The sequence below is a fragment of the Oncorhynchus nerka genome, linkage group LG28 (assembly GCF_034236695.1).
Source record: "Oncorhynchus nerka isolate Pitt River linkage group LG28, Oner_Uvic_2.0, whole genome shotgun sequence".
NCBI lineage: Eukaryota > Metazoa > Chordata > Actinopteri > Salmoniformes > Salmonidae > Oncorhynchus > Oncorhynchus nerka.
Window position 1 is genome coordinate 62682556 of NC_088423.1, and position 72089 is coordinate 62754644.

At 43.1% G+C, this 72089-nt stretch overlaps 1 protein-coding gene, 1 long non-coding RNA gene, 1 other non-coding gene and 1 pseudogene across 3 annotated transcripts; all 4 read left to right on the forward strand.

The window, feature by feature from the left end:
* Positions 1 to 7696: 7696 nt before the first annotated feature.
* On the forward strand, positions 7697 to 7769 carry trnaf-gaa (transfer RNA phenylalanine (anticodon GAA)). The gene has a single exon. It is a non-coding gene; the product is annotated as a tRNA-Phe (tRNA).
* A 1698-nt stretch (positions 7770 to 9467) lies between these two features.
* Positions 9468 to 12077, forward strand: LOC115112797 (uncharacterized). The gene is made up of 3 exons (XR_003861022.2): positions 9468 to 9973; positions 10843 to 10972; positions 11201 to 12077. It is a non-coding gene; the product is annotated as an uncharacterized LOC115112797 (long non-coding RNA).
* A 9444-nt stretch (positions 12078 to 21521) lies between these two features.
* LOC115113509 (GTP-binding protein RAD-like) lies at positions 21522 to 24488 on the forward strand. Its single transcript, XM_029641265.2, has 5 exons — positions 21522 to 21629; positions 21963 to 22328; positions 22836 to 22909; positions 23106 to 23310; positions 23510 to 24488. The coding sequence occupies exons 2-5, from the start codon at positions 21974 to 21976 to the stop codon at positions 23785 to 23787; spliced, it is 912 nt and encodes a 303-aa protein (XP_029497125.1). The 5' UTR covers positions 21522 to 21629; positions 21963 to 21973; the 3' UTR covers positions 23788 to 24488.
* A 12814-nt stretch (positions 24489 to 37302) lies between these two features.
* LOC135565514 (cadherin-17-like) lies at positions 37303 to 58273 on the forward strand (annotated as a pseudogene).
* The last annotated feature ends 13816 nt before the right edge of the window (positions 58274 to 72089 follow it).

The window sequence follows — 72089 nt, forward strand, 5'->3', positions numbered from 1 at the left end:
ACCAACAACGATGAGACAGCCTATAGGGAGGAGGTCAGAGACCTCTCCCTCAAAGTGATCAAGACAAAGAAGATGATTGTGGACTACAGGAAAAAGAGGACCGAGCACGCCCCCATTCTCATCAACGGGCTGCAGTGGAGCAGGTTGAGAGCTTCAAGTTCCTTGGTGTCCACATCACCAACAAACTAACATGGTCCAAGCACACCAAGACAGTCATGAAGAGGGCACGACAAAACCTATTCCCCCTCAGGAGACTAAAAAGATTTGGCATGGGTCCTCAGATCCTCAAAAGGTTCTAGGATGCACCATCGAGAGCCTGGTTGCATCACTGCCTGGTATGGCAACTGCTCGGCCTCTTACCGCAAGGCACTACAGAGGGTAGTGCGAATGGCACAGTACATCACTGGGTCCAAGCTTCCTGCCATCCAGGACCTCTATACCAGGCCGTGTCAGAGGAAGGCCCTAAAAATGGTCAAAGACTCCAGCCACCCTAGTCATAGACTGTCCTCTCTGCTACCGCACGGCAAGTGGTACCGGAGCACCAAGTCTAGGTCCAAGAGGCTTCTAAACAGCTTCTACCCCCCAAGCAGTAAGACTCCTGAACATTTAGTCAAATGGCTACCCAGACTATTTGCATTGCAACCCCCCTCTCCCCCACTTTACACCACTGCTACTCTCTGTTGTCATGTATGCATAGTCACTTTAATAACTCTACCTACATGTACATACTTCCTCAACTAACCGGTGCCCCCGCACATTGACTCTGTACTGGTTCCCCCCATGTATATAGTCTCGCTGTTGTTATTTTACTGCTGCTCTTTAATTACTTGTTACTTTTATCTCTTATTCTTATCCGTATTTGTTGGTTAGGGGCTTGCTAGTAAACATTTCACTGTAAGGTCTACATCTGTTGTATTCGGCGCATGTGACTAATACAATTTTATTTGAATTGTGGCTCCTTCCACCTTCAAAGAATAGGCAAGAGGGCCAACCATGGAGAATAGTAAGACACTTCATTATTTCTATAATTACGCTATATTGTTTGTCCTCGTGTGTTTGTGCATGTTTTTCAGCATAAAGTACTCTGCAGCTACTTAGCGTGGACACCAGGTGAGGCCACACACACAGATTCCTGTTGAACACTGTCTCTTTAACTACCTTATTTTTTCAATAACGGTCTCTCTCCTTCACATCATCCCTCTCTCCCCCCTTCTCCCTAAATACTCTAGGTTATATCAGCTGTGTCGGTGAACCCCTCCTGCATTTGAACTGGCTACATAGAGGACACAGCATGATCAGAGGTGAGTGGTCACTTGGTCGGGTCAACAGGAAGTATTATTAAAGAGATGCTTTGCATTGAAATACAGATAGAGATGCAGTAGTCCCAGAGTTAATGATCCAAGGTCAGTTTTGCATTTCACCTCCTGATGATTGATGACTGACAGTGTTAGAATAAAGAAAAAACACTAGGCTTAAACATGCTCTTAAACATGCTCTCTCATCTGTTTCTCATCTGCAGGTATGTTTTGATGTGAGAGAGGATGCCAACCCCGAGTACCGTCATCGCCACCTCACCCGCTCTTAAGATAACCTTTGGGCCGACTGGGAGCCCAAGGCTGTTTAGGAGACACCACTAGAGACACTATTATATAATTGTGATGAACTGAGAGAATATTATGGTACCACTGTGATTCATATGCTGCCTTCCCCTTCTGACTTTTACACCTCTCTCGCCACCTCGTATTTCTTCCTCTGATTTTATCATGCACAACAGATGTGCATTGAAGTTCAGTTTGAACTTGTATTTATAATATAATATTACAATTAGAATATTTATAATGCATGTATTATGTATTTATAACACTTGGATAATGAACTTCTTTCAATAAAGCATTTGTCATGCCCTGGCCTTAGTATTTTGTGTTTTCTTTATTATTTTGGTCAGGCCAGGGTGTGACATGGGTATTTATGTGGTGTGTTTTGTCTAGTTTTTTTTTGTAGGTTATGGGATTGTGGTTAGTGAAGTAGTCTAGGTAAGTCTATGGTTGCCTGGAGTGGTTCTCAATCAGAGGCAGGTGTTTATCGTTGTCTCTGATTGGGAACCATATTTAGGCAGCCATATTCTTTGAGTGTTTCGTGGGTGATTGTTCCTGTCTCTGTGTTTGTTTGCACCAGATAGGGCTGTTTCGGTTTTTCACGGTTCTTGTGTTTTGTATATTGTTTGTGTTTTCATCTTTATTAAAGATGTTTATAAATAACCACGCTGCATTTTGGTCCTCCTCTCTTTCGACAGAAGCCGTAACAGTATTTCACATTCTCTACTGGTTGATATTAAGTCTCTCATTTGATGAAATACTACACCTATCCTGTGTTTATCAGATCAATGCAGATGAAGGAAATTAGATATTGACATGAACCGGTTTTAGAGTATTTACATGATGCATAAGAAGTGTAGTGTACTGTTTTTTAAAATTATATTTCTGTATATATGAATTATAAATCAGCCTTTAACTAGTTAAATCATGTTTGTAGCTTATTGCAGAGTTACAATGTGTAACCATTGATGTCCCAGGACCAAGATTGGTAAACACTGTTGAAGAGTATAATTGTAATACATACATGCAGACACAGCATCATTCAAATACTGGAATGTGATACTCCTGGTATTGGATATGACTGAACAATTATCTCAAAGACATTCATACCTGAACTGCACCTTTATTTGCCAAAGTAGAGTACATGATTAGGGAATATATTAAATGTACAGGCTACAATGTGAGGATCCCATGCATGGTAATAACTACATGTATATACGACTTGCATCCTTGGCACAAAGTTATATTATATTCTACTCAATCCATAGGCTGCGTTAATGTCATTCAGACTGTTTTGAAGTTGATACAACTGGCTATGATAGCTGAGGTTCATAGCTAGGTTCTGAACTGATATGTATACCAATTCTGTTCCATACACATATCGGCTACATAGCTAGCTACACATCCATAGGCATACAGGTATTTTTATCCTCCACTGTACAATAAGCAAGAAAATAATGATCTAGCTGCGTTACTTCATCCATCTGTATTGCATGGCAAATATTTTTATTTATTTAACCTTTATTTAACTAGGCAAGTCAGTTAAGAACAAATTCTTATTAACAATTATCGCCGACAGTACACCGGCCAAACCCGGACAACGCTGGGCCAATTGTGCGCCGCCCTATGGCAGGCTGGACAATAGAACGAGTCCAAATTCACCCAAGGCTGAAAACGGAAATTGAACTTTGGCTAAACTGGAACACTAGCGAATTAATTGAATCGAGCGTTTGTAGACCCTATTTTGACTGGAATTATGCTTAGAATTCCATTTAGCGTAAATGGCACAAAAAATATATCCCTTTTCACATTACCAGTACAATTTGTTTTTAGGATGAAACTGAAGAAGAAGAAAAAACGAGTGTAGAAAGTCAACATACGCACCTCGATGGTGTCAACTGTGCTCATTGTCTGCATAACGAGGAAGTAGAAAACGAATTGCAACTAAGGACTATTTTTGGTCTAACGATCGATGACAATGAGATACACTGCCCAGCCTTACATAATTAGATAGAAAAGATTATCCTGATTAATATGGTGTCCTACTTGGAAATTTTAAATATACACATTGAGAGATATTTGGCGAAATAGACATACATACCCCTATTTGCCCAAAACTGGCAGTCTTAAAATTCTAAGAAAGAGTATTTTATTTAAGCAGTTTAACATTTATTTACTACCATTTGCCTTTTTGCGTTTAACATTTTGTAGTTTGCAATCTAGCGGTTACGAGCGTTGGGCAGTAAATTGTTATTTTACGGTTGTAAGTGATAAAATGAACTAGAAAATGTTATATTTTGCCATTTGGAGTAATTACCACTTTAGTAAGGATATACAATTTATTCAGTACTGCAGTTGCTAAATAATTCCAATAGATGGCAGCATAAGATCACAAATGAAATTTCAGAAGATTCGTTTTCTCCCTGGAAACACCACTCCCCTCACAGGCTGACTACACATGCACGAGAATTCCAAAATAAATGTAGAAATCTATGTTATTCAATTATTGCACCCGCACTGCTCACTCGCGCCAACAAGCATCTGCGTTGCCAAGGGCTAAAATAGAAGTCAGTTCTATTTCAGACACACATCGTGCTGCAAATCCTGCCTCTCCCATATCCTCATTGGTTATACCCACGTCTGTGACTGAAAGACGAAATAGCTTGATTGTGGTAAGGTACCTAATTTATGGAAGTTGCCAATCGCAATATAAAGTCAAGAGAAGAAAAAGCCTGGAAGGAGGAGAGATGACTAGAAACGATTCAGTTGACCGTTTTATGTGTGAATTAATTGGTGGAGTACAGGACCTTGTGCATTTCAGGTAAAATAACAGCTCAATGTTTATATCCCAGGACAAATTAGCTAGCAACATCAAGCTAGCTAAATAGGACAAATTAGCTAGCATGTGCAAGCTAGCTAGTTAAATTGCCATACATGTTTCATGCTTTTCCACCTGGCCCCAAATTAATGTAATTGGTTCAGAGTTTGTTTTGATATATTAACCTGCGTGTCGTGATCACGTTTGGTGTGGGGGGGACAAAATACATTTATGCACGATGGCACAAGCGCGCAGCCGGTTTGGGTTCCGTGTAAACTGACAGTTTTTTTAAACCAAGGCTAAAATAATGTTTGAATTTTTTCCTGAGGACATTGCTGTTCTATTACATTTACAGTACAGTGTGCAGCTTTATCAGTTATTCAAATAGACATGTCTGTAAATTAGACATTCCCCATTAGCTAGTAGACTGTGTCCTACCTGAGAGACCTGTCAACCTTAAGTCTGATGGGACTCTAATGGGCTGCCCCTGGTCAGCTGTGGAGGGTAGTGTGTGAATAGGCCCTGTTGTCTTGGTGTGGTGCTGATGAAGCAGTGAGTTAATGAACACATTGTTAAGGACCCTATTCTATGTGTGTGTGTGGCTCGGCTAGCGTAAATGTCACTGCAGCACATTGCTTCCTGACCCTCATGTCCACACAGACCAGCTGTCCTTCCAGGTGTGCTGCTGGACATGATTGGCATCCTGCTAATGTCTGGAAACTGGGCCTCAGACTTTGGAGCTATATTCACACACACAACAACAATCCATCAGTGTGTGTCTGGCAAAGTGTGTGTGATGTGCATACCCATGTTGTATCCATTATGGCTCCTACTAAACGTGTGTTTTCTCCCTGCCTGCAGCAATATTCCAAACCATTCCACTTTTCATGCCCTTTCTGTGGAGCCCGCAATCTGGACCAACAGAAGCTGGCCCAACACTGTATGGAGAACCACCGCAACGATCCCAACAAAGTGGTTAGTCTGCTATGTTATACCCTGAACTATGGACACTGTCCTAGTCTGAACATGGACACTGTCCTAGTATGAATTTCCTCAAGCTTTTATGTGCTGATATGAAGTGTTACGCAACGTTGCCGTAACTGCATGAAAGTGCATCCTAAACCAACAGAGATTCTACTGCATTCTGTTTTGGTGTACTGGTGAGGTAATGACAGGGTTGTTGATTGGTTGGTGTGCCTCCAGGTGTGTCCTGTATGTTCAGCCATGCCGGGGGGGACCCCAGCTACAAGACCTCCAACTTCCTCCCGCACCTGCTCCACCGGCACAAGTTCTCCTACGTCACGTTTGTGATGAGGATAAGGGTTGGGATCTGGGCACTGTGTCTTCTATTCTTTTGTCAATAATCATATCCTCTCAGCCAGCAGCAGCCCCTTCACGTCCTGTATACTGGGGAGGAGGGGAGCTTGGCCTCCAATAAATGTTGCAATTTAAAACCACTGCAATGCAAACCAATGAGTACAGCATGGACATTGTTGTTATTCGGCAGAAAGTATGAAGGTTCTTTGAAAAAAAAAAAAAAAAGGTATTTCCTTTGACTCTTTATTTTTCACTGTTCAAATGAAACATTTTCAAACTCCAGGGAAAAGCCATCACCTGACAGACGTTCTTGTAAAAGTACCACAGATTAGTTCTGTTAAAGTTTATTCTCAAGTGCATAATTTGATGGCTTTGAATAAGAGGGACTACAGTTGAATAACCTGACCCCATTCTCAGTGTGATAATCTTACAGACAGTCTAGACATGACAAGTTAAACACAGAGAGTAAGGATATTCTCACATCACTGTTTTTTTTAGTTAACTAGGCAAGTCAGTTAATATCAAATTCTTATTTACAATGACAGCCTTACCCTTGCCAAACCCTAACGATGCTGGACCAATTGTTGTGGGAAGCTTGTGGAAGGCTACCTGAAATGTTTGACCCAAGTTCAACAATTTAAAGGCAATGATACCAAATACTAATTGAGTGTATGTGAACTTCTGACCCACTGGGAATGTGATGAAATAAATAAAAGCTGAAATAAATCACTCTCTCTACTATTATTCTGACATTTCGCATTCTTAAAATAAAGTGGTGATCCTAACTGACCTAAAACAGGGAATTTTTACTAGGATTAAATGTCAGGAATTGTGAAAAACTAAGTTTAAATGTATTTGAAAAAGGTGTATGTAAACCTCAGACTTCAACTGCATGTAACTCCATCAGTACTATTTATGATATAATTTACAAAGATTATACTTTGTTTTTATCGATTAGTCAATTAGTATATTTGAGTTTAACCACATACTAAGAAAGGTCTTAGTTTATAAAAAATTTAAAAAATGGGTTACATATGGTTAGCAGATGTTAATGTGAGTGTAGCGAAATGCTAATTTAGTTTAATGATATACATTTTGTCATTAGATTTGTTTATATTTATTGTGCTATAGCAGTGAAAGATGTTTGTTCAAACCATACATTTAATCTTTTATTCACCAGACAGCAGAGTGGCGCAGCGGAAGCGTGCTGGGCCCATAACCCAGAGGTCGATGGATCGAAACCATCCTCTGCTATATCTTTTACGTGTGGACAATTCAGCAAGGGGGAGAAAAAAAACACGAATTAAAAAGATAATACAAAACATCTTTATGCAATAGAGATGATACCTACGTACAGTTATGATTAAACGAAATAAAAGGAGAGCTTTGTTTTCAAATAATGTTTTAAAATAGTGTTCGTAAGCAATACTATAACTTATATAATACATAAACTATAACTATTAGAATGGTTGAGTTAGACCACATAAATATTCCAACATCCTGAAGGTTAAGTGCAAATTTGAGCTGCTCACTACCACCTTCTCATGGACAATAGATGAAATAACAGGTAATTTTATCTGAGCAGTTGGAGAACTTTCATTACATATTGAGAGCCTGTGTATGTTAGCAAGAAGACTCCAGACCAGATCAACTAAGGCTCCTATTCGTACCTGTCGTCGGTAAAAGGGTAGCCTAATTTTAACTAAATGTTTAACTAAAACTATGTGTGAGTTTGTCAGGGGACCATCAGGTGGCAGCATTGTCTTTCTAGCAGTTTGAAAAAGAACGTGTCCGTGATTATGTCATTAACGTGGAGGCATTTGTCACTCACTCCCTGTTAGAAAATATTAATGGTCCCGAAGTCAACTGAATACACCGGACAGCCAATCACACACCTTAGAAAATAATGATAAAGTGTTTTGATTGTGTGTTTATGTAGTCTTTTGTGATATAGCTATACAGTGCAGCCGAAATAGCTCAGTTGGGAGAGCGTTAGACTGAAGATCTAAAGGTCCCTGGTTCGATCCCGGGTTTCGGCAGGTATTCTTTTTTTTCTTCTTTTGCCAGAGTTCTAAATTTGTCCCGGAAAAAAAAGAGGTTAAGATTTCAATCCCTGTTTCAGAGGTAAAATCTGGTGGGAAGTGAATGTAGTGAGATTATCGTTTGGACAAAAGACTCTCCTCAATCTGTATGTACACTGCTCAAAAAAATAAAGGGAACACTAAAATAACACATCCTAGATCTGAATGATTGAAATGAACAAAATCACACAAAAATTATCAATGGAAATCAAATTGATCAACCCATGGAGGTCTGGATTTGGAGTCACACTCAAAATTAAAGTGGAAAACCACACTACAGGCTGATCCAACTTTGATGTAATGTCCTTAAAACAAGTCAAAATGAGGCTCAGTAGTGTGTGTGTGGCCTTCACGTGCCTGTACGTCTGGGCATGCTCCTGATGAGGTGGCGGATGGTCTCCTGAGGGATCTCCTCCCAGACCTGGACTAAAGCATCCGCCAACTCCTGGACAGTCTGTGGTGCAACGTGGTGTTGGTGGATGGAGCGAGACATGATGTCCCAGATGTGCTCAATTGGATTCAGGTCTGGGGAACGGGCGGGCCAGTCCATAACATCAATGCCTTCCTCTTACAGGAACTGCTGACACACTCCAGCCACATGAGGGCTAGCATTAGGAGGAACCCAGGGCCAACCGCACCAGCATATGGTCTCACAAGGGGTCTGGGGATCTCATCTCGGTACCTAATGTCAGTCAGGCTACCTCTGGCGAGCACATGGAGGGCTGTGCGGCCCCCCCAAAGAAATGACACCCCACACCATGACTGACCCACCGCCAAACAGGTCATACTGGAGGATGTTGCAGGCAGCAGAACGTTCTCCACGGCGTCTCCAGACTCTGTCACGTCTGTCACGTGTGCTCAGTGTGAACCTGCTTTCATCTGTGAAGAGCACAGGGCGCCAGTGGCGAATTTGCCAATCTGGGTGTTCTCTGGCAAATGCCAAACGGCCTGCACGGTGTTGGGCTGTAAGCACAACCCCCACCTGTTGACGTCAGGCCCTCATACCACCCTCATGGAGTCTGTTTCTGACCGTTTGAGCAGACACATGCACATTTGTGGCCTGCTGGAGGTCATTTTGCATGGCTCTGGCAGTGCTCCTTGCACAAAGGCGGAGGTAGCGGTCCTTCTGCTGGGTTGTTGCCCTCCTACGGCCTCCTCCATGTCTCCTGATGTACTGGCCTGTCTCCTGGTAGCGCCTCCATGCTCTGGACACTACGCTGACAGACACAGCATACCTTCTTGCCACAGCTCGCATTGATGTGCCATCCTGAATGAGCTGCACTACCTGAGCCACTTTTGTGGGTTGTAGACTCCGTCTCATGCTACCACTAGAGTGAAAGCACCACCAGCATTCAAAAGTGACCAAAACATCAGCCAGGAAGCATAGGAACTGAGAAGTGGTCTGTGGTCACCACCTGCAGAACCACTCCTTTATTGGGGGTGTCTTGCTAATTGCCTATAATTTCCACCTGTTGTCTATTCCATTTGCACAACAGCATGTGAAATGTATTGTCAATCAGTGTTGCTTCCTAAGTGGACAGTTTGATTTCATAGAAGTGTGATTGACTTGAAGTTACATTGTGTTGTTTAAGTGTTCCCTTTATTTTTTGAGCAGTGTATATCAAATATACTCCATGTAGTATATGTTACGTTTCATATTGTATGTACTATTTGGGAATGTCCATCATCCATTTCGTATGATATGTTATGAATTTCAAAACCGTACTATACATTTCGAATTAGCCAAATGTACAATATGTTAAGATTTTGAAAAACATTTGTGTTACGAATTTCAATTTGTCTTACACAACTGACTTAATTTGCTTTTATGACTTTACACATTTATTTTGAGATCCAACCCTGTAAACGTAATTTGCCTGATGACCCACGAGTGGAGGAGCTTCTCAATTTCATACAAGCGCATTTTCGTCCACGTTGAGCTGTCCGATCAGGTCCATTGTCTACTTGTGGAATTGTGACTCTCCTTGCCGCCGCTAGTTAACGCCTACAGCTGCTAAATATACACCTACACAGGCTAACTTAACTCGTTCTTTAATATGCTAATTTTACTAGCCAATTTCCCTAGCTCCTACTTTCAACCAGATTTCACAGTTTGAAGGAACTTCATTTTCCACTGCAAGCAGAGTTTGAACCTTTACAAGGTAACAATTTTGTCTTTGAAATGTGTTGTTACTGAATTGTCATGTTTATCAGCTACTTTACAGTGGAAGGATCTGTTTCTCATCACTGGCTATAAAATGCAGCTAACATTAATCTAGCACCAGGATCAGCAGTGCTTAGCATAGGCTAAGTCAGATACTTGCTAGCTAATTTAGCTAACCTCGGTAGCCTCGAACCCCGGCCATGTTATATCATATAGTTAACCTCAAACTTTTCCAGGTCATACTGCTAGCCGCAGTGAACGGCACCGTCTTGTGTTTAGTTAAAACATGAAAAAACATGTAAACTATAACAGCCACGAAAACACATTGGACTGTGTTAATACTATCAAGGTAAATTACATACTAGCAAGATTGTTGCTTGAATGCAGGGCCAGGCATATGTAGATTAGACAATGGAGATGTTCAAAATCCTGGTAGTTCTCGATTTTTGGTGTCTTTATTTTGCTTTATCATTGACTTAAGACAAGCTACCTAAATGTGACTTATCGGCTAGTACTGAAGCAGGATATGTGTTTGAGTTACGTTTTTAGCCCAAAGCCGCATATTTGAGCAAAACAACATTTGAATGCTAGCGTTAGTCACGCTAGCTCGTGATTGGCATGAAAACACAAAGCTCACATAAAGCAAATTTGGCTAGTGACAGCCTTGTAAAACCTTAGAAGTTAGCAAACGTTACATATCAGCTTTCGAACAGAGTAGACTTTAATGTGCACGTTCAGTTTTTGAATATTTATATTCCATCAAATATTAGGGTAAAAATAACTTCAGGCATATACCCAGTACTTCTTCAAAGGAATAGGGTTCCCATTCCTTCCGCTTTATTTTCACAAAATTGTGTCTTGCAAAAGGGAACCACGAAGAGGAGCTTGGAGTGGGCAAGGGGGGAGGCTGATGAAGCAGCAGAGGAGACCAGATTCATCAAGTATCAATTAATTCTGGTGATTCTTACCTGGTTGGCCATGCATGGCACAACACAAGGTATGCAACATTAAACCCAATCAAATAGCCAATGTTATTAAAACGTGTATTCCAAATTACAGTCAAGCAACGTTTGTCAGTTGTGTTAATGTTATGAACTACAAACAATCTATGGTTCTTGGAGTCAATGAATCAATTGAAAGTGACTACAATTATACATTTTAAAACTGTGCCAGTAAAGATGACAAAGTAATCTGCTCTTGTGCTTCTGTTTACATTTTCTTCCAGACACTTCAATCTGACACTCTTTTTAATGTTTGACGTCAGGCAAAATGTCTTCAGCCACCGTAGGACGCAGAGCCGCTGGTTGGCATCGGACTGCAGTGTCTGTGGGTTTACCAGGAAATGACGTTAGAAGTTAGGGCCCCATGATATCGAAGCTTCTTACCATTTCAACTGCAGCCCAGTCGATATCGATTTGAAAAAAACTGGAACAATAGATTGTGTAGCACAATGTACAACTCCAGTTTGCCTATTGTCCCAACAAATGTCAATTATACATTTTTACATACGTCAGAGCATTTTATAGCTCTGCTTTCAACGCCATCCTGACCCACAAACTGGTTAGCAGACTCAGGGCTCTGGGTGTAAATCCTGTAACAACAAATTTAGATTTTTTTTACATTATCATAAGAATTTGTATCCCCAGAATGGACAAGACACTACCATGGTACACATGAGTACATGAAGGAGCTGTGGGACCTGACATAATGGTGATACGTCAACAGTTTCAGCGTAAACAAAGTAGATGGTGATACTTGACCATTCTCCTATCTACTGTACATTGACATGGAGATGATCAGCAGCTTCAAGTTCCTGGGCACCCTGATATCCTTTTCTGCCCTCAGTTACTTCACTCAAAGTCCCTCTTGTGCTTCTCCACTACCCTTAAACTTGCTGCACCACGACCTATGTACCAACTACAGTGTCGTTTATTGCCATTGCACCTGTAAATGAAATGTCCATATTTATTGTAAGATTTATTTATGGTAACATTGCACATATTGTAACATAGTCCCTTGACATACATGACTTAACTACTTTGCATAATGCTCAGTTTACCCACTCTAATAAATCATACATGTATTAAAATATTAAAGCTGCATTATGTATTACTGTGTCCAATTGATTCTGGTTGGTTGTAATATTTTTGAAAACTTTCACTACACAACTTTTTTTTTGCTGATGAACAATCCTGTCAGAAACTTTCATAATATCAATTATTTTGGGACACATCACCAATTAACATTGTCTGCAGTATTCTGAACTTACTAGGTAGTCATGCAATAAATGTTTAGGATAATTCCCCTTAAATTCATGATTTAAATCAAAGCAAATTGTATTTGTCACATGCACCAAATACAAGGTGTAGACCTTACAGTGGAATGCATACATACAAGCCCTTAACCAACAATGCATTTAAAAAGAAAAGTAAATAATTCAAGAACATCAGTAAAATAACAATAGCGAGGCTATATACAGGGGATACCGTTACATATGATGTGTGGGGGCACCGGTTAGTCAAGTTAATATATACATGTAGGTAGATATTAAAGTGACTATGCATAGATAGAGTACCAACAAATAGTCTAGGTAGCCATTTGATTAGATGTTCAGTAATCTTATGGCTTGGGGGTAGAATCTGTTTAGAAGCCTCCTTGGAACTAGACTTGGTGCTCCGGTACCACTTGCCGTGCGGTAGCAGCAAACTGTAGCTGTGGCTCCACTGGCAGTCCCAGCCTAGGAATGCTGAAGCATTGAGAAGTGAAAAAGTAACACTTGTTGGAGAACGTAGTTTGGGATTTAATATATTACATTCTTAGAAGGCCCATGGAAGAATAAGGCTATAAAATGCTGTCCCACAGTTGTGAGAGTGATTAGGTGATGTTTTACTGATGTGGGTCGTGTTACTTCATTGATCATGGTTTTGCATCTAACCTTCCACCTCCAGTAGTCAGTCACTCCAGAAACAAATTACTCTTCTCTCTATTGCTCTTTGATTGGTAACAGGTGGGGAGCACTCTGCTTTGAAGCGAGGCCATGTCTTTGGCCAAAATAGATTTCTCAGTGTAGATGAAAACCTCTCTGAAGAGGCTTGAGTGTCTATTCATGTAAGGCAGGAGACCTAGACATTCCAGACCCTTTTTGAATCTATAAAGTAAAAAAAGTAAATGAATTTGCCCTGAAGAATTTAACCAAACTTGAGATTCCTTAGATATATGGAAACTCACTACTCAAGAGCATCCCATATCCTGCTTTCTAAGTAGAACTTAGAAGGGCATCCCTCTCCAATGTAGGAATGTATCGCACTGGACCCTAAGAACTTCATTTAGCACCTGCTTACTTTACACACACAGCATTAAAACTGTAGCCTTTTGACAACGTGCTTTAAGACCCAAACGGCGATCCATGATTGAGAAAGGGCCAATTAGCAGGCGAACAGAGGAGTGCCCTCACCTGCGCGAAGCCTCCGGAGAAAAGCATGCACATATTTCAAAACATTATGCTACTTAGCCTTTTATCTATAAAATGTCTAGCACAACTACTACTTTTACTTGACACATTTAAGTTGTGATTAAACCCTTGTAGCCCAAATGTCATTTGAATGATGCCGCTTGAGTGAAGGAGTCTCATCTCCTTCCAGCCATTTGTTTCCACATTTCCTCCCCTCCCCTCCTCGGTTACGTTGGACCTGTTTCAAAAGGAGGCGAGGAGAGGATGGAGGAGTTGAGTAACCAATTGAGAATCTCCCCTACACCTAGATGCCATCACCTGACAATTGCGTGGCAAAACAAGCCCGATTTCTGTTCTCTGTAAACATGGACAACAGAGCTCAGTTATTGCAGTCCCACTGGCAATGGTGAGTCAAGGATATTTCTGGTTGCTACATATCGGTGTCTGCAACCAAGCAAACTTCCACGGCTTATGTGATCTTTTTCTGAAATCAGAAGTTTTGTTGTCTGCTGTTTTCGATTGGAATAACTAGCAGGTAAGATCAGTGCATTAGGCTACATCACGTTAGTACAGTTGGCTAACAACTTAGTATCACTGTACAGTATTTACAGTAACAAGCTAGCTGCGTGTTTTGACAGGTTGTCAGAATAGTTTGTAACATCATCATCAAAATAGTCTGTCAACCCCAATATTTCCATACTAGGTTGAAATCATTGTGTGATTTTATTTTAGGCCTATGTATTGTCACACCCAGCTAGCTAACATTAGATACCTCAACAAACGCTACAGCTAACTAGTTGATATGCACTTAAACATGCACTTGCTTATGTATGTGTGTGTGTTCTAATATGCTGACAAGTTGAGATGTTAAAGGTTAAACACTATACATTTAATGTTCCATCAATACATCCGATCTGCTCACTGTGATTAAATGTTACATCTTATAGTCATAATTACAAACTTTCCAGACATGAAGCGGCCCATCTTCAAAAAGTTGCCAGATAGGAGCCTGAAAGACACCATCCTTTGTCTGTTGTATGTGCCCTCAACACCTGTGCCCGGCTGGGCCTCTGTCTGCAGACTGGTCTCATAGACCAGACATAACATGGTAAACATAAATCAGGGACACTCAAATGAATATGTTACATGTAGTACGGTTACATAAGACATAAGGTAACGAACGTCTACCAACCCAAAGGTTGCCTGTTTGAATCTTATTACGGACAACTTTAGCAACTTCTCACCATTTTTTGCTACTTACCCTAAACCTAACCCTTTTAGCTAACCCTAACCTTAAACCTTCAACCTAACTTCTAACCTTAAATCCTAACCCCTAGCTAATGTTAGCCAGCTAGCTAACGTTAGCATTAGCCACCCCTAGCTAACGTTAGCCACAACATATTGGAATTCGTAACATACTTTTTCAAATTCGTAACATATTGTACATTTTGTAAATGTGTAAGTTATTGTACGAATTGCAATTCATATTATATTGTACGCATTGCAATTCATAACATATAATTTGAAATGGATGATAGACACCCACAAATTAATACTAAATAGATGTATCGGATTTACTTACAGAATAATATGAAATGCTGAGACCATGTTGCTGTCTGTGACCTCCACAACTGTGCCCAGCATCAGCAAACCCCTCACCCATACGACGCGATATGACACTGTGTGTCGAAGGTGAGCATTCGGTTACAACCCCGAACTGCAGTCAGGTCAAGACCCTGGGGAATTTGATGAGCACACAGATGAGCTTCCCTGATATGGTTTCTGACAGTTTGTGCAGAAATTCTTTGGTTGTGGATACCCACAGTTTAATCAGCTATATGGGTGGCTGGTCTCAGACAATCCCGCAGGTGAAGAACCCGGGCGTGAAGGTCCTGGGCTGGATGGCGTGGATACACGTGGTCTGCAGTTGTGAGGCCGGTTGGACGTACTGCCAAATTCTCTAAAATGACGGAGGCGGCTTATGGTAGAGAAATAAACATTTAATTATCAACAGCTCTGGTGAACATTCCTGTAGTCAGCATACCAATTGCACACTCCCTCAACTTGAGACATCTGTGGTATTGTGTTGTGTGACAAAACTGCACGTTTTAGAGTGGCTTTTTATTGTCCCAGCACAAGGTACACATATGTAATAACCATGCTGTTTAATCAGCTTCTTGATATGCCACACTTGTCAGGTGGATGGATTATATTGGCAAAGGAGGAATGCTCACTAACAGGGATGTAAACCATTTTGTGCACAAAATTTGAGAAATAAGCTTTTTGTGCGAATTAAACATTTCTGGGATGTTTTATTTCAACTCATGAAACATGGGACCAACACTTGACATGTTGCGGTCATATTTTTGTTCAATTTGGCTAACATTACGTTTTCAGTGTGAAAATGAACTTAAATGTATAGACTAAGCCCTTTCTCTTAATTGAGATAAACGAGATTGAACTCCTGTGGTGTTTTGGCTTAACACATTTACCCTTTTACAAGTTTGAATCCTGACGAGGGAGAGCGATTTGACAAAAATAAACAGGTTTTCATATTAAGAAGTTATGGATGATGACAGCATGGATTAACATGGATTATGACAGCATGGATTAACAGACGCCACCTGCTAAAACAGGAGTTGGTCGCCCTTGTATTATTGAGGTGCAGACAGGGAAGGAGGAGAAGGTTAAATCCCATAAATGTGCTGAGAAGGGAGCATGGGCAATACTACCACCTTGTCCAGGAGCTGCTCTTGGACTCTGCCCGACATCACCGATACTTCCGGATGAGTGCAGAAGAGATGGAGACTCTTTTGTTGGCCCAGACCTCACCAAGCAGACGACCAACTACAGGACCCCAATAGAGCCCAAGCAAAGACCAGCTGTCACTCTAAGGTTAGTTATTGGAAAAGGTTGTATTGTGTAAGCAGGTGCATGGATGTAAAGGAACTCCAGCAAACTTGTGATCATGATACTCCACAGATGTAGGCCTGTGTTCCATTACATCTAGGAAGCAGATTACCAGTTATAGTGTCTTCATTATACTCAAGGTAAGTAAGACACACTGTTCTTTGTTTAGTCTTTTTTTATTATTATTCAAGGTGACATAATCAGTCACAACATGGCATGGTGCACCTGTTGTAGGTGACATTAACAGTCACAACATGGCATGGTGAACATGTAAGGTGACATTAACAGTCACACCAAGGCATGTAAACAAATACGGCATATCCCTCCCAATAACAATATCCACTGAATAGCAACAAAAAAAACAATTAAAAAAAGTTCAATGCAAGGTGCAATGCATATATAACTGCAACAACAAAGTGCAAATAGTGCATACATAAATGTTTCCCTTTTTAAAACACTAAAACAGAACATGGGCCTAAGTATGCGCAGGGCTGGGTTCTGCCTTTTCGGAGGTGATTATTGACGTGGCTGGGAGTCTCTGTCCTAGCTCTCTTGAGAGAATGTACTGAATGTACTGTCATCCCAGCTATATGTTGGAGACCTAGGTTCTGGTAAGTATTGATCCCTGGGCACATCGTACATGATTGGCTGCAGTCCACCTCTTCCGTGCGGAGTACTTGAGGGCCGTGGTGGTGGCAGTGGTGTTGCCTGCTGGTCATCCCAGTTATGTGTCGGAGACCTAGATCCTGGTGAGTAGGAGTATTGATGCCTGGGCTGGCCGTACATCATAGGCTGTAGTCCAGCTCTTCCATGTGGAGCATCAAAGAGCCATTGTGGTGGTGGAGGTGGTAGCAGAGGTGTTGCATACTGGTCACCCCAGTTTACAATCAATGAGAGTAATTGCACTTTCAGACGTCCCTTGTTTCTTCCTATTTTCTTCAGCTCTGGCACAAGGCTGAAGCACAAATGCCTCATCCTCTGAGGTAACAGCAGAAGGGATTGGCTTCCTGACAAATGCAAGCAGCTCTTCATCCACATCTTGATGACTTCCTGTTTTCTTTTTCTTGGCTGCCAGTTTTGAGCTGTGCCTGTAGTGGTTGGTCTTGACTGTTGTTCAGGCATCTGAAGCACAGGGTCATGGCTCAGGGACACCACGTCGCCTTCAGCGTCATCGGGTTCCGTAGGTTGTGGCTGAGGCGAATCAGCATTTTCAAGGCTGAGGTTGCCTCTTGAGCTGAAAAAAGGTCAACATAAATTAAAAGTTAAATGTGTTTTAAATAAACTTCAGAAACCTCAGCTCAGGCTCAATTAATCATATTTCTGAAATCTAGGCCACAATGTCTAATACTGCTGGTTTTCATCATTCCTCTGTAATAAGAGACTGATTCATAATCTATAGGCCTATATAATCACTCATTCAGAAATGGGATACCAGCTGACATGAACCAATCACGTAGTGACTTAGCAGGTAGAAAATAAAGTCAGCAATACTGAAAATGGTTGAGATTTAAAATTCTGTGCAATCAATTCAAATGTATATAATAACTTACCTTCTTGGCTGGACGTAAGGTATCAAGAATGATAATATTTTCATGTATTTCCATTCTTTCTGATTGGTTCCCCCAGAACCACTGGGCTGGGCCTTCCGTAGGTGCCTTACAAAAGTGTCATGGAGGGACTTCCATCTGGTTTTGCACAATTCAACTTCTGTGAAGAGTAAAATACAATTTTGATTGTTATCCAATAACAAAACATTTATTGTCATTACAGGTATTTGGCATCTGGAGACTATTTGCAGCCTGGCCTTCACCTATCGTCTTGGATTCGAGACAGTGTCGCAGTGCATTATGAAGACCTGTGAGGCCATAGAGAGGAAGGACGACCCACTGAGGAAACCTGGAGACAAACTTCTCAAGAGTTTCATGAAAAATGGGACTTTCCCAATTGTTTGGGATCGGTTGATGGAAAACTTGTTATAATCACCAAACTCAGGGAGCCGTTTTTAAAATTATAATGGAACCTTCTCTGTGGTGTTACTCGCCCTTCTGAATGCCAATTACCGCTTCACAGCTATTCAAGTGGGGGATTTTGGGAGAAACAGTGACGGAGGACTCTATGCCAACTCTCCACTTGGAAGGGCAAATGGCATCAAAAACCCTACAGCTGCCCCAAGATGCCTTTCTGCCTGGGGGTGAAGATTTAGGAAAAATACCCTACACAATGGTGGGGGACGCTGCCTTCCCACTAAAGCCCTACCTGATGAGGCCATATTCCGGGCATAACATCAAGCTACGAGAAAGAAATCTTCAACTATCATCTCTGTCGAGCTAGAATGACAGTGGAGAAGGCATTTGGGATCCTTGCGGCCAGATGGAGCAAGGTTGATACCCTAGTGGTTGCAATGTGCATCCTCCACAACTTCCTCACAAAGCCTTGTGATGTGGAGATGTGGCTACAGCAGGGTGTGGCAGGGATGAGGCGAGGCAAGGCATGAGAGGCATAGCCATCCAGGCCAACAGAGCAGGTCAGGAGGCAGTTTCTGTCAGGGAAAGGTTTTACTAAGTATTTCACCTCTGTGGAAGGCATAATTGACTTCCAGGACAGAATGGTTGTAGCTAGGCCTACTTAGATGCACTGTGTGAGAGTGCGTGTGTGTGTGTGCGTGTGTGTGTGTGTAGTTTATCAACATGGGACAGTAAGTTCAACTTTGACATCTTCATTTGTTTTGTGTATACAGCATGTCTCAGTGGAGCTGACTATACCTTGCACGACTACTAACTTACTCCGCTTCATTCCCTATGGGACATTTAAGTACATAAGACTATTCCTTGTGACATAGGTTATTATTGTGGTATTACCATTTATTTTTAAAGTAAATACCTGAAAATGCCAGAGCCAGCCTGCAGACCCTTATACTACGAATGTAGTTTGAGGAGTTAGCGAGGTAACTTTGGTCAACTCTGAGTTCAACTTGGGATAACTGCTACCAATAAAGTCGCTCTCCTTTTAGCCAGGTACATTTACATGTCACCGAAATCTTCAGATCTCACGTGCTCCGGGGCAGGCTAACTCAGGGCTAACTACATTTGTCATGAATTAAGTGTCTGAGCCTCGAGTTGAGGACCAATTAAATCAGATTCCCTCCCTCTCGCAAAGATTGCGTCATAATCCACTTCATTAATTTGAGGAAGACAACTGATGAATTACTTTATTAATAAAATGTGCCAAATATGGTAGTGATGGGAAACACATTGTCCGCCAGTGATAGAAGATGGAACGAGATGGATTTCGGCCAACATTCCGCACATTTTCTCATCGATGAAACATTTGATCTCAATACAGATGTCTGTCCCCAAAACTAGTATCTGTTCCGATCAGAGTGGACTAATATTTGTAGACTTTACCCTTCGCCAAAGTTTTTTTTAAATTGCGTTGTTTAGAAAGAGTGCAAAGGCGAATTGCGTTATTGCACACGCGCACTTCACAGAGTAGGCGTTCCCTAATGAAAATATGCAAATGTACTTCTATGAATAACAACAAGCCTACACCCTGGGTTCTCACGTTGAGGAGTTCATATTTATATAGCCCACAATCAGTGATCACCACTCAGCAGGCTTCAGTAGGCTACGTAAACACTGACTGATCTATTATTCTATGTTCAAAATGTTATGCCAATGAAACTACAGGAGCAACCCAATATAGCTAGAGTCACTTAGGGCAAAACAGCTGGTAGTTTAATGTGGACTGTTTATAAGAATGGAGAAAAACATCTCCTCCCCCACACTGTTCTGCATGTGTATGTGAGTGATGGAGACAGAAGATTAAAACGTGTACTGAACACGTACACAGAGTGAGATTTTTAATTAAAGAGCCCTATGAAAGGTCACTTTCCTTGTTAAAGAGACAGGTCATGTTGAGAGACGCTTATCCAACCCTGGGGGAGGAAGGCCCGTTCTCCTCTTCCTGTAAATATATATGGCACTGTCTGACCCATTTTAAAAAGTACAGGCTACCACTGAGTCAGAGCAACCTAGTGAGTCAAACACGTTTTATAGAGCACCGAAAAAAAGCCTCGGCAACAAAGAAAAAAAATCAATCAATGAAAAGATCTGATCAATACATGTTTTTGGAAACATTGTGCTATTCAACTGACAACCTTTGGGAACTGTGTTACTGTTAATGTCACTTGAGAAGGTGTTTAACTTTAGTCTGTCTGTCCACCAATACACCACCCAATGACTTTATGCATTGACCATTGTCATGAGGAATGAGGCTTGCCAACTTGCCAGAGATAATAATGAGGTAAGCTCGTAAATATTCCTTTGTCACTGATCTTCTCTCCTTCTCAGGGAGCAGACAGACCTGGCAGTTCCAGCAGCCTACAATAACATTGTGCATTTCACATAATCACCACCTGATGGCGACAACAGACCAGGTTAAATAACCTCAATCAGACTGATGCATGGGAAATCATCATCAATTTGGATCGCAATGGCTTTCTTTCATGGGCTTTCTTTCCTGTCGCCTGCTGAGTCTTGTGGGATACCCGTGTCCCCAGTGATATGTCTAGGCGTCGTTTTAAGAAATAATGTGTCCTGTTTCTGTGGTGAACAGCCGCTTTTTTTCACATTCGCCTCATTCACAACTTCGTGTCACCAAGGCTACGCGACCTATGGGCCGAAATGCTGAGAAGCATCTATTGGAAATGCTTGATGTCTCAGATGCTCTTGGCTAATCCACTGACAACTTGTAGCACATAACTGATCAATAACAAACAAATCGTGTTATTTAAAATGTTTGATTGAACATTGCCAGCCTTGCGAATGGCTGGGAAAAAAACTTAACTGTCCAGATGAATTTTAGCGCCCTCCATCACCAACTCTCCATGGCTCTGGGCCAACTGGTGTTAAAACTATGCAAGTTAGCCAGCCCCTTCAACGCAGGTAGGCTATAATTTATTGAGAGTAAATGGCCGAATTACATCGGCAAAAATAATTACATCAGTGGCATGATGGCATTGCATTGCAGGAGAGGAGAGGAGAATCCCTCAGCCCGCCTGCGCATCACTTTCCATCACGTCTCTGTAGAGCGGTCCACACTCCCTCTCCTCCCTGAGACGTGACTCTCGAGAGGCAAACCCTGCCTCATGGTGACGTCACTCGCTCGGCTACTAGATAAATATGGGGATCCGTACGTTTCACTGGATCAAACCGAAACTTTTCTTCACTGAAGGATAGATCGCAAGTGGATTGCCTGGTTCAGGATTTTGGAATACGTCAGACCCACATCAAATGTAAGTTTGCTTATGGAATTGAATGAGTTTGCAGTCGTGATAATACATTAATTAGGCTATGGCTGTTTCAAATCATTTGAGTTCAACTTCAATTTTAACATTGCTCAATGCTCCATCAAACCGTAATTAATATTATAGGACACAGGCACATTATTGTCTTAAATGACTTTGTTCACATAAATATGACAGAAAAGTTCATATAAACTGTGGCCTAATAAAGGATTTTTTTTTTAAATCAACACCTAGGCATAGTGATGAGAAATGCATTTTTTGTCGGAGTTGGTTGCTTTTCATGTTAGCAGAATCTTACTAAAGAGCGTATCTATTTCACAGACCAAAAAGTCATGACTTTGAACAAAAGTGACAAATTGCGGAACATGGACAAAAGAAGAGGGAGCATGCCGTTTCCCATGCACCTGCAGAACCTGCACAGAAGAAGCATGCCAGTGGACGACCGCGAGATGCGCAAAGCGCAAACTGGAGAGCTGTCCAACCTCATGCGCCGCACGTCCTACACCCCCGGTGAGCCTCACCGAGACAGCTGTGTATCGGACTCGTCCGATTCGGTTATATCCTCCGGCAGCGACTCCGAGGGACAGGTGTACAAGGTGGTTCTCCTCGGCGAGCAGGGTGTCGGCAAGTCTAGCCTGGCACGTATTTTCGGTGGAGTCGAGGATGGTCACGACTGCGACGAGACAGGTGTGTGTCTGATGATCATTACTGATGATGGAGTTGAAGTTTATATGGCATTGAGAATACACCACAAAGCAATACTTTTTTTTTTAAAGCAAAGACAAGAACTGTTTCACCGTGGCTGTCCTCAGCAACCCATTAGAGCTAATGCACATAGGCCAACCTAAGTAAATATAGGATTGGTTTCCATATCATCTTGGCACACAGGCTGAAGTACATTGATTATTGCTATTTCCATCCAGTCAGTAAGGCGCCACACATCAAAGTACTGCTGTTGACATATACAGCCACAGAGATAGTGGATGGGAGAGATATGAAAATCAATGACTGAGGGAAGGAGACAGTAATGCACAGTAGTACCCATCACGGATATAGGTTAATTGAAAGTTAATAGGCTGTACTAAAGGCATCATGAAATGGGCAATGGTGAGTGACATCTCACACTTGACCCAGTTAGCGGGTACAATTCATTTTGGCCAGGAGTATTTATCTGTCTGCTTGCTTTTGTTTCAGGAAACACATATGACAGATCGATCGAGGTGGACGAGGAGGAGGCGTCCATCTTGTTGTACGACATTTGGGAACAGGTGAGGCATAGAATGCAATTTCAGTTTGACCCTCAGAAAATGGGTATTGGTCATAGCATATCATTTGATGTAATGTGTAGTGCTCTGATGCTGGTGTCAATGTAATATACCACTCCAACAACTCATTGGAGCACCTGCAGCTTTTGATTGGATAAGCAATGTAACTAATCAAATTCTATTCCTCTTTCGCCTGCAGGATAACAGTCAGTGGCTGAAGGAACAGTGCATGAGGATAGGTGACGCCTACATCATCGTCTACTCAGTGACAGACAAGTCCAGCTTTGAGAAGGCGTCAGAGCTACGCATCCAGCTGCGCAGAGCTCGCCAGTCTGAGAACATTCCCATCATCCTTGTGGGCAACAAGAGCGACCTGGTGCGGTCCAGAGAAGTCTCTGTGGATGGTAAGTGACGGTGATCTCTTCTGTCCAAGGCATCTCTGTATTTGCATAGTGGTACTTACGTTAGAATGACTGCCGTAGTTAAAGCTCGTAATCAAGGTGTTATGCGAAGGCAAAATGACGAGGGTGAAGTCACTGTCCCCAGGGAACATTATAGATTCTCACCTGCGCCTCCCCTCTTTTCTTTTTTTGTTTGTTGCAGAGGGCAGCGCCTGCGCTGTGGTGTTTGACTGCAAGTTCATCGAGACCTCAGCCAATCTCCACCACAACGTCAGGGACCTGTTCGAGGGCATGGTCCGGCAGATCCGGCTGCGCAAAGACAGCAAGGAGGAGAACGCTCGCCGTATGGCCAACTGCAAACGACGCGAGAGCATTGGCAAGAAGGCCAAGCGTTTCCTGGGCCGTATGGTGGCCCGGAAGAACAAGAAGATGGCCTTCAGACAGAAGTCCAAGTCCTGCCATGACCTCTCGGTCCTCTGAGAGTACAGTATATGGACTGCTGTTTTCTCTTTGGCCTTCAAGACCAGACGCTGTGTGTTTTTTTAACACTAACCCCAAGGACTGATAGAGCTGTACAGAAATTATATATTTTATTATATTCATTAAACACCAACAGACATGTCCATGTTAATGATCTGCATGAGGTTTCAGTTTTCTTTTGTCTTGCTTATGTATAGTTGTTGATACTTCTTGTGTATGTATATTCAATCCACCAAGGCTTGTTATTTTCAACCATGAGTTGTAAGATTGCCTTGATAATGGGGGACAGTGTGTTTGGTTCTACTCCATTTAGTGTTGGTAGAGTTGTATATAGCCCTCATTAAAGATTAGATTATGGTACACAGTCCTGAAAAGCAATGGAACTGTAAGCACAGTGATTTCACTGCATTCTGTCACATGGAGTCATTTTTACTTGAAACTGGGTACGCAGGTTCGTACTTTGGCCATGATACTAAGGACAGGAATAATGTGTAATGGGGGTTAGGCCAAGGTTTTGGAAAAAATATATGATTCTTTTGTCCTATCCTTCAGTCCAGATGTGAATGAAGAAAGCAATAATAAGTTATATTTGTCATGTGAATTTAATGTTTTGTTTTAAATACAGTTGATTTTCACTTCCTTTTAATATTCAATAATTTTGTTATATTTACTTTTTTAATAAAAAAAACGAAATACAACTATTTCATATTTTTTCTTGCCCAGGTCATAAAACAATTAGACTACACCAAAAACGAAAGTTCAATACACTACCGTTAAAAAGTTTGGGGTCACTTAGAAATGTCCTTGTTTTCAATGAAAACATACATGAAATGCGTTGCAAAGTGGATAGGAAATATAGTCAAGATGTTGAAAAGGTTATAAATAATGATTTTTAATTGAAATATAATTGTGTTTTTCAAATTTTGCTTTCGTTAAAGAATCCTCCATTTGCAGCAATTAAAGCCTTGTAGACCTTTGGCATTCTTGTTGTCAATTTGTTGAGGTAATCTGAAGAGATTTCACACCATGCTTCCTGAAGCACCTCCCACAAATTGGATTGGCTTGATATGGGCACTTCTTACGTATGATACTGTCAAACTGGTCCCACAACAGCTCAATAGGGTTGAAATCTGGTGACTGTGCTGGCCACTCCATAATAGACAGAATACCAGCTGACTGCTGCTTTCCTAAATAGTTACTGCATAGTTTGGAGCTGTGCTTTGGGTCATTGTCCTGTTGTAGGAGGAAATTGGCTCCAATTATGTGTCGTCCACAGGGTATGGCATGGCGTTGCAAAATGGAGTGATAGCCTTTCTTCTTCAAGATCCCTTTTACCCTGTACAAGTCTCCCACTTTACCACCACCAAAGCACCCCCAGACCATCACATTGCCTCCACCATGCTTGGCAGATGGTATCAAGCACTCCTCCAGCATCTTTTCAAGTTTTCTGCTTCTCACAAATGTTCTTTGTGATCCGAACACCTCAAACTTAGATTTGTCTGTCCATAACACTTTTTTCCAATCTTCCTCTGTCCTCTGTCTGGGGCGGCAGGGTAGCCTAGTGGTTAGAGCATTGGACTAGTAACCGGAAGGTTGCAAGTTCATACCCCTGACCTGACAAGGTACAAATCTGTTGTTCTGGCAGTAACCCACTGTTCCTAGGCTGTCATTGAAAATAAGAATTTGTTCTTAACTGACTTGCCTAGTAAAATAAAAAAAATTGTCTGTGTTCTTTTGTCCATCTTAATCTTTTCTTTTTATTGGCCAGTCTGAAATATGGCTTTTTCATTGCAACTCTGCCTAGAAGGCCAGCATCCCGGAGTCGCCTCTTCACTGTTGACGTTGAGACGGGTGTTTTGTACTATTTAAGGAAGCTGCCAGTTGAGGACTTATGAGGTGTCTGTTTCTCAAACTATACATACTAATGTACTTGTCCTCTTGCTCAGTTGTGCACCCGGGCCTCCCACACCTCTTTCTATTCTGGTTAGAGCCAGTTTGCGCTGTCCTGTGAAGGGAATAGTACGCAGGGTTGTACAAGATCTTCAGTTTCTTGGCAATTTCTCGCATGGAATAGCTTTCATTTCTCAGAACAAGAATAGACTGACGAGTTTCAGAAGGTCTTTGTTTCTAGCCATTTTGAGCCTGTAATTGAACCCACAAATACTGATGCTCCAGATACTCAACTAGTCTAAAGAAGGCCAGTTTGATTGCTTCTTTAATCAGCACAACAGTTTTCAGCTGTGCTAACAATTTTAAAAGGGTTTTCTAATGATCAATTAGCCTTTTAAAATGATAAACTTGGATTAGCTCACACAACGTGCCATTGGAACACAGGAGTGATGGTTGCTGATAATGGGTCTCTGTACGCTTATGTAGATATTCCATAAAAACATCAGCCGCTACAATAGTAATTTACAACATTAACAATGTCTACACTGCATTTCTGATCTTTTTTTTTCTGATGTTATTTTAATGGACAAAAAAATGTGAGTCTCTTTCAAAAACAAGGACGTTTATAAGTGACCACAGACTTTTGAACGGAAGGGTACATATAAAACAGACTTCCTTGTTATTTGATTGATGTCCTCATAAATATGAATCCATTAGATTGTTCAGTGGACTGGAGTCTTGTGGACCAACAGCATTACTTGGAAGGAAACAAGGTAGTAAAACAAACTGGAGAGTCCTGCAAACACACTTCGTATTTCCACACTATTCAAACCGTTCTCCCACCTTCATAGGGAACACGCATATGGTTGAGAGAAGGTAAGACAAAATAAATGCAACGTTTTCGAATGAACATTTTTCTTCTAAAAATGATCGTGGAGTGTTAGGTAAATAAGTGATGTTCGCCATTGATTGATTCAGTTTGTGAGGTATAGGCTCTTATTCTGGCCTACAGGTTGAGGTTCAGAGAGTGAGTTTGTTTTCATTCGCCGGTCTTTGTGAATCATAAATAAGACATGTAAATATTGTTGCAAGTGAATTGCCTATGGATGTTGTGAATTGCTGTCTGCGTGCTGTCTGCGCGATGGGCCATCAGTGAGGCACAGAGGTTCCCGGCACAAGTGTGCCCAGCATTATTTTATTTGGGGGGAATTATTGGAGTGCCAAATCTCATCATTAACTATTTCTTGTGCCTATTGCCTTGTCTTTTGTGACCATCTAACACATACTATAAAGTCATAATATGCATTTATTTATTTATCTATCTATTCTTGTTATAGAGAGAACAATTCATTGCTAGGCTGTTTTGTGTTGCAGGTATAACCGTGTGCTGGGAAACAGAGAGTGCACCCTGGTCTCACAGACTAGACGTAACATAGTGCACCCAAAATAGTATGGTTTTGGTATGGGTACATAAGGTTACTTAATTAAGGCAAAAACTAAAGGAGGATGGTTGGTCAGGTGTATAACTTTGCAAATACTGTCTACTTTTTTTGCGACTTTGCAACTACTTAGCTAACCCTTCCCCTAACCTTAACCCTTTAACCTAACTCCTAACCTTAACCCTTAACCCGGCAGGGTAGCCTAGTGGTTAGAGCGTTGGACTAGTAACCGGAAGGTTGCAAGTTCTAACCCCCGAGCTGACAAGGTACAAATCTGTCGTTCTGCCCCTGAACAGGCAGTTAACCCACTCTTCCTAGGCTGTCATTGAAAATAAGAATTTGTTCTTAACTGACTTGCCTAGTTAAATAAAGGTAAATTTAAAAAAAAAAAAAAAAGCTAATGTTAGCCACCTAACTTTACAGATATACAGTTACAAAAACACATGACTAGAAGATAAGTTACGTCCATCTTTATCATTACACTGATTAGAAGTGTGTTTCCTTTGAATGTGGCCACAAGTTATTACAGCCATCTCAGATTAGTAGTATTATTTATACTGTTTTTGGGAAAACAAACTTCGACTTAAATGATTGAAATTCATAATGTTCTTTGTCTCCTTGGAATTTTGTGGTTGGTGGTACTCCTGCACCGTGCTCAGGAACCAATCTTAAAATTGGCATCCCTGAAAACTATGGTATTTTCCCATGGTACCTGGCCACGGTAAGACTTTTGAGTTAGTTGGACCATTTATAAAAAATATTATTTTTTTTACATCAAAGCAGCTTGCTTATCGGGAAATAATAATGAAGGAATAATTCTCTCCATATTTCTGCCAGTCTATGTGATGCATCATACCCTGGTCCTGCTGAGATTTATGTATTAATGGCTATATGCAAATTAAAGCGGGAGAAGGGCCATAAAAAAAAGCTACGTTTCGCTGTTGCACTGCACTTAACGCTCAATATGTAATTATGATGGAGCTACTCCCGCACAGCCCCCTCATCACTAAAAAAAAATTGGAGCGCCTCTGGCTGTCTGTTCAATGCTAGACCGCCAGCACTGCATTCATGGCAGGATAATTATTTTCAAAATGCCACCTAGAAATCATCAGGTTTGTCCTGTCAATCAGGTTTGTCCTGTCAGCGCACGTGTTTGACACCGTAATTGGAGGCCTTTTGAAGCTGTCAAATTCAATCCGCGGTCCAGTCAACGTTCTTCCTTTTTGCATGATGTATGATCAAAACACACCTCAGATTCACTCTAATGGCGGACACGGTGAAGGTGTGGAGGTCGGATAATTGGCACTACTTTGTGTTCGCGTGGAAAGGACAACATTATTACTCAAAAAATGTGTGTTCTTGAGCAGGAACGGCACTGACAGTCAGGTCTATGAGTCAGAGTTGTTTTCTCACCCGCTTTACTTTTTGAATGGCTCTGAACTTCTCAGGTATTCTGCTCTGGCACATGATTGCTGGGGTTTTATCATAACATGAATGTTTCTTATTTAATTTCTTCCCCGGCAAGTCAGTTTAAGAAGAAATTCTTATTTTCAATGACAGCCTAGGAACAGTGGGTTAACTGGTCTAGGAGGATGGTTGGTCGGGTGTATAACTTTGCAAATACTGTCTACTTTTTTTGCAACTACTTAGCTAACCCTTCCCCTAACCTTAACCCTTTAACCTAACTCCTAACTCCTAACCTTAACCCTTAACCTGGCAGGGTAGCCTAGTGGTTGGACTAGTAACCGGAAGGTTGCGAGTTCAAACCCCCGAGCTGACAAGGCACAAATCTGTCGTTCTCCCCCTGAACAGGCAGTTAACCCACTGTTCCTAGGCCGTCATTGAAAATAAGAATGTGTTCTTAACGGACTTGCCTGGTTAAATAAAGGTAAAATATTTTTTTAAATTTCTTAAAAAGGAACAGTGGGTTAACTTCCTTGTTCAGGGGCAGAACAACAGATTTTTATCTTGTCGGCTCAGGGATTCAATCTTGCAACCTTTCAGTTACTAGTCCAACGCTCTAACCACTAGGCTACCGGCCTAAGAATGACAAAGATACATTTTTGTCATGAAAACATTTGCATTTCATGTCAACGCATTAGAGGCATAACAAGAGAAGAATGTTTGGTGTGAACGATTAGCTACATTGTCAACCACTGCACAGCTTTTAAATATAGACTTTTCAGCCTGTTGGTCTAAAATTAGGTTATGGAGCAGTCAAAAAAAATAAGGTTCCCAGACCAAATCAAAATGTTGGGTTCTCAGGAGTTGAACGCATGCCGAGATCATTGGCACGGCTGTGGCAGCTGAGAGCCAGTTGCTATGTGGTATGTGAAGCCGTAAAACATGCAGTGCTGAGTGGCTGCTCGAGCCATGCCACAGCCACACCATGCCAGGCCAGGCTGCACGACAGTCCTCTACGACATACAGTCACACCACCACCATGACTAGGATACCGTGACCATTCATACCTGACCGCGGCTGGGTCAGACACGGGCATTGTGGATCTGGAACAGAGGGTGTCTGTTTTTCGTGACAGCCCCTCTGCCAGCAGCTTGTGACATCCTTGAGAACAAACTGTCAGCGGCGAACAAGTTTTCCATAAGGGGGAAAATGTCGACGGTCATTATGACACATAACCGCTCACTCAAAAGATTCAAAAGGATTGCCAGATGGAGCTATACATGCGCATACTCAACCATTTACACATCATAGAACGGATGAATGTTCAATTGACTTTGAATGAGCAGAGCAAAAATCCATTACACAAGGCCCAGAGATCTCCTGTGCTTGCAGCGACATATAGTTATCCTCTCAACTTTGATATAAAAGGTCAACATTTGACGACACACAGTAAGCAGCAGTTTTATTTGAACTCCAATCTTACTCTTGCCGAGAATACTAAACTAACCGTCTAATTGTATTGAAGGGGGAATTGTAGATTGAATGAATATTTTTGTCCTTGTCCAACACAGCTCCCTAACCTCCCAGCTCCCTCCACTGACGTGATGGCGACAGGGGACGATGAGGGGATCTTTGTTGAGGCAGGATTTCTTTACGCCTTGAAGCCTCTGGACAGAGAGAAGCAGCCATCTTACTCCCTGCAGGTTGACAATCACACATTTATGGCATTATCTCTGCATGTAGTGATATGTTTACAATACATGTGATTAGTCATCCATGCGGTTATTATGGCCATTGGCAAAGATGGAATGCAATGTGACCTATGAGATTGGATGGGATGGAACGATATTGTAATCATCGTCATCAAAAATACCATAAAATTGAATGCAATATATTGCAATGATTTGTTTTAATTGGGGTGTATTATCTCTGGCTTGTCCTCAAACAATGTACTGTCAAGCAAGACCAAATGAGACACAGTATCCTTACTTAATTACAATCAGATTAGATATTTAGGCTACCGTATGTGTCTTAATTAACTTGTATTCGCCATTCATACTTACAGTTGAATTTACTTTTAGCTGGAAGTGAGTTTTTCCCCCCAGCTTCTCAGCTGTAATTGCCATTCAAGAAAATAATTAGCACAGGAAGTCAAGTAATGTCACCCACATTAGCCCAGAATTGAGTGACAGGCAGAGCCAGTCATTACAGGAACGGAAGACAGATCTACAGTGGAAGTCAGGAAGTTTACATACACATAGGTTGGAGTCATTAAAACTCGTTTTTCAACCACTACACAACTTTCTTGTTAACAAACTATAGTTTTGGCAAGTCGGTTAGGACATCTACTTTGTGCATGACACAAGTGATTTTTCCAACAATCGTTTACAGACAGATTATTTCACTTGTAATTCACTGTATCATAATTCCAGTGGGTCAGACGTTTACATACACAGCTTGGAAAATTCCAGAAAATGATGTCATGGCTTTAGAAGCTTCTGGTAGGCTAATTGACATCATTTGAGTGTACCTGTGGATGTATTTCAAGGCCTACCTTCAAACTCAGTTCCTCTTTGCTTGACATCATGGGAAAATCAAAAGAAATCAGCCAAGACCTCAGAAAAAATAATTGTAGACCTCCACAAGTCTGGTTCATCCTTGTGAGCAATTTGCAAATGCCTGAAGGTATCATGTTCATCTGTACAAACAATAGTACGCAAGTATAAACACCATGGGACCACGTAGCTGTCATACCGCTCAGGAAGGAGACGCGTTCGGTCTCCTAGAGATGAACGTACTTTGGTACAAAAAGTGCAAATCAATCCCAGAACAACAGCAAAGGACCTTGTGAAGATGCTGGAGGAAACAGGTACAAAAGTATCTATATCCACAGGAAACGAGCACTATATCGACATGACCTGAAAGGCCGTTCAGCAAGGAAGAGCCACTGCTCCAAAACTGCCTTAAAAAAGCTAGACTGCACATGGGGACAAAGATCATACTTTTTGGAAAAATGTCCTCTGGTCTGATGAAACAAAAATAGAACTGTTTGGCCATAATGGCCAAATAAAATAAAATTGTATTTGTCACATATACATGGTTAGCAGATGTTAATGCAAGTGTAGCGAAATGCTTGTGCTTCTAGTTCCGACAATGCAGTAATAACTAACGAGTAATCTAACCTAACAATTCCACAACTACTACCGTATACACACACGTGTAAAGGGATAAAGAATATGTACATAACGATATATGAATGAGTGATGGTACAGAACGGCATAGGCAAGATGCATTAGATGGTATAGAGTACAGTATATACATATGAGATGAGTAATGTAGGGTATATAAACATAAAGTGGCATAGTTTAAAGTGGCTAGTGATACATGTATTACATAAAGATGGCAAGATGCAGTAGATGATATAGAGTACAGTGTATACATATACATATGAGATGAGTAATGTAGGGTATGTAAACATTAAATTAAGTGGCATTGTTTAAAGTGGCTAGTGATACATTTTTTACATCAATTTCCATTATTAAAAGTGGCTAGAGTTGAGTCAGTATGTTGGCAGCAGCTTCTCAATGTTAGTGGTGGCTGTTTAACAGTCTGATGGCCTTGAGATAGAAGCTGTTTTTCAGTCTCTCGGTCCCTGCTTTGATGCACCTGTACTGACCTCGCCTTCTGGATGATAGCGGGGTGATTTCTTCAGCCTCCTGCGCTGCTGCACCTTCTTCACAACGCTGTCTGTGTGGGTGGACCGATTCAGTTTGTCCGTCATGTGTACGCCGAGGGACTTAAAACTTACTACCCTCTCCACTACTGTCCCGTCGATGTGGATAGGGGGGTGCTCCCTCTGCTGTTTCCTGAAGTCCACAATCATCCCCTTTGTTTTGTTGACGTTGAGTGTGAGTTAATTTTCCTGACACCACACTCCGAGGGCCCTCACCTCCTCCCTGTAGGCCGTCTCGTCGTTGTTGGTAATCAAGCCTACCACTGTAGTGTCGTCCGCAAACTTGATGATTGAGTTGGAGGCGTGCATGGCCACGCAGTCGTGGGTGAATAGAGAGGGCTCAGAACGCACCCTTGTGGGGCCCCAGTGTTGAGGATCAGCGGGGTGAAGATGTTGTTACCTACCCTCACCACCTGGGGGTGGCCCGTCAGGAAGACCAGTACCCAGTTGCACAGGTCGGGGTCGAGACCCAGGGTTTGGAGGGTACTATGGTGTTAAATACTGAGCTGTAGTCGATTAACAGCATTCTCACATAGATATTCCTCTTGTCCAGATGGGTTAGGGCAGTGTGCAGTGTGGTTGCGATTGCGGCGTCTGTGGCCCTATTGGGGTGATAAGCAAATTGGAGTGGGTCTAGGGTGTCAGGTAGGGTGGAGGTGATATGGTCCTTGACTAGTCTCTAAGCACTTCATGATGACGGAAGTGAGTGCTACGGGGCGGTAGTCGTTTAGCTCAGTTACCTTAGCTTTCTTGGGAACAGGAACAATGGTGGCCCTCTTGAAGCATGTGAGAACAGCAGACTTGTATAAGATTTGATTGAATATGTCTGTAAACACACCAGCCAGCTGGTCTGCGCATGCTCTGAGGACGCGGCTGAGGATGCCGTCTGGGCCTGCAGCCTTGCGAGGGTTAACACGTTTAAATGTTTTACTCACCTCGGCTGTAGTGAAGGAGAGCCTGCAGGTTTTGGTAGCGGGCCGTGTCAGTGACACTGTATTGTCCTCAAAGTGAGCAAAAAAGTTTTTAGTCTGTCTGGGAGCTTGACATCCTGGTCCACTACGGGGCTGGTTTTCTTTTTGTAATCCGTGATTGACTGTAGACCCTGCCACATACCTCTTGTGTATGAGCCATTTAATTGCGACTCTACTTTGTCTCTATACTGACACTTTGCTTGTTTGATTGCCTTGCGGAGGGAATAGCTACACTGTTTGTATTCGGTCATGTTTCCGGTCACCTTGCCCTGGTTAAAAGCAGTGGTTCACACTTTCAGTTTCACGCGAATGCTGCCATCAATTCACAGTTTCTGGTTTGGGAATGTTTTAATCGTTGCTGTGGGAATAACATCACCGATGCACTTTCTAATGAACTCCCTCACCGAATCAGCGTATTCGTCAATGTTGTTGTTGGATGCAATGCGGAACATATCCCAATCCACGTGATTGAAGCAGTCTTGAAGCGTGGAATGAGATTGGTCAGACCAGGGTTGAACAGACCTGAGCATGGGAGCTTCTTGTTTTAGTTTCTGTCTGTAGGCTGGGAGCAACAAAATGGAGTCGTGGTCAGCTTTTCCGAAAAGATGCGGGGGAGGGCCTTATATGCGTCGTGGAAGTTAGAATAACAATAATCCAGGGTTTTACAAGCCCTGGTAGCACAATCGATATGCTGATAGAATTTAGGGAGTCTTGTTTTCAGATTAGCCTTGTTAAAATCCCCAGCTACAATTACATTTACATTACATTTAAGTCATTTAGCAGACGCTCTTATCCAGAGCGACTTACAAATTGGTGCGTTCACCTTATGACATCCAATGAATGCAGCCTCAGGATATGTGGTTTCCAGTTTACATAGAGTCAAATAAAGTTTGTTCAGGGCCATCGATGTGTCTGCTTGGGGGGGAATATATACGGCTGTGATTATAATCGAAGAGAATTCCCTTGGTAAATAATGTGGTCGACATTTGATTGTGAGGAATTCTAAGTCAGGTGAACAGAACGACTTGAGTTCCTATATGTTGTTATGATCACACCACGTCTCTTTAATCATAAGGCATACCCCTCCACCCCTCTTCTTACCAGAAAGATGCTTGTTTCTGTCGGCGTGATGCGTGAAGAAACCAGCTGGCTGCACCGACTCCGTTAGCGTGTCTCGAGTGAGCCATGTTTCCGTGAAGCAAAGAATGTTACAGTCTCTGATGTCTCTCTCTGTAATGCTACCCTTGCTCGGATTTCATCAACCTTGTTGTCAAGAGACTGGACATTGGCGAGTAGTATGCTAGGGAGTGGTGCGCGATGTGCCTGTCTCCGGAGCCTCACCAGAAGACCGCTTCGTTTGCCCCTTTTTCGGCGTCGTTGTTTTGGGTCGCCGGCTGGGATCCGATCCATTGTCATGGGTGGAAGGCAAAACACAGGATCCGCTTCGGGAGAGTCATATTCCTGGTCGTAATGATGGTGAGTTGACGTTGCTCTTATATTCAGTAGTTCCTCCCGACTGTATGTAATGAAACCTAAGATTACCTGGGGTACCAATGTAAGAAATAACACGTAAAAAATAAAAATAAATACTGCATAGTTTCCTAGGAACGCGAAGCAAGGCGGCCATCTCTGTCGGCGCCGCTAATTAAAACCATTGTTATGTTTGGAGAAAAAGGGGAGGCTTGCAAGCCAAAGAACACCATCCCAACCGTGAAGCATGGGGGTGGCAGAATCATGTCGTGGGGATGGTTTGCTGCAGGCACCACTTCACAAAAGGCACCTACTTCAACTGTAAATTAGGAAGTCAATATTTGCCATTTGAGTAGCAGTCTGAGTGAAAGAATGCTATTTCCTCCATGCTTAATTTCAATCTCTGTACAACATTCCTAATAAAATCTTACAATTTTAGATTGGAGGAAATTGGTGAGAAATACTGTATATGTAAATGTGAGAGACTACAATGTCTTCAAATAGCATTGGAGACATTTTTGACATGTTATGAGGTGCACTTTTAGATACTTAGTGCTTGAAACCTTGTGTTCTTTTCGCAGGTATCCTTCTCAGCAGGAGTCAACTAACCTGGAGTCGAATCAATAAAACGACATTGGAGATTTTGGTAAGAACTGCCCTGCCCCATAAAAAACACTGCATTGCCTGATGTGAACCATGCTTCTAACAAAAGAGATCTAAAAGTCAGTCCACGGTAAAGACAAATAGTCTATAAATGGAGAAAGTTCAGCATTGTTGCTACTTTCCCTAGGAGTGGCCGCCCAGAAAAGATGACTACAAGACCACATTGCAGAATGCCCAATGAGGTTAAGAAGAATCTTAGTGTCAGCTAAAGACTTACAGAAATATCTGGAAGATGCTAACAACTCTGTTGACGAGTCTACAATAGGTAAAACACTAAACAAGAATCGTGTTCATGGGAGGACACCATGGAAGAAGCCACTGCTGTCCAAAAAACCCCATTGCTGCACGTCTGAAATTTGCAAGAGAGCACCTGGATGTTCCACAGCGCTACTGGCAAAATATTCTGTGGACAGATGAAACTAAAGTAGTGTTGTTTGGAAGGAACACACAACACTATGTGTGGAGAAAAAAAGGTACAGCACACCAACATCAAAACCTCATCCCAAATGTAAACTATGGTGGAGGGAGCATCATGGTTTGAGGCTGCTTTACTGCCAGCTTGCTATCACCGACGGAAAAATTAGTTTATCAAATTATTTTGAAGCTCAACAGAAGTTAAGTGATGCAACAGGACAACAACCCAAAAGATTGAAGTAAATCAACAACAGAATGGCGTGAACAGAAGAAAATACGCCTTCTGGAGTGGCCCAGTCAGTCCTGACCTCAACCCGATTGAGATGCTGTGGCATGACCTCAAGAGAACGGTTCACACCAGACATCGCAAGAATATTGTGGAACTGAAACAGTTTTGTAAAGAGGAATGGTCCAAAATTCCTCCTGACCGTTGTGCAGGTCTGATCCGCAACTACAGAAAACGTTTGGTTGAGGATATTGCTGCCAAAAGCAGGGTCAACCTGTTATTAAATCCAAGGGTTCACACACTTTTTCCAACCTGCACTGTGAATGTTTACACAGTGTGTTCAATAAAGACAAGAACAATTATAATTGCTTGTGTGTTATTAGTTGAAGCAGACTGTGTCTGTCTGTTGTTGTGACTTAGATGAAGATCAGATAAAATGTTATGACCAACTTGTGCAGAAATCCAGATATTTCGCCATTCAGGAGAAAACATTGTTCGTTCACGGAAGGGATTTTAAGTGATGACCCATTCGTGAGTTTATTTTTCAATAAATACTGATGAGTGATGTTGCATTGTCTGAATCTTTATGAATTATACAGAAATAGCATCACTTGAACTTTCCACATGTCTCTAGTGAAGGACATATACGCTATGTGTATTAGAAGTGGAGGTGATGTACTTTTTCTTTTCTTGGAGTCTTACTACAGTCTGACCTTGGGCTATTGTGGGGTAGTTCTTTGCGTTTTTGCGTCAGAGATGACTCAAGCGTCTGGATTTATGTGACTGAGGGGACTCGTGTTTGAGTGGATGAACAGAGGGAGCTGTGTGCGTGGGTGAGCATCACACCACCAGATAATAGTGGGTTGCCATTGATTACATTGTCACATGATTTTCAGGAAAGGATAGGAGCAGAATTTACATTGAGAATATCTTATATATCTCATAAATATCTCATAAAGTCTGCCTCTATTCAAATGAACTACAGTAGATATGAATATGTTAAACAACTCATGTTCTTACCAAATGTAAAATTATCTTAGAATAAAGTCAGAAGGTTATCATGATTAAATCAAGATTGTCCAGGAGGAATACTAGCATTTGAACTGAGTAAGGATGTTTCACTACCAGAACGAGCTATTGTCACCCTTGCTTATGATTGACTAGTCAAATCACCGTGTGAATGTACACAGCTGTACAGAAGCTTGTCTATCTTTCTCTTGGCTAAGGATCTCATGCATGCAAGTGGGGGCCATGTGACCGTGACGACTGTAACACAGCCCGTGCTGAGACCTGCGCATCAGTCTGATGGACCAGACCCCCAGGATCCCCTCCAGTCACATGTTCTTCATAGAGTCTGTGACCGCCGAAGTGTCTCTCACTGAGGACGGTGAGTTACAGGCCCCTCACTCAACTGCCCCTACCCCACCCCCATCTCACATGTATAACCTTCCTGGCCCCTACCCCATTCCCATCTCACAGGTATAACCTTCCTGGCCCCTACCCCACCCCCATCTCACATGTATAACCTTCCTGGCCCCTACCCCATTCCCATCTCACAGGTATAACCTTCCTGGCCCCTACCCCACCCCCATCTCACATGTAGAACCTCCCTGGCCCCTACCCCATCCCCATCTCACAGGTATAACCTTCCTGGCCCCTATCCCCATCTCACAGGTATAACCTTCCTGGCCCCTACCCCATTCCTATCTCACAGGTATAACCTTCATGGCCCCTACCCCATCCCCATCTCACAGGTATAACCTTCCTGGCCCCTACCCCATCCCCATCTCACAGGTAGAACCTTCCTGGCCCCTACCCCACCCCCCCATCTCACAGGTATAACCTTCCTGGCCCCTACCCCATCCCCATCTCACAGGTATAACCTTCCTGGCCCCTACCCCATCCCCATCTCACAGGTACTTCCCTGGCCCCTGCCCCATCTCACATGTATAACCTTCCTGGCCCCTACCCCATCCCCATCTCACAGGTACTTCCCTGGCCCCTGCCCCATCTCACATGTATAACCTTCCTGGCCCCTACCCCATCCCCATCTCACAGGTAGAACCTCCCTGGCCCCTACCCCATCTCACATGTATAACCTTCCTGGCCCCTACCCCATCTCACAGGTACTTCCCTGGCCCCTGCCCCATCTCACATGTATAACCTTCCTGGCCCCTACTCCATCCCCATCTCACATGTATAACCTTCCTGGCCCCTACCCCATTCCCATCTCACATGTATAACCTTCCTGGCCCCTACCCCATTCCCATCTCACAGGTAGAACCTCCCTGGCCCCTACCCCATTCCCATCTCACAGGTAGAACCTCCCTGGTCCCTGGCCCCTGCCCCATCCCCATCTCACAGGTGACACACAGTGATGCATTCAGGGATCACAGAGATATCTTTATATTCCTGCAGGTGTCCTATATATTCCTGCAGGTGTCCCTACCCAGGTGTCCTTTGCCTCTAGTCTAGAATAATGGAAAGCAGTCATCTGACAAATGTCAAACACTGTAAACTTTCATCCAATGTTTTATTTGACTGCTCATTGTAAAATGTCATTATGGATAGGATACTGCAGTTGTGTTGTTGTCTTTTTAGTCCCCCCCTGTGCTTTCCTAAGCGACCAAGGTGTCCCTGTAGCCCGAGGTTCCATTCCCGCGGTTGGTGTGTGTGTCTGTGTGTGTGTCTGTGTGTGTCCATAATGTCGAAGTTTGTTCAATCAAAACCTAAATTTGTTTCTGACTTAGCGGTTGTGATTGAATAGGGATCCGTCTCTGTGCTCTGTGCCAGGCCAGTGTCGCCGTATCTGCACCTGGTTTACTTTACAGTCGGACCTGTAGCTTGTTATTCAACATTTATAATATCAGCCACGGCCCAGTGCTTGGATCAGCACCAAATCGCTAAAGGTGTGTAAATAACTGGAAACATCTGACATGATCAAAAAGAGGAAAACAGGAAGTTCTGTTACTGCTCAGTGGTATGGATCTTATCTGCATCTCCATCAGCATTTATTAGTCTGGAAAACAATAGTCTGTTTTGAATATATGTAGGTCCTTACGACGATGGAACAATAGTCTGAAATGCAAACTCAAGACCTCAAGACAGTAACGCAAACTCGAGAACATAAAGTCATGATTTGCTGTGAATGTGTGCATTTCTACATTTCATTGTGGTCTGTGGGTGTCGCCACAGTAACTCCCCTCCTCCTCCTCCTCCTCCTCCTCCTCTCACTCACGCCAGCTCCATCCGCCCACTGAAAACGTGTGGACTCAAAACATGTGGTATCAAAACGTGGGCAGATTTGATCTTTTTTTCACATTTTCAATGCCAATTTACCAACCTAAAATGTGGACAGGCAAAATCTCAAACATGTCATACAAATCTCTGCTGGAACATGTGTGAGTGAGTGAGTGAGTGAGTGAGTGAGTGAGTGTGTGTGAGTGAGTGTGTGTGTGTGCATGTGTGAGTGTGTGTGTGTGTGCGTGTGCGTGGCTCAGATTTAAAATACAAGGCTACTCTGTCCTTGAGATTCTCAAACCCTCGTAAAAAATATCATCTGCTGGTCAAAATGCTATTACTATATTACAATGAATTAGGCTATAACTTGTATTGTAGGGGCAGAAAACAACACCATATCTGCATGTCCATGTAAAGAGGTAACAGTATAGAATCCACCACTGGCCGACCGTGCCCACATGATGGGAAAAGCCTCTCTCCACCCACTCTGCCTTTACCACCATGTGTATGTAGGTGGTAGGACTCACAGCTGTGCTGTTACCAAACAGATGAGTGGGTCATGTTGAAAGACTCTGAGTATAACTGGGAGCCCTTTACTATCGGCAGTATGGAAAGTCATTTCTCATCAGCATTATGCTGATGGGTTTTTCTTTCATTATGCAAATTTCTTTCAAAATATTCTCCTTCCGTCATTGATGTCGATATAGGTGCACTTTGGTTGTTGATCTCAAGAAGCATTGCTCATCTTTGGGCATTTTTTGTATTTTTCCAAATGAACAATTAGGCTAAATCAAGGCAGGAGAATTCCACATTGTGCATACTTCTTATACATCTAAGTCAGATTTGTAAAATAAAATTGCTGTATTATAAATACAGTAGTTGTGCACTTAAAGGGCAATTACACCACTTTTCAACCTCATTTTCATTTTCTCCAGCACAGTACCAGTGTCTACAAATGTGAAAACAGCGCATTTCTATACAAAGTTAAAAGGTTCTACATGATGACATCATCAAAGGTGAAAACATTGAAAAATAGTGATTTTCAAACACTATGAGAATTTCTTGATGACGTGATGAGCAAGAAAATACCCTCCCTCAAGGCTAGAAACCCGTTGTAGGTTTTTGAAAATCACAGATTTAAAAAAAGACAAATGTAGGACCTTTCTTCTTATCTTTTTAACCACAAGTCATAGAAACATGCCGTTTTCACATACGTAGACACTGGGATGGTGCAGGAGCTAATGAATATGAGGTTGAAAAGTGGTGGAATTGCCCTTTTAAGGTGACGTAGAAGACAGAACGTGCACTGCAAGCTGTTAAAAAAACAAGCAATGAAAGCAAGACATTACATCAGCTACGGTGTACTCTACTCATCCATTTTTAGAGCAACCAGGTCATCAATCACGTTGTTATATACTACATCTCTTCAAAGCACTGAGGCCCTGAAACACCATAACACTGGTTATGGGAAGTCGTGAGAAGAGGGACTTGTGTATACACAGCCTCGGCGTTTGGGGAGCCATCTCCAAAACAATGGAGTGGAAGTGTGACAGTGGGTTGAGGAGATGCACATGCCCCCCTGTATCTCTGCCGTTGACCGCTCCTTCTTGGGTGCTGTTTCATGGGGCCCTCTGAGCTAATCATACAGCTCCCTGTCCGGCCCTGTGCTTTAAATCAGTGGAAGCCCCCCCCCCCCCCCCCCATCCAACATGTATGAGCTTTTGTACATTGACTCAGCACTTTATAATTTAAACACCTCACAGGTTTCCCTCTCTAGTAAAGCCTAAGTGTCTATACTTTACTAGAGAGAGAGAGAGAAGGATATAGAGGGAGTGGGAACAGCTGAAGGGGGCCTCAATCCTACAATCCTGCAGTGCAGAGAGACCGTTGAATTGACTATGTTCAGTTTATGAGCTGTTCCGTGCCTTCCCTGCTTCCCTGTGCGGTGTCTAGGTGAAGTGGAGTGGGGGGGTCTGGTTGGGAACAGCCTGGAGGGGGAATTCCCAGAGATGCTGTTCACTGTCAGCAAAGAGGGAGTCATCTCTCTCAACGCCCCACTAGACAGAGAGACTCAGGACCAGGCGAGTGGCCACACAGTTTTCATTCATATTGTATCGTACCTCCTTGGCTTTAACATATAGTAAGGACTTGTTAGGACTGTGAACGCATCGTCATGTCATGTGATGTACGGCATTACACTGTAAGAACAGAGGAAAATCGGGGTTAACAAGAAAAGGAGGATCATGACTCAAATCACAACGTGTCTTTTTTCCTCCTCTGCAGTTTTCCAAAAAACTAAGCTCCAAAGCCGTACAGGATTAGATAAACATCCATTTTTTTGGCACAGGTTGTCTTTGGGGTCATTCCGCAGAGTAACAAGCAACGTGTTTGGCCAGAGACCTTAACTGCTCACTGGTCTGACACAAGTAAGGAGAAATCCATCAGGTTATTGGATGTTCTGTTTCTACAGAAAGCCCGCGGAGAGTCTATTCTGTCTGAACCTTACCTATAGCACAGTAATCATAAAGCCAGATACACCCCCTCTCCCCTCCTTATCCGCTCTCCCTGCCTGGCAGTGACTGTCACCTCTCATGATGGAGCTGTCATGTTCCAGCATGCATCACACATGAGTCACAGCCTATTGATCCACCTCCTCACGCAACACAACACGAGTGAGGCAGTCCAGGTTGTTCCCTGATTGCGATGGTTCCACGCTGACTGACTGAGACTCATATGTCCGTGCCATGTGACTCTTACAGCTGATGGAGGGAAAAGGGAGGAGAGGAGGAGGGGATGCACGCACGTGTACAGTACCTCTCGCTTGGTGTTGACAGAGTTGCGTGCCCGTATGATGAATCATCTCTGGACGTGTCAAAGAAGGCGCTACACAAGCAAAATGGCTCAGTGCCGTGAGCTGAATGGCAGCCCAGGAATCAATGGACACACTGAGTGTTAGCACTGTCACTGCCTATCGTTCACCTAATGGCTTCATCTTCTAAAGACAGGTCAGAGTGAAAGGGGAGAGAGGGGGGTGAGCAATCTGCACTCTAAAAAAGCAATTTCATTCACACACATACACCCCACACACCTCCCATCCCCCTATCTATTCCAAGAAAGCTCAATAAATAATGAATACAAAATCGTTGGGGCTTTATCTCAGACTGTGGTTCCAGTGTGTAATTGTGCATCGTTCAATACAGAACATGAAGATCTTTCCCTGGCTGAGAACTGGCGCTTTGTGTTATTCCAGTGTGAAGGTCTGTGGTCTCACTGTGCGCCCACACAGGGAGATTTGATCTGGACACTTTGTGAAAGCACATGTCTGATAGTTCCAGATCAGCATCGTGGTGGAGCGTCCGGACGGCAGGGAGATCGCCAAGCCTGTGGAGCTGAGAGTGATGGCGGGCGATGCCAACGACAACAGGCCCACCCACGTTCCCTACCACACAGTACCACACCGTGGTCAAGGAGCTTGCCCCACGGGGTGAGGCGCAACCCTCGGAACACTCATATGACACACTCCTACAGACAACTCTGGAACATACTGGATCACAAAGGCCTTTTGTTTACGCTTAAAACGAAATACTCCAAAATAAAAAACGATGGAGAAATTCATCAGGATGCTCAAAATAGGATTCTGTGTTTCTCACTTGAGGGTTCAAAGAAAATGTGTTTTTGCCCACACACTAATCTGCGAGGACTTTGCTCTTTTCCCAGGGACAGAAATCCTCACAGTTCAAAGCAGCCGACAACGATGATCCGAAAACCGATAACGTGACAATCTTCTAGCGGCTGGTTGGCCAGATCCTAGAGAGCTCTCGTGCCTTGTTCCAGGTGGGCCGTGACTCTGGGGTCATCTCAGTGCAAGCAGGCAACCTGGAGGGAGCTGCCCCACAGTACACACTGACCATCACTGCTGAGGACGCTAAAGGTGACCAACAGTGCTGCATGGCAATGTGGTTCTGTGGTGGTAGGGAGAGGGGTGAGGGATTACTTCCACAAAGATAATGTATACATAGTACAATGTAAAGATAATCCAGAGATACTCTACAGTAGTAACCTATTGTGATATGTAGACGGGTGCAGTGGTAGGGTAAATGAGTTTTAGACTAGCAGATGTAATGTTGGAGGTTTTCCCTCTGCTTCTTCTGAGGAGAATATTGTTTAAATATGACACTGCAGTGACTGATGATCATGATTAAGACTGAAGGCATCAGTATGACAGAGGCATGCCAAACTAAGTGACTCACTGATGGAGCCTGTCTCTCTCTGATGATGATTTCCTTTGCAGGCTTAAACAGCTCCTGTACTGTGGTTGTGACAGTGCAGGACGAGAACGACAACCCACCCGTCTTCACTCAACACGAGGTGCCTTTACCCAGGCTGAAGAGAGGACCGACAGCGTGATTTTTGGTTTGGGGGGGATAGAAGTGATTCAGAGCACTCATTGCAAATCTATCTGCTTAGACAGTATATTCGTTTTTTTTCTTTTCTGTTGAATGGCTGCTGTTTGAACTCTCCCTCCAGGTCACTGATTTGATTTCCCAGAGGGGAGAGAGATGGAGTGCTTTTAGGGGGATCCAAGCTTAACTCTCAGGCTTATACAAATGTAGGACCTTCATTTGAGCCTGTTCGCTACAGCAGTGAAGTAATCCTTCAGCAACAGAACATGTGAATTGTTACGTGGCTTATAATTCATGGACAATGAATTAAGTCAAGTTTGAAATTTAAAAGTGGGAGTTACAAACTTCAGAAGCATAAAAAAAAATTTTTTAATCTCAAATACACTACACGTTTGACATTTCCTGCATTGCAGGACAGCTCTCCTACAACAGGGTGATCAAATTAATATGCTACATCTGTGGAGATGGAACCGTATTATTGTAGGGTTTATTTCTCATTGTGCTCCAAATGGACAATGTTCTCTGAGTTAATCTGAATAAGCCTCAGATGAGTCCTGTGAGAATCCTTTATTTATAGAATAAGGCAAATCCCCAGCGTCGCCATAAGACAGCTCTAAATGATATCCCTGACACTTGCAGCAGTCAGAACATTTCACATCTTCATAGGAAAAGCGTTGCACTGAGCAATATTTACTATCATGTCTGAGCTCACTGGTTAAAAAAAAGCAGTTTTTAATGAAATATGAAATACTTTGTTAAAGGTGAAAAATGCATCCCTTCTAGTACAGAAATGAACTGCATCGTTCTGCAATTTGTCAATAAAAAAAACTCATAAGAGCTCTCGTTAGCCGCACAGTGTTGTCATCTCCTCTGGTTCGGGGGGAGTGTAGCTGAGCCTACCAATGAAATGGACCTCAGTCTTAACATAAATGCTGATCTATGATCAGATGCATCTTTGGGGACAGTCAGTGTTTCCAGTGGTCTTTTCCATAGTCGATCCTCATGAATAATGCAGGAGATAGGATAGTCATCTTAAAATGGGGACTTGACAATGGGACACAAAGCTCTCGTTGTCCTCACTGGTGCTAGACTAAGTCAATGTAAACCCCAACTGTGCTTGTTAAGTTCCGATGCTCTCGGAGTGAGAGAAGGTACTGTTACGATACAGTAGACGTGCCCTGCCTTCATATTCATCCCAGAGTCATCCAGTGTCTTCTTCATTGGGTGCATGCCATGACAAAAGATTTACAGCTCATTTTGGATTCTCATTTTGGATTCTCTATGCACCTCAACAATGCTGTCAATCATGTTTTGAGTCGATGCCAGCCCCAGGCTCATGTTCTCTCACTCTGACACACACACACACACACACACACACACACAGAGGTGGAAAAAGCTCTTGAGTGGGTCACGCCAGAGTGCCCCTGCTTTTTCCAGCAACATGTGAACGGGTTTGTAGGGAGCTGGCAGGTGAGTGATGAAGCCCATGGTATCAGCAACCCTCTAGCCCGGGCAGGCAGATCAGAGACTCAGCCGCTTCAGTGGAGGGCCACAGTGAGTGGCTGATTAAAGGACTCCCAAGCAGAGAGATAGGAGGTGTGTGAATGAAGGTCAACAACACAGGACCACACGGAACATGCCTGCATACACACACCAGACCTGGGTCAAATACACTGTACATAACCTAGATTATGTCAAATATGTACAAATATTTGAAATGCACTTGATATGGTTTGCCTGGAACAACGGAACCAATGGAGTAGTCCTAAAAATGCAAATTCCAAGCTAAATCCATCTAATACTAAATAATATACTTTTAAACTATTTCTCAAACAATCACATGTATTTTATTAAGCCCTTTTCAGCAGTTGTCACAAACTGCTTTACGGATACCCAGCATAAAAACCCCAAAGAGAAAGCTATGCAGATAGTAGCCCCTGCTTCATTATCTTATTCTTCTCCCTGTCCTCGTCCCCCCTTCTCTCTCCCTTTCTCCTCTCACCTTTTTCTCTACCTCCTCCCCCCCTCTCTTAGTACGGCCCCTTCCACCTGAAAGAGGATGCTCCTTTGGGAGCCACGATAACGGCGGTGTTGGCATGTGATGCTGATGAGAGGGGAGGAGACAGCTGGCAGGTGAGTTACAGGCTGGAGTCTGGCAATGAGGAGGTGTTCACACCGGTCACAGACAAGCAGACCAATGAGGTTTCACTCATCCTCTCCAAGGTACGGCAATCTCCTTCATTCAATAGTCTCTATTCTCTCTTGTTCATTCACAAATAAGACAACCCAGAGAGCCCTAGACGTTGATGAATAGGAGGCATTTTAACATTTTAACATGATCTCAACATGGTAATAATAACTATGTAGAAATATTCAATATTGACTCTAATAATTATGTATTTTAGTAAGTAACCATAAGAAAAAGATACATGCATATTGAATCTTGCTTTGTATATCCCTTTCTGTGTCTCTTCATACACGCACATGCGGGCATTTCCACGGCACGTGTCCCAAAAATAAGCCATGACACAAACAATAGTTTATCCCCAAATAATCTGAGCCCATCCCTGGGGTGTCTCTCTGGCTCTTCCCTGGTCTCCTGTAATCCCCTCCACGCTCCCAGCCCCGCCCCAGCACAGCCCTGCCGCAGCTCTCTCCCCTGGCCTGGACAGGAGGGCTTTGGAGAGAAAGAGGGAGTGTTTGTCATTGTTTGTGTACCCATTCTCTGGAAGCGGGGCAACTACGTTCTACCGCTCTATGGGAGTAGAGGACTGTTACCTATATTCCGCAGAGGTAAACCAGGAGTTGCCTCCGGTATTGTCTAAACTGATACAGGACTGGAGCACAACCCCTTTGCATTGTCTCTGATGAACCCTGCCATACATTAATGATATGCTGTATAAGGCTCTGACATAGACCTACTGTAGCCAATTTTGAAGCACCACATACAGTGTATATTTAGTGTAGGAGTTACAGGCTTAAAGCCAGCCAACGACCGTCCGTCTGATAAAATAGCTTGTTAGTACATCCGAGCACGCTCACTAACATGTTGCCTTGTGGCGAGACTGAGACAACCCAGAGGGTAGTCCCGTTGTCTCAATAACAGCAGCTTGCACGACGCCTAACTGAATCATGACACAGTGCCATTAGTCTGTGGAAAGTAATTACCTGTTTACCACACAGGCAAGGGCACCGCTAACTAAACACTAGCTAATCTGTCTCTCTGGTGCTGTGCTACGGTTGTTTCGATAGCGTGAGGATAATATCAATGAGAGTATTCAGCTCCTGCAGTGCTGTAGGCGGATGTGTCTGAGGTTGGGTGTAGCATGCTAATCCACGTGACCTGGTCAGGAAAAACTCTGGGCCTTTTTCTACCAGGCCCATGTCAAGCACGTGTTCTGTTCAGATGCCTCCTACACGCGTACATACAGTACCTGCCGTCATGAATGGTGAATGAGATAGGATGGCGTCGAAAAATGTGTGGTCGGTGGCCGTGTGCTAGGTGGCAGGTGCACATAGCTGATTCAATCATTTTCAGAAGGGAAGAATAAAGATTACAGACGAACACACACACACACACACACACACAGGACTACTTCTTTGATCTTATTACAATCTTGATATAAAAGAGGGGGTCACTAGCAATCGTCTCCTTCTTTTTAAACCCATTGAGCTGGAGACTCTCATGCTTCAAGTGTCCCCATTTAACCTAGTGGGACGCCCTCCACACAGCAACTTAAGGCCAGCAACGGCAGCTGAGGGGTGTTTGGATTCTTCTGGTTGTTGCCTGATACAAACCTGCACTTCACTTCCAGTCAGCACCATGAGTCACTCCAACACTGATCAACGTCTGTGTTTTTTCTCTGGCAACAGAGGTAGCTATTTGGACCAATCGACATGTTATGAGCAACAGCAATCACTTCATTTCACCAGAATGTAGACAACACAGGGGATACAATCCTGGGCTATGACCTCACAGAGTAAGCATAGCAACGGCTGTCCACTAACGGGATTCTCCATCACACTCAGGATTCATGTCAGGTGACACTTGAATCAAATGGCCGTCCCTGTCATTCCAGTTACCATTTTACGGTGGGAATAAAACTCCTCTCTGCCGGTAAATCAACTTGTCTGGCGGTATTATGCAGGTGACGGTATTATAGAGGCATTGTTTAGAGTCACTGTGTATTGTTCCACAACCCTCTCCTTTCCAGTAGGATCAGCCTGTAAATCTGTGGAACACGCCAATTAGCAGCAGACATATGCAGGCTCTTTCTGATCTCCTGTGTTTGCTCCATGAGCTTAATACAATCCCATGCCTTTGTTGGAGGGGGCAGTTCGATATTTTGCTCAGTCTAAATGAGCAGCCTGTGTGTCTCATGGAGTGCTGAAATGGCACATTCACAACAGATTCATTGATTGCTTTTTAGATCAAATCTGCTGTTTTCTGGAAAATGTTTAGTAAAGCCCTCCCATGATTATTTTCCTGGTGTTCATTCTTGCACCGTTGAACACTATGTTCCCATGTCTTACAGCTATTAGAACACTACATATACAGTTGAAGTCGATAGTTTACATACACTTAGGTTGGAGTCATTAAAACTCGTTTTTCAACCACTCCACAAATTTCTTGTTAACAAAATATACTTTTGGCAAGTCGGTTAGGACATCTACTTTGTGCAGGACACAAGTGATTTTTCCAACAATTGTTTACAGACAGATTATTTCACTTATAATTCACTGTATCACAATTCCGGTGGGTCAGAAGTTTACATACACTAAGTTGATTGTGCCTTTAAACAGCTTGGACAATTCCAGATAATGATTTCATGGCTTTGGAAGCTTCTGATAGGCTAATTGACATAATTTCAGTCAATTGGAGGTGTAACTGTGGATGTATTTCAAGGCCTACCTTCAAACGCAGTGCCCCTTTGCTTGACATCATGAGAAAATCAAAAGAAATCAGCCAAGACCTCAGAAAAGAATTGTAGACCTCCACAAGTCTGGTTCATCCTTGCAAACAGTTTTCAAATGCCTGAAGGTACCACGTTCATCTGTACAAACAATAGTACGCAAGTATAAACACCATGCAGCCATCATACCCCTCAGGAAGGAGACGCGTTCTGTCTCCTAGAGATGAATGTACTTTGGTGCGAAAAGTGCAAATCAATCACAGAACAACAGCAAAGGACCTTGTGAAGATGCTGGAGGAAACAGGTACAAAAGTATCTATATCCACAGTAAAAACAAGTACTATGTCGACGTAACCTGAAAGGCCGCTCAGCAAGGAAGAAGCCACTGCTCAAAAAACGCCTTAAAAAAGCCAGACTACGGTTTGCAACTGCACATGGGGACAAAGATCGTACTTTTTGGAGAAATGTCCTCTGGTCTGATGAAACAAAAATAGAACTGTTTGGCCATAATGACTATCCTGATGTTTGAAGGAAAAAGAGGGAGGCTTGCAAGTCGAAGAACACCATCCCAACCATTAAGCACAGGGGTGGCAGCATCATGTTGCTGGGGTGCATTGCTGCAGGAGGGACTGCTGCACTTCACAAAATAGATGGCATCATGAGGCAGGGAAATTATGTGGATATTTTGAAGCAACATCTCAAGACATCAGTCAGGAAGTTAAAGCTTGGTCGCAAATGGGTCTTCCAAATGGACAATGACCCCAAGCATACTTCCAAAGTTGTGGCAAAATGGCTTGAGGACAACAATGTCAAGGTATTGGAGTGGCCATCACAAAGCCCTGACCTCAACCCTATAGAACATTTGTGGGCAGAACTGAAAAAGCGAGTGCGAGCAAGTGTAACAGTATAACTTTAGACCGTCCCCTCTCCCATACCCGGGCGTGAACGAGGGACCCTCTGCACACATCAACAACAGTCACCCTCAAAGCATCGTTACCCATCACTCCCCAAAAGCCACGGCCCTTGCAGAGCAAGGGGAACCACTACTTCAAGGTCTCAGAGCAAGTGACGTCACCGATTGAAACGCTATTTAGCGCGCACCACCGCTAACTAGCTAGCTATTTCACATCCGTTACACAAGGAGTCCTACAAACCTGACTCAGTTACACCAGCTCTGTCAGGAGAAATGGGACAAAATTCACCCAACTTATTGTGGGAAGCTTGTGAAAGGCTGTGCGAAACATTTGGCCCAAGTTAAACAATTTAAAGGCTATGCTACCAAATATTAATTGAGTGTATGTAAACTTCTGACCCACTGGGAATGTGATGAAAGAAATCAAAGCTGAAATAAGTCATGCTCTCTACTATTATTCTGACATTTCACATTCTTAAAATAAAGTGGTGAATCTATCTGACGTAAAACAGGTTAATTTGACTAGGATTAAATGTAAAGAATTGTGAAAAAACGTACTTGGCTAAGATGTATGTAAACTTCCGACTTCAACTGTGTGTTAGTGCATGCACTTCCATATGAACAGCATTTATATGGCAACCTGTATGCATGTAGATGCTGGACTTCGAGCAGGAGAGCGAGTACATCCTGCTCCTTAGTGCTGAATATCCGGTGGCCCTGGTCCGAGGGCCAGCATTCACGGCAACCGTCTCCATCTATGTGGACGATGTCAACGAGGGCCCCATCCTGTCCCAGAACCACTACGAGGTCACCGTCAGAGAGGGGGAGGAGCCAGGACGGGTTATTGTCACTATTCTTGGATATGACCCAGACTCACACCCAATCAGGTGAAACATCATTCATCGGAAATAATGAAAAAATGTAAATGAATTCACAGTTTAAAGGCATTAATCAGGGTGTTATCCAACCCCGCCTATACTTTTGTCCAGATACTCGCTCAGAGGAGACAGAAATAGGTATTTCTCTAATGGGAAGTACTCAGGTGAGCTGAAGACCATCTAGGCCTTGGACAGAGAGGAAAACAGTACCTACACCATGGAGACCATGGTTGAAGATGGACGTAAGATGGTTTTCTGAGAATAATGTATATTTCTATATTTCCAGACAGAGGCTTCAGGGCAGCTTAGACCTCGGCCTTCTGTTTGTCCCAGTGGGTGTCAAATTTAATAAGGCAAGGCTAAAGCAATACTTCCATTGACAATTCAAGACCAGACAGTATTCAGTGACAAAGTAATAAGCAGGGAGTGAGTCATGCGAAGTGACAGCCAGTGTGTCGCTAGCTAGCTGCTGGGTGTAGAGTGGGAAGTGAGGAGGGGGTTTATGTTGTATAGAAAACTCCAATCCAATCCTCCCCCACACAAAGATAGGCATGACTCAGAACCGAACAGAAGACAGACTTGCAGGGTCTGAGAGCTGCACACGGCACCTCTCCAATTACCCGCTGCCCTTATCCCTCGCAGGCACTTATTATCACATTGAGTGAAAAATCTTTTCAGACTGGTCCATTACCTGAAGAATGGGGGCTCTGACTCACATCTTGAGTCCACACTTATAGAGGCTAGAGAGGACAGTGGTGTTAATTGGCGGAGATACTGTATTATGTTGGTTGGATCGAAGTGTACAGGTATCAGAAACATTAACAAATCTGCTTTGTCGTTCAGAGAGGTTGTGCTTTCTAATGTCCCTCTCTGTGCTCGTCAAAGCCAGTCCATCATCACCCAATACGGCATCACCCAGTACACCATGAGGACTGATGTTAACAATGATTCAATGGGTACTAATGTTAATTAAAACTGTACTATTTGCCTCCCAGGGAACTCTTCTCTGTCCTCCTCCACCCTGGTGATAGTCCAAGTCCTGGATGTGAACGACTACAGTCCTGTTTTGGTGGGGGACTACTCCTGGAAGTACCTGTGTACCCCTCACTGGGAGGACCAGGCCTTGGTGCTGGCATCCCGGGGACGGCGATGGTCCCCAGCATGGTGGCAGGCTCAACTTGTCCCTCCGCAGTGACGCCACCGTGCGAGCAAACTGTAACCTCACCACCATCAATGGTCTGCCTCATCATTCATCTTCTGTTTTTTCACGAAGACATTTTTTATTTTATCTTGACCCACAGAAAGATCAACACAAGTTCAGACCAACCTTTAGCCCATCAGATATTTTTAGTAACCAATCCAGCAGTGGAATGAGTTGTGTATATTACCATGACAATACAATAGGTGTAGACACTGTAATAGCGACAGGGTGACCCAACGCTATGACATTGTAGGCTAGCACCACACTGTAGGAAGTAGGACCCCGGAAACATTAACCTCTCTGCAGGATCAATCAAATCAAACCAAATCAAATGGTATTTGTCACATTCGCCGAATACAACAAGCGTAGACCTTAGCGTGAAATACTTACTTACAAGCCCTTAACCAACAGTGCAGTTCGAGAAAGACTTAAATATTGACCAAATAAACTAGAGTAAAATCATTCTTTAAAGTAGCAAAATAAAATAACAATAAAGAAGGCTATATACAGGGGGTACCGGTACCGAGTCAATGTGCGGGGTAGGGGTACATGCAGGTAGGGGTGAAGTGACTATGCAAAATAGTTAATAAACGGCAAGGGATGGCGGGGGGGAAATCAATGTAAATAGTCCGGTGGCCATTTGATTAATTGTTCAGCAGTCTTATGGCTTGGGGGTAGAAGCTGTTAAGAAGGCTTTTGGTCCTAGACTTGGTGCTCCGGTACCGCTTGCCATGTGGTAGCAGAGAAAACAGTCTATGACTTGGGTGACTGGAGTCTCTGACAATTATTTGGGCTTTCCTCTGACACCGGCTAGTATATAGGTTCTGGATGGCAAGAAGATTGGCCCCAGTGATGTACTGGGCTGTATGCACTACCCTCTGTAGTGCCTTACGGTCAGATGCCGAGCAGTTGCCATTCTAGGCGGTGATGCAACCGGTCAGGATGCTCTCGATGGTACAGCTCTAGACCCTTTTGAGGATCTGGGGACCCATGCCAAATCTTTTCAGTCTCCTGTGGGGGAAAAGGTGTTGTAGTGCCCTCTTCACGACTGTCTTGGTGTGTATGGACCATGATTGCTCGTTGCTGATGTGGACACCAAGGAACTTGAAGCTCTCGACCCGCACTACTACAGCCGCTTCGATGTTAATGGGGGCCTGTTCGGCCCGCCTTTTCCTGTAATCCACGATCAGCTCCTTTGTCTTGCTCACATTGAGGGAGAGGTTGTTGTCCTGGCACCACACTGCGAGGTCTCTGACCTCCTCCCTTTAGGCTGTCTCATCGTAGTCGGTGATCAGGACTACCACTGTTGTGTTGTCAGCAAACTTAATGATGGTGTTGGAGTCGTGTTTGGCCACACAGACATGGGTGAACAGGGAGTACAGGAGGGGACTAAGTTCACACCCCTGAGGGGCCCCAGTGTTGAGGATCAGCATGGCAGACGTGTTGTTGCCTACCCTTACCACCTGGGGGTGGCTCGTCAGGAAGTCCAGGATCCAGTTGCAGGGGGAGGTGTTTAGTCCCAGGGTCCTTAGCTAAGTGATGAGCTTCGTGGGCACTATTGTGTTGAACACTGAGTTGTAGTCAATTAACATCATTCTCACATAGGTGTTCCTTTTGTCCAGGTGGGAAAGAGCAGTGTGGAGTGCGATTGAGATCTGTTGTGGTGGTATGCGAATTGGAGTGGGTCTAGGGTATCCTTGAGGATGCTGTTGATGTGAGCCATGACCAGCCTTTCAAAGCACTTCATGGCTACCGACGTGAGTGCTACGGGGCGGTAATCATTTAGGCAGTTTACCTTTGCTTCATTGGGCTCAGGGACTATGGTGGTTTGCTTGAAACATGTAGGTATTACAGACTCGGTCAGGGAGAGGTTGAAAATATCAGTGAAAGACACTTGCCAGTTGGTCCGTGCATGCTTTGAGTACACATCCTGGTAATCCTTCTGGCCCCACGGCTTTGTGAATGTTGACCTGTTTAAAGGTCTTGCTCACATTGGCTACCGAGAGCGTATCACACAGTCATCCGGAACAGCTGGTGCTCTCGTGCATGCTTCAGTGGTGTTTGCCTCGAAGCGAGCATAAAAGGCATTTAGCTCGTCTGGTAGTCTCGGGTCACAGGCCAGCTCGCGTCTAGGTTTCCCTTTGTCGTCCGTAATAGTTGCCACATCCAACGAGCGTCAAAGCCGGTGTAGTGGGATTCAATCTTAATCCTGTATTGACGTTTTGCTTGTTTGATGGTTCGTCTGAGGGCATAGTGGGATTTCTTATAGCGTCCGGATTGGTGTCCCACTCCTTGAAATCGGCAGCTCTAGACTTGATCTCGATGCGGATGTTGTCTGTAATCAATGGCTTCTGGTCGGGATATGTATGTATGTTCACTGTGGGGACGTCTTCGTCGATGCACTTATTGATGAAGCCAATGACTGAGGTGGTATACTCCTCAATGCCATTGGATGAATCCCGGAACATACTCCAGTCTGTGCTAGCAAAACAGTCCTGTAGCATAGCATCCGCGTCATCTGACCACTTCCGTATTGCGCGAGTCACTGGCACTTACTGCTTTAGTTTTTGCTTGTAAGCAGGAATCAGGAGGATAGAATTATGGTCAGATTTACCAAATGGAGGTCAGGGGAGAGCTTTGTATGCATCCCTGTGTGTGGAGTAAAGGCGGTTTAGAGTTTGTTTTCCTCTGGTTGCACATTTCACGGATTTAAGTTTTTCTGCATTAAAGTTCCCGGCCACTAGGAGCACCGCTTCTGGATGAGCAATTTCTTGTTTGCTTATGGCCTTATAGAGTTGGTTGAGTGTGCTCTTAGTGCCAGCATCGGATTGTGGTTGTAAATAGACGGCTACGAATAACATAGATGGGAACTCTCTTGGTAGATAGTGTGGTCTACAACTTATCATAATGTACTCTAACTCAGGTGAGCAATACCTTGAGACTTGTTTAATATTAGACATTGCACACCAACTGTTGACAAATAGACACCCACCCCTACCCTCGTCTTACCAGGTGTAGCTTCTCTGTCCTGCCGGTGCATGGAAAATACCGCCAGCTCTATATTATCCGCGTCGACTCGGTGAAACATACGATTTTAATGTCCCGTTGTAATGGTTTTCTGGGGAAAGAGAGGCGGACCAAAATGCAGCGTGGTGGTTATTCATGTTCTTTAATTTATAAAGAAACTACACATGAGATAACTAACAAAAACAACAAACGTGCGAAAACCTAAAACAGTCCCATCTGGTGCAAACACAAAGACAGGAACAATCACCCCCAAAACCCAACACAAAACAGGCTACCTAAATATGGTTCCCAATCAGAGACAATGACTAACACCTGCCTCTGATTGAGAACCATATCAGGCCAAACATAGAAATAGACAAACCAGACACACAACATAGAATGCCCACCCAGCTCACGTCCTGACCAACACTAAAACAAGGAAAACACATACGAACGATGGTCAGAAAGTGACACCCGTTGGTAGGATAATCTTATTTTCCAATGATTACACATTGGCCAATAGAAAGGATGGCAGTGGGAGTTTACTCGCTCGCCCATGATTTCTCAGAAGACAGCTCAACATCCGCCCTCTTTTTCTCCATCTTTTCTTCACACAAATGATGGGGATTTGGGCCTGTTCCCGAGAAAGCAGTATGTCCTTCGCGTCGGACTCATTAAAGGAAAAAGCTTCTTCCAGTTCGAGGTGAGTAATCGCTGTTCTGATGTCCAGAAGTTATTTTCGGTCATAAGAGATGGTAGCAGCAACACTATGTACAAAATAAGTTTAAAAAATAAGTTACAAACAACACCAGGAGCACGTAAAACATCAGCCATCCTCTCCGGTGCCATTCTAGATCGAGGTGTTGTATTGTTTGAGTCACTGCTGTGTAAGAACCACTACGAGACAGCTAAATTAAAGTGACAAATTAGACCATTCTATTTGAGTCGTCATGGGATGTTAGACCTGACACACTCACTGAGGTTACCCGTGTATCGGGTGACGTCACCGACAATAAAATGGTTTTCAAAATAGATAGGATGATAGGATGTAATTCAAATAGTATGTAATTCAGGGATCCATTCAGGCCACCTGTAGATCCACAGTCACATGTAGAGAGGATTGGAGTGAGTGGCACTGAGACACTGACTGGCAGTGGAAGTAAAAATGGCCCCTATCCCTTCTTCTGAGGCGCTCTGACTAGGCAGTGTCAGTAATACGCTTAATGGCCCTCTTCCTGTCACTGTACTTGTCTGTAATGTGTCAGGCTGACATACATTAATCAGAATTGTCCACTTTGCTGTGCTGACATAGTCTCTATTGATTCACCGTGACAACCTTTTCTCTTCTTTTTTTTTCTCCCACCCAAACTCTCTGATGCGTTATTAATGGAAGCGGCGGGGGCTGGCTGTAATTATATTTCCCCTTTAATTTGTGTGATGTCACAGCTGGGGCCCGCTGGGCTGAAATGCTAAGAGGCTAAAAGTGTATTTTTCCCACCAGTGCCTAGCAGCTGCAAGACATGTCCCTAATAACACCTGCTGCAGACGTGCCATGGCGCACCTATTTACCTCACCTTTGTGGTGCTTCGCCCTCCTCCTCCCTGACAACTGGGGAGGCTGGAGAGAGTGACGGAGATGTGACGCTGCATCTGTGCCGTGCTTGTTCTGAGAGGGTACCAGTAGATTCCACTGTTCCTGTTCACCACAGAACAGAACAGAACAGAACAGACCGTCAGCCAATTATAATTAATCATACAGCAATCATTTACCTCTATATTTCCCATTATTCCTGGGCCGTGATAAAACCAGGTATATTTAAAAACCCCTCTCACATATACTATTCCTGTCAATGATGACGTCAAAGAAAGCTCACAATAAGAACCATTGAGACCAAGGGCTCCTCTACTATTTATGTCACTGACGCCTGTCGGCTGCAACCTTACCTAACAAGATGATATACAGTGCATTCGGAAAGTATTCAGACCCCTTGACCTTTTCCACATTTTGTTGCCTTACAGCCTTATTCTAAAACGGATTAAATTGTTTTCCCCCCTTCATCAATCAACACAAAATACCCCATAATGACAAAGAAAAAACTGTTTTTTAGAAATGGTTGGAAATGTATTAAAAACAAAAACCTAAATATCAAATTTACATAAGTATTCAGACCCTTTACTCTGTACTTTGTTGAATCACCTTTGGCAGTGATTACAACCTCGAGTCCTCTTGGATATGACGCTACAGGCATGGAACACCTGTATTTGGGGAGTTTCTCCCATTCTTCTCTGCAGATCCTCTCAAGCTCTGTCAGGTCCGATGGTGAGCGTCGCTACACAGCTATTTTCAGGTCTCTCCATAGATGTTCGATCGGGTTCAAGTCTGGGCTCTGGTTGGGCCACTCAAGGACATCCAGAAACTTGTCCCTAAGCCACTGCTGTGTTGTCTTGGCTGTGTGCTTAGGGTTATTGTCCTGTTGGAAGGTTAACCTTTGCCCCAGTCTGAGGCCCTGTGCGCTCTGGAGCAGGTTTTCATCAAGGATCTCTCTGTACTTTGCTCCGTTCCCCACGGCATGACGCCGCCACCACCATGCTTCACCATAAGGATGGTGCCTGGTTTCTTCCAGACGTGACACTTGGCATTCTGGTCAAAGAGTTCAATCTTGGTTCCATCAGACCAGAGAATCTTGTTTGTCCTTTAGGTGTTTTTTGGAAAACTCCAAGCGGACTGTCATGTGCCTTTTAGTGAGGAGTGGCTTCTGTCTGGCCACTCTACCATAAAGGCATGATTGGTAGAATGCTGCTGAGATGGTTGTCCTTCTGGAAGGTTCTCCCATCTCCACAGAGGAACTCTGGAGCTCTGTCAGAGTGACCATTGGGTTATTGGTCACCTCCCTGAACAAGGCACTTCTCCCCGATTTCTCAGTTTGGCCGGGTGCCAGCTCTAGAAAGAGTCTTGGTGGTTCCAAACTTCTTCAATTTCAGAATGATGGAGGCCACTGTGTTCTTGGGGACCTTCAATGCTGCAGACTTTTTTGTTGGTACACTTACCCAGATCTGTGCCTCAACACAATCCTGTCTCGGAGCTCTACAGACAATTCCTTCGACCTCATGGCTTGGATTTTTCTCTGACATGCACTTTCAACTGTGGGACCATACATAGACAGGTGTGTGCCTTTCCAAATCATGTCCAATCTATTGAATTTATCACAGGTGGACTCCAATCCAGTTGTAGGAACATCTCAAGGGTGAGCAATGCAAACAGGATGCGCTTGAGCTCAATTTAGAGTCTCATAGCAAAGGGTCTGAATACTTATGTAAATAAGGTATTTCTGTTTTTTATTTGTAATACATTTGCAAACATTTCCAAAAACCTGTTTTCGCTTTGTCATTATGGGATATTGTGTGTAGATTTATGAGAAAATGTGGGGAATTGGAAGGAGTCTGAATACTTTCCGAATGCACTGTGCATCTGACATTACAAACGGTAGGTACATAATGACACGTCAAGCTGTGTAAGGCTGTGTAAAGTGTAATATACTATAATGTCTGTCAGACCTGAGGACCTGTCGTGATAATAGTAGAAGTTAGAAGAAGATAAGAATGTTCTTTGTGTTGATCCAGAGGTGTGTCACAGTCTCTCCATCTCTTTCAGAACAGAGGCACATGAAGGGGAACAGTGTCAGAGGCCAGCCAGGGGCTTTTGCACCCCCAGATAACAGCTAACAGTCTGATAGTAAACCTCTGTTTACGAGACGGGAGCTCCTGCCTCTATGTTATATGCCGCTGTATTTTGGATTCGTTCATAGATTAGTTAAATTAATCAGAGCATTTGCACTACCCCCCCCCCAAAAAAAAACAACCTTTGTCACCCTTTGTCACCCTTTGGCCAGTTTGTTTGTTTTGAGTCACAGAGGCTCCACCACACACAAGTGACAGGGTCCCTCACACATACAGTACGTGTATGATAAACAGACCTAAGTCTTTCCTCTGTTAAGAATAATGTTGGTGTGGGCTGTTGATCATGTCAGAATTTTTCTCGTGTTTTCCAAAAACCTAGTTAATCAATCAGCCGTGGTTATTTATACATGGCTGTGAATTACATTTCCAATGAATTGGCCTGTATCCAAGGACTTTTTACTGAGTCCAAGCAGATGTTTAAAAATATATCTGAGGTAATGTTTTTCGTTCTCGCACGGGCTCTGGAGCTTTTGGAATTTCCCTCTGATGTTTACTTTGCTTTTAGACGCTTGCCAAAATGGACAAGATACCTCTGTGTATCGTCAGTCAAATTGGTCTTATAAGTAAACTACAGGATCAAAATTATGTGGACACCTGCTCGTCGAACATCTCATTCCAAAATCATGGCCATTTGTGCACACGGCATTACATTTAACATTTACATTTAAGTCATTTAGCAGACGCTCTTATCCAGAGCGACTTACAAATTGGTGCGTTCACCTTAAGACATCCAGTGGAACAGCCACTTTACAATAGTGCATCTAAATCTTTTAAGGGGGGTGAGAAGGATTACTTTATCCTATCCTAGGTATTCCTGAAAGAGGTGGGGTTTCAGGTGTCTCCGGAAGGTGGTGATTGACTCCGCTGTCCTGGCGTCGTGAGGGAGTTTGTTCCACCATTGGGGGGCCAGAGCAGCGAACAGTTTTGACTGGGCTGCGCGGGAACTGTACTTCCTCAGTGGTAGGGAGGCGAGCAGGCCAGAGGTGGATGAACGCAGTGCCCTTGTTTGGGTGTAGGGCCTGATCAGAGCCGGGAGGTACTGAGGTGCCGTTCCCCTCACAGCTCCGTAGGCAAGCACCATGGTCTTGTAGCGGATGCGAGCTTCAACTGGAAGCCAGTGGAGAGAGCGGAGGAGCGGGGTGACGTGAGAGAACTTGGGAAGGTTGAACACCAGACGGGCTGCGGCGTTCTGGATGAGTTGTAGGGGTTTAATGGCACAGGCAGGGAGCCCAGCCAACAGCGAGTTGCAGTAATCCAGACGGGAGATGACAAGTGCCTGGATTAGGACCTGCGCTGCTTCCTGTGTGAGGCAGGGTCGTACTCTGCGGATGTTGTAGAGCATGAACCTACAAGAACGGGCCACCGCCTTGATGTTAGTTGAGAACGACAGGGTGTTGTCCAGGATCACGCCAAGGTTCTTAGCGCTCTGGGAGGAGGACACAATGGAGTTGTCAACCGTGATGGCGAGATCATGGAACGGGCAGTCCTTCCCCAGGAGGAAGAGCAGCTCCGTCTTGCCGAGGTTCAGCTTGAGGTGGTGATCCGTCATCCACACTGATATGTCTGCCAGACATGCAGAGATGCGATTCGCCACCTGGTCATCAGAAGGGGGAAAGGAGAAGATTAATTGTGTGTCGTCTGCATAGCAATGATAGGAGAGACCATGTGAGGTTATGACAGAGCCAAGTGACTTGGTGTATAGCGAGAATAGGAGAGGGCCTAGAACAGAGCCCTGGGGGACGCCAGTGGTGAGAGCGCGTGGTGAGGAGACAGATTCTCGCCACGCCACCTGGTAGGAGCGACCTGTCAGGTAGGACGCAACCAAGCGTGGGCCGCGCCGGAGATGCCCAACTCGGAGAGGGTGGAGAGGAGGATCTGATGGTTCACAGTATCGAAGGCAGCCGATAGGTCTAGAAGGATGAGAGCAGAGGAGAGAGAGTTAGCTTTAGCAGTGCGGAGGGCCTCCGTGATACAGAGAAGAGCAGTCTCAGTTGAATGACTAGTCTTGAAACCTGACTGATTTGGATCAGGAAGGTCATTCTGAGAGAGATAGCGGGAGAGCTGGCCAAGGACGGCACGTTCAAGAGTTTTGGAGAGAAAAGAAAGAAGGGATACTGGTCTGTAGTTGTTGACATCGGAGGGATCGAGTGTAGGTTTTTTCAGAAGGGGTGCAACTCTCGCTCTCTTGAAGACAGAAGGGACGTAGCCAGCGGTCAGGGATGAGTTGATGAGCGAGGTGAGGTAAGGGAGAAGGTCTCCGGAAATGGTCTGGAGAAGAGAGGAGGGAATAGGGTCAAGCGGGCAGGTTGTTGGGCGGCCGGCCGTCACAAGACACGAGATTTCATCTGGAGAGAGAGGGGAGAAAGAGGTCAGAGCACAGGGTAGGGCAGTGTGAGCAGAACCAGCGGTGTCATTTGACTTAGCAAACGAGGATCGGATGTCGTCGACCTTCTTTTCAAAATGGTTGACGAAGTCATCTGCAGAGAGGGAGGAGGGGGGGGGAGGGGGAGGAGGATTCAGGAGGGAGGAGAAGGTGGCAAAGAGCTTCCTAGGGTTAGAGGCAGATGCTTGGACTTTAGAGTGGTAGAAAGTGGCTTTGTCATGCTGAAACCGTAAAGGGCCTTCCCCAAACTGTTGCCATAAAGTTGGAAGCACAGAATTGTCTAGAATGTCGTTGTATGCTATAGCGTTAAGATTTCCCTTCACTGGAACTAAGGGGCCGAGCCCGAACCATGAAAAACAGTCCCAGACCATTATTCCTCCTCCACAAAACTGTACAGTTGGTACTATGCATTGGGGGCAGGTAGCGTTCTCCTGCCATCTGCAAAACCCAGATTAGTCCGTCGGACTGCCAGATGGTGAAGTGTGATTCATCACTCCAGAGAACGCGTTTCCACTGCTCCAGAGTCCAATGGCGGCGTGTTTTACACCATTCCTGCTGACGTTTGACATTGCGCATGGTGATCTTAGGCTTGTCTGAGGCTGTTAGGCTATCGAAACCCATTTCATGAAGCTCCAGACGAACAGTTCTTGTGCTGATGTTGCTTCCAGAGGCAGTTTGGAACTCGGCAGTGAGTCCTGCAACCGAGGACTCAATAATAGATGGCCATTGTTTGTTGTCCATTCCTTTCAGTAGAGTATAGCACCACCATTGTTCGCTCTGGTAGCTGTGCTGTTATTACAGTCATGTCAATGGATTATTGAACTATCAAAAGAAACATGCAGCGTTTACAATCAATGTCACTTCTGGGCTTTCCTTTCACACTGGGCCATTGGAGCAGTAGTTACTCTGTAATGTCTGTCCTTTCTCTGAAAGCAAATAGGACTGGGTTGGGCATATGCTGGGTCTGTGTTCATGTGTTTTCTCCTGGCCCTCCCTCCCCTCAGAATATCTCCACAACTCAATCTTGTCGACAGCATCTGCTCTGTAAATAGAAAAGGACATCTCATAGATCCCTGTCGATTTGTTTCCTTATACGCCTGATGTATGGCAGCATGTTGGAATAGAGTACTTGTCATCCTGAGACATTATGTTCAGACTGACTCAGTCTCAGGGCAGGTTGAGCCGCAGGTGCATCCTCTCACCTTGTTGCAGCCTGGTCTCAGCCCAGTCTGCCTGGTGATCCCCCCTCTACAGCACACTGAACTGATTTAGTAAAACCCTGAGGCCTCAGGGGCATTGAGACGTTCTCTCCCTGTCATTGTGGTCTGCTCAGGGGAGCTGTGATTTGCTGATGAGGGCTGAATATGTCCCTGTACTGTGTGAGTGGTGTTGACTGTGTCTTAAATCACAGTGGCGGTGTGCCCGTGCAATATGAAAGGAAACTGCAGGACCGCCGTTAAGCAGCAGCAAGGCATGCCAACTGTCCAGTCCACCGTCGGCATCCTACCGGGAACCCTGGGGGTCATAGGTAAGAGTAGCTGCTGTTGGATTGTATACTGAACACCTTTAAGCTAACAAGTTAAAACGGCAAGGTTAATCAATCAATCAAATGTATTTCTAAAGCCCCTTTTATATCAGCAGTTGTCACAAAGTGCTTGTACAGAAACCAAGCCTAAAGGAGAAGCAAACTAGTCCTTTGTGTAATTTTGTGTCATGATGATCTGAGTTCACTTAGGATCTTTTTTTCAGGATCTTACATTTGAGTGAGTCATGGGAGATTTTGATACGGTGGGCTTGATTTGATCTTTCTTATTTATCCCAGGAATCATTCTAATCGTTGTGTTTGTGAGGCTGTCCTACCAGAACCCCAAACTGCCGTGCAAAACCAACCAGGAGAGAGAGCCCCTGAGGATCTCACTGTGAGGGTACTGCCTGCATATGTCTCTGACTTTTCCCTTAGTAGAGCAATGATATAGTGAGAATGTTTATTCAGTAATGTGCATAGTATTTACCTAGTAGGTAGTTCTTGGATTGTGGTGGTATTTAGGCAGTGCATCTGGGGAAAAAAGTTGACTTAATTTTTCTAGATTTTTAAAATGTATTTACAGTAAATGCATTTGGGTACATCTTCTCAGTCTAAATCAACTAATGGCAGCTTAATGACTTTAAATAATTTTCACAATTATGATAACATTATACCACCAGTAGGAGTACTAACACCAATGACGATAACACCAATTATACATTTTAGGCAAATGAGGATTTTCTGAAATGGAGGCCACATATACTAAAATCTAAGGTCATTAACCCTTTAAAAATCCCTTACTAAAGTGATATGATTAATAATTCTGCTCCCAATGTAATTTCCCTTCATTTAAATAGAGTAACACCAAGTGACACTTTGGATTTATACACACCAAATGATCAATGAAATCCTCAAATCTTATGATATACTAAAAGGGTATGATTAGCTTGTAATTTTATTTAAAATAGACCACTCCCCCGTTAACAGTTTGCCACTGGAGGGAATCCGCTTGCGCGTCGTGGACCACACCTTCCAAGTCGTTCATTATTTTGCATAGAACGCATGCCTATCGTTAATCATCCATTATGTAATGAATGATTTTCAAGGCGGTAACACCAATGACATAAAACTGAGGGACACATTATATTAGTAAATACATTTGTATTTTAATAGCATACTTTGATTTTATAGATCTATACAGTATGTTTAATACTTTTGTTTACTTTCAAGCAGTAAATATAATAGATAGATATCTCAAAATCCTCAAAAACATGTCAGAAAACAACCAGAGTCATACAGTATACTGTATATAGAGTTTGGCCAATGTGATCTCTTTCTGAACGTTCTGAGAGTGCCACTTCTTCCTCCATTGCCATTGCTAAGTGATAATCGACACATCTACGTTGTAATGTTTATTTGGGATTATTTTTAAAACCTCTGAAGATGTTCAGTGAAAGCAGATATGCAATTGGTTGACACCACAACACAGTAGAGACTCGGATACACATAGTCCTGAATGCTAATCATTAAAAACTTCTGTAAAGATTGCTGCTCTGTTTTGCTTGTTTACAGACCCATCATGAAAAAGTACTACTGATTTACTAGACAACTTACTAGTGGTTTATGTAGTAATTTAAGTAGTAATGAGTGATACATTGGGAAGTGAACACAAAATATTTCCTACTCAAATAACTACATAATTCTCCCTTAATGACCACTGTATAACTACTGAGCATTTGGGTATCTACTACATTACTCCTGTACTGTATGCCTACTCCATCCCTATTGAATTACTACTGCCATCTGTGTGTGTAGTGTTGTGTCACTACTGATCACTACTGAATTGCCCCAGATCCTTTTTCATTTCCAACATAAAACCTTTTGAATTTTTTTTATTACTGTTTGCCTATTCAAAATCACTATTGAGATCTTGTTTCACTACTGTGTTACGACTAGACTCGTGCACGTGTTATTGCCTCAAGTTTCTAACTGTTGTTATGCCATCAAACAATGATATATACATGTTTTATTTGTATTAGATGAATTACATATTAAATTACACATTTACACTTGTTTTGATAATCCATTTGAGGCCTTGTCTTCATTCAGATTTGCCTCAATTTCTTCAGATCCTCTTTTTTTTGTTGCAGCCACATTTCTCCACCACGTCACCTTTTAGAAAATAAGTATACCGATATGAACATACCCAACATTTGCATACAGCCACATACGGATTAACTAGCATGACATAAACAGGCTACATATCTACATTTCCATGTGGCTAGCAAACAGCTAAGCTAAACTCAATACATCTCTATGACAACGGCTATCAGCTAATACCGTTTTGGTTAGCAATCTTTTTGATGTAGTAAAAAAGTTCTAGAAAATGGCTAAGCAACAGCATGAACGTCTAAATAAAAATAAAATATAAAAGCGGTGCCAGCATAAGAGCTGTGAAAGACAGAATGACGAAGGATGGGAGAGGATTACATTCGGGATTGTCAAAAACAGTCGCTACGACTTCCTGTTTTGCCTTCTTCTGAGGTTGCGAAAAACCTGGGTAGTCTGGCTGTAGTGTTGTGATGCTTATTTAGTAGTGCATAATCTACACGTTCACTACACACTCCCTACTACACACAGGTTTTGTGTAGTAATTCAGTAGTACTTTGTCATGAGGGGTGGGTCATTTCATAGGGAATTGTCGGGAGACACTCTCGTATAGTTACATCAACAAAACATTGTGAATAAAGGTGCTAACAAGTATTTTGTTGGACAATGTATATTATGTATAACATGCGTATCCCGTACATACGACTAAGAAAACTTGAAACCAACATGGCGTCCATTATAAAAACCTGGCTGAACTCTCGTAATATATGGCTCTGACTACAACTCTACTGGGTCACAACTAGGACAAGGCCATTTTCTATCCCTAAATACTTTAAATAATGCATAAACATAAGGCAGTATAAATGGCATGTATTATATTTGATCATTGACAAAAACATATTTGAAATGTAACTATTTGTAATTTTAAAGTGTTTTTCATGGTTTTAAATGCCACCTCAATTCAAGAACCACCCTAGTTGTAGACTTTTGGCATTGCTTATCTACAGAATATATGACACATTTGTAGAGTTTTAGTTATAGTATCTGTCATAGTTTGTGACACACACAATACTTAGTTGTTCTCGCAATTACAATATTATCATTAAGATTGCGTCATACTGCTATGCATTATGTTACATTTACTTGTTATTTATTTATTTTAGCATGTAGCTATTCAAAATATTGACAAGTAATGATTTGTAAGAATCCGTAGGTTTTTCCTGTTTAATGTTGATTTTAAACCTTGTAATTAAATTGAATCTATTCTTTGCACCATATCATTCAACTGATTACATTTCACATTGTAATACAGTGCCTTGCAAAAGTATTCATCCCCCTTGGTGTTTTTCCTATTTTGTTGCATTACAACCTGTAATTTAAATGTATTTTGATTTGGATTTAATGTAATGGACATAGACAAAATAGTCCAAATTGGTGAAGTGAAATAAAAAAAAATTGCTTGTTTCAAAAAATTCAAAACGGAAAAGTGGTGCGTGCATATGTATTCACCCCCTTTGCTATGAAGCCCCTAAATAAGATACGGTGCAACCAATTACCTTCAGAAGTCACATAATTAGTTAAATAAAGTCCACCTGTGTGCAATCTAAGTGTCACATGATCTCAGTATATATATACACCTGTATAAAAGGCCCCAGAGTCTGCAACATCACTAGGCAAGGGGCACCACCAAGCAAGCGGCACCATGAAGGCCAAGGAGCTCTCCAAACAGGTCAGACGCAAAGTTATGGAGAAGTGCAGATCTGGTTTGGGTTATAAAAAAATATCAGAAACTTTGAACATTCCATGGAGCCCTATTAAATCCATTATTAAGTTTTCAGTTTTTTGTCTTATTTCTTGTTTGTTTCACAATAAAATATATTTGCATCTTCAAAGTAGTAGGCATGTTGTGTAAATCAAATGATACAAACCCCCCAAAAATCTATTTTAATTCCAGGTTGTAAAGGCAACAAAATAGTAAAAATGCCAAGGGGGTGAATACTTACGCAAGCCACTGTAAATCTACTGAAAAGAGAAGCCTACTGTTCATTCACAATGCTTTTTAGGAGGCTTAACCACATCGAGGTTGATATATTGTTAAAGCAATCCCAGGTTTAATACCCTGTACGTACCTTTACTTTTATGGTTTTCTAATAAAACTGTATAATATAACATAAATAGCTTCTTAGTAAAGCAATTTCTCAAGCAAGAATTTTGCTAGGGCTGTCTGGGAGTGGTCTGAGTGGGTAGGGGAAAACTGAAAACTAGCTATTATTGGCAGAGAAGTTTGGAATTCTCTTTCTTATTGGTCTATTATCTAATTCACCGCCTGGTGATATCAGCAGGCAGGACAAAGCTTCATTCCATCAAAACAGGCTGAAATTCCAGGGTGTATTTTTAAACAGCTCTAGAAACTTCTAAAATGGCATTATCATAATTTTCACAATTTCACAGTATTTTTCCAACCTCATAGTGTTGAAATGTATATAAAATACAGGAAATCACGTTTTTGACTGCACCGCCAGGCCTTTTATCATTCCATCCCTTGTGGATCTATAATAACCACCTCAAAATGGTTGTACATGTAATAGGACAGCCATGATTATCCAGAGAGCAGTCTTAATCACATTTAGCAATGTGCCTCCAATTTACAGGATGATGACAATAGCTTAAGGGACCTTGATGACCTGAAAAGCGTGCTGGGCTATATATACACCCAGGGGATGCCATAAATAGCCCAATGCTCAAGGTCCTCTGAATGACGCCCAGCGGCAAACCAACACAATTTTATTTAAAAAATGATGCTTAGAATCAAGTTGATGCATTCTGGTTTTCTAATGGTACATTTATCCTTGGAGGAATTGGCCCTAGCTCCATTGGCTGCCCTATAAACAAAGACCAGCAGCCATATTATACCCTTTCATGCATCTGGTTTATGTGAACGCTGAGATTATAGCTATTCATGTATACATCTGTGTGCAGGTTAGCAGATGGGTTAGCGATGTCATCTCCCATGCAGGGTTAAATGGGCTGTGGTGTGTCAAAGCAGAAAGGAGCTCACATCCACAGACGCTCCGCTCAGCCGTGTTCCACAAGCGTACTAGGCTGTACTAGGAAGAACACAATAATAATAACAACAGCAACAACAGGAAGCATTAGGACGTATAAAAATAACATTAAAATCCAGTATACTATATATAGAAAGGGCAGGCAAGTTGCTCCTTCCTCCATGTCGTCTTCTAATAGTAGCCAACAGTACATGTGCATGGAATCATACACAAGGGAATTACACTGGAACTAATACACACGTGACCCAGCTAAAAACAGCACATGCTTACGTACTTCGGAAGCAGAATAACCGCAAAGGCCCCGTAGAAAAGGCCCAACGAGCCTGCTTTTGACATAGGGTCAAGCATTAGTATGGCTGTGAGGGACTGTTGCTCTATATTTAGCCTCTCTGGGCCCATATTCTGTGTCTCTGTGGACCAGAGTAGTTCAGCTGGCTATGGGGCAGGGACACGTATGAAGGAGACATTTTCGACCCCGTCCCCGCCAACTGGCTCAAGGAAAACGAGAAGTAATGTACCACATATGGATGCTCTGTGACATTGCTTGCGTTCCGTACTGTTTCCATTGCTGGGTCACTTAACATTGTTGTGTGTTTTCTCCTCTGAAAAAGCATATTTTGAATTCTCTCAGTGAGCAATTTGACTTTGGCCAAACATGATCATGTGCTCATCTGTAATGGGGGTTATCTGTATATCAGCAGCATGTAGTGAAGTTCAGTACTTGACTCGGGCAGGAGCTCACCGGAGGTGGAGTACCGGTCCCTCATAATGTTCTACTGCTTGAGCTCCTGTTCCTCTTATCGAATATTAGCTCAAAGTATTGTGGAGCTCTTACACCTAAATATAAACACTATCGTAGCCCAAAATGAGTCCCGGAACCTATTTCACACCAATTCAAGCACGGGGAAAGTTTGACATCACAGTAACCATTTTAGAACCTAGCAGGAGTTCCTGAGGCAGTTTAAAAGCGGCCATACTGAATATTTGGTTAGGGAATCCCTGGGGTACCTCTGCTGGGCTTGACCGTGAGTGGGGGACCCACTTCTACTGTCTATCTGCAGCTGGTAAGGGCAGGAAGTGAATGACCTTAAATTGATGCCATGCCAGCCTTGGCAGCAGTGTGAAAATTAGCTGCTCTCACCGCTGCCAGTTCTGACAAAACTCTGGGCAGATAGAAAGTTACACACTTGGAAAGAACTTACCATCACCTCCACCGCCTATTTATAAACCCACTTAATATCTCAGAAAGAGAGGGCCGTTTCACTGCCTTGATTCATTTAATAGGGCTTTGGCCACTTAGTCCCTCTCCACCTACCTCCACTGCACCGGCCTGTTTACAACGGGCAAGATTACAGAAGTCGACTGAAGGTTAGAAAACAGAAAAATGGAAAAGCCTTCCTCTCTCTACCAGGAAACCTGTCATTTCCCTGATCTGAAGTATATTTAATCATATCGAGCATTTCTATCGCCTGTGGGTTTGGGAAAGGGACAAGCATGAAATCCAATTTTGGGGGTGAGATTTGGGTCTGCTCTGCGACACACAGAATAGGTCTGCCGAAAATGACTTCTCTCTTTCAAATGTGTCTGCGTCTGTCTACATTACCCTCGTCTGAAATTAAAATGCAGAGTCTTATTTGAATCAAGTTCAAATCAAGAAACAGGGTGTCTGAATTGAGCGTTTTGATTACAACATGCTTGGATTCGCTGACAAAACACATAGGTATAATTTATTATTTTTAGTGTCCTACCTATGAAAAGACCTGGCTATTCAAGCTCTTTCCAGATGAACTTGTAAGCAGACTCAGTGACAGGAAACATTGAAAAAGTGACTGAGGCATGAACCCCATGCTCCAGCTGGCTGCCTCTGCTCTGTGGTAGCCTAACTGTGTTACATGGAACTATGTATATCCAACTGTCCCCAGCTGCTCCTCGTGACGTCATAGCCTTCCCAGAAACAGAAAGGCATGGTTTGGCTCCAATAAGGTCCCATTTAGTGACAGAAACAGATCCTGCCGAAGGGGGCTGGCACAGACGTGGGAGGGGTTTATTTCAGAAACGGTGTCGCTCCACTGGCTACTGGCTGAGTGGCGTTTAAATCCCGTGTTTACTATAGCCATCACGTCCTAGAACTACAGGAGAGCATTCTCAGCACTCGTGTCCTGCCCTCAGACATCACTAGAATATAGTAGCCTAAAACCAACACCACTTCTGAAGAAAACAACAGGCTAAAATAGGCACTACAACAGGCACTACAAATGATGGATTTGTATTTCATAATGATTTTACAGTCATTTCCACGGTACATGTTCACGTAACGTCACATGTGGCATTTGCATTGTGCTCCAGCAGGGCAAGGTCATCACTTCATCAGAGCACAGAGGTGTGTAAAGTAGGCAGCTAAATAAAAGGCACTCTCCAGTCTCCAGACCCACTTCAGGCATTGTTTGCCAAGCAACAGAGTATGAGCAGAAAGTCCTATGAAAAGAAAGAAGTACATTACTGCCTGTTAGACTGCTGAACAACACTTAGGAACAGCTTGTTCCGAGCTTTATGTCTGAGTCCATCTGATTTCGTGTCACTCTTTTTGTGTGAAAAATAACCCCTTTTGGATGTTTGATACTGTAAGTAAGCAGCAGGTTGGACCAGGTCTGCCAAATACATTTATACTCAGTTTTTTAACAATTCCGGACATTTAATCCTGTTAAAAATCCCCTGTCTTAGGTCAGTTAGGATCACCGCTTTCTTTTAAGAATGTGAAATGTCAGAATAATAGTAGAGAGAATTATTTATTTCAGCAGTTAGAGATAGGGGGCAGTATTTCCACTTTGGATGAATTGCGTGCCCATAGTGAACTGCATCAAAATCTGTCCTAAATTGCTAATATATGCATATTATTATTAATATTGGATAGAAAACACTCCGAAGTTTCTAAAACCATTTGAATTATGTCTGTGAGTATAACAGAACTCACAGGGCAGGCAATCTTCCAAACAAGTTTTGAAATCCTGAAAGTTGGGGCAACTTTGACGTCATCGCCCCCTCCCTTCCCAACAAGTTATGGATCTGGAAACACTTCCTACGTCTTCCACTAGATGTCCTCATTCAGTAGAAAGTGTAATGGAGCATTTGCTGTGAACTTTGACCTAATGGGAAGGAAAGTAGTTGGTGTCGCAAGAGAATGCCATTTTGTTGTGACGCATCTCTCTTTGAGTGCTGTTCCAATCAGCCCCAGATGAAAACGAAGGATCCGGTTGGAATGTTATTGGATATATATGATTATAACATCCTGAAGATTGTTTCTGCATTTAGTTTGACCAGTTTCTTCGACCTGTAATATGTCTTTTGGAAGTTTTCATGCACTAGGACTCCTTGCACTACATTCTGATGAAAGATCATCAAAGGTAAGGGAATATTTATTGTAATTTTGTATTTCTGTTGACTCCAACATGGCGGAGAAATATTGTTACGTCTGAGCGCCGTCTCAGATTATTGCAATGTTAGGCTTTTTCCGTAACGTTAAAAAAAATGTGACACAGCGGTTGCATTAAGAACCAGTGTATCTTTAATTATATGTAGAACATGTATCTTTAGTCAAAGTTTATGATGAGTATTTCTGTTATCTGGTGTAGCTTTCTATAATTCCTCCGGATATTTTGGAGGATTTTCTGAACATGGCGTCAATGTAAACCAAGATTTATGGATATAAAATGCATATTATTGAACAAAACATAAATGTACTGTGTAACATTTTTTTTTAAATCCTGCTTTTGTCATTTTATCTTTTGCTGGAAAAAATGGCTACGTTTTTTCTTTGGTTTGGTGGTGGTCTAACATAAATATATGTTGTGTTTTCGCCGTAAAACATTTTAAAAATCTGACACGCTGCGTAGATGAACAAGGTGTTTATCTTTCATTTGAGGTATTGGACTTGTTAATATGTGGAGGTTAAATATTTCTAAAGAATATTTTTGCATTCCCTGCGCCACCTTTTCAGCTGAACGGGGGGGTGGGGTTCCCTGGGTGGAACCCATCGCCTCAACAGGTTTTAAACAATTGAGGAATTTTCCAAGCTGTTTAAAGGCACAGTCAATTTAGTGTATGTGAACTTCTGACCCACTGGAATTGTGATACAGTGAATTATAATTATAAGTGTGCTTATGTGTCGGGGGGCTAGGGTCAGTCTGTTATATCTGGAGTATTTTTCTGTCTTATCCAGTGTCCTGTGTGAATTTAAGTATGCTCTCTCTAATTCTCTCTTTCTTTCTCTCTCTCGGAGGACCTGAGCCCTAGGATCATGCCTCAGGGCTACCTGGCATGATGACTCCTTGCTGTCCCCAGTCCACCTGGCCATGCTGCTAATCCAGTTTCAACTGTTCTGCCTGCGGCTATGGAACCCTGACCTGTTCGCCAGACATGCTACCTGTCCCAGACCTGCTGTTTCAACTCTCTGGAGACAGCAGGAGCGGTAGAGATACTCTTAATGATCGGCTATGAAAAGCCAAACGAGCATTTACTCCTGAGGTGCTGACCTGTTGCACCCTCGACAACTACTGTGATTATTATTATTTGACCATGCTGGTCATTTATGAACATTTGGACATCTTGGCCATGTTCTGTTATAATCTCTACCCGGCACAGCCAGAAGAGGACTGGCCACCCCTCATAACCTGGTTCCTCTCTAGGTTTCTTCCTAGGTTTTGACATTTCTAGGGAGTTTTT

Bases quoted from the DNA above. Each gene is read 5' to 3' on its own strand.
- LOC115113509 (XM_029641265.2), top strand. From the start codon at position 21,974: ATGACTTTGAACAAAAGTGACAAATTGCGGAACATGGACAAAAGAAGA. The intron at 22,329-22,835 runs GTGTGTGTCTGA...CTTTTGTTTCAG, and splicing joins TCACGACTGCGACGAGACAG to GAAACACATATGACAGATCG. The intron at 22,910-23,105 runs GTGAGGCATAGA...TTTCGCCTGCAG, and splicing joins TGTACGACATTTGGGAACAG to GATAACAGTCAGTGGCTGAA.